The following is a 59,836-nucleotide window of genomic DNA, read 5'->3' as shown; positions in this document are numbered from 1 at the left end:
TTGAATTCTTGATCGCCCATACTTTTGGTAATTCCACTTCATCGCCATCCACACCAATGATAGACAAGGACACCTTCAGGGCAGTTTGGTTCTCCACACCACAAACGGTTGATAACGACAATTCCTCTCGCTGACCAGTTATCCCTAATATATCTAGTAGCCTTTCTACACACAAGCAGGCCGAGGATGCTGAATCTAACAAGGCATATGTCTTAATCACCATTCCTGTGTCTTTATTCCAAACCAGACCTCTCAATTGCAGTTGTGTTGCATTGTAGACTTTTAGGTTGAGTTTCTTCAGAACAGGTAATTGAAGACGTAGTCTGCTGGTCAGATCTTCTGTAATTATATGAAGAAGCCCTCAACCTTGGTAGAGGATGAAGTATGGTGTTTTAGTTTGTGTTTGCAATCTTCGTGTTTACATACTGCTTCCTTGTTGCAATCTCTTGCAAAATGGGCATCAGTAGAAATGCAGTAGAAACAGAAATTCTTACTCCGGATAAATTTGAACGGTCGTCACTAGATCTTCCCTTGAACTCTACGCAGTCAGTCAATGGATGTGACGAGAAGCAGAGTGGACATCTTACAACCGACTTCGATGACATCATAAAGCTGTGGTTGGGTCGACTGATAGCATCAGTTGTCATCGTTGTTGCAGATATTTATCTTGAGTGAAACTTCTACGCAACCGTGAATTAGATGAGTGCACACCATTACCATCTTCTAGTATTTTGCTGACAAACAGCATGACATCTGTAAAGGTTGGCTCTTGCACAATGACACATTCTTCTGACCCCTTCTTCGGCTTCAACATTAACCTTGCCTATCTTTTCACCAATCGCTGGATCCACTGGCTCCTCCATTGGTACGGTAGACGGCGCATTATCTTGATGATGTTGTCGAGGGCATTTATGTCTGCAGTGTAACCTAACTGTTTCAGAGTATGGTAACAATCCTTCATTAATAGCTCCAACAGCTTCTATCTGTCTGTAACTTTCAGCACAGGACCATGTACAATCTGATCAATGAATGCCCTGGCAATAGTATATGGCTGACCATACCATTCCCTCAATAACCTTTTCGCCTTCCTAAAACCCTGATCAGGTGGGAGGGTTATGCAGTTCTCTATCAGCTTTCTTACAGGCCCTCTAGTATATTGTTGAAGATAAGTCAACTTCTCTCCAGCATCTGTTGTCTTACTGTCCAAGCTGCATTCAAAACACCGGATGAATTTGGGAAATTCAGTAGCATTTCCATCAAAATAAATCAATTCAGGATTGGACATACCTTGTCGAATCGATTTTGCAATATCCTGCAATGCATTACCAAATTCAGTCGTCGGAGAGTTTAATGCAACATGCAATGTGGGTGTAGGTTGATAAAGGGATGACAACTCTGGCACCGACGATAAAAACGGAATACTTGAGGGTTGTGATACCACATTTCCAATGTCAATAACGTTATCTGTAGTGTGAGGTTGAACGTTATCGGTCACAGCTGCAGGAGGAGGTTCGAAAGGGGTTGATGCAGGTTGAAATGACATTTGGTATGAACTAAGCTGAACACAACACGCGATCATTTTTCACAGTTAAGGAATTGAACCCTTGTAAATGCTGATCTATATTTATATTGTTTAGTGTCTGCTTTTCCTCGACTTCTTTAGTCTTCCTCTTCGGTGTAAAGTTGAAATTCGAGTGCTGATTTTTCGATCTCATTTTCAATCTTCACTTGTTCGAGACTATTCTTCAAATCCTGTTCTCTCTTCAGCTGTGCCAACCTTAACAGCATCCATCTTGCTCAGTCACTTTTTCTGACTAACTCACATCTCGACAGGTTAAGTTGGATGTACTTGTATGTGTTTAATTGGACTCAAATGTCCAAAATGCATTTCAATATTGATATCTTCCTATTATTTAAAATGGTGATATGCATACCTAGTGAAAGAAAAAAAAACTGATACGCTTTTTTTCTGTTTTCTTGCAAACAAGAGTTGTTCTTTGTTTGTTTCAGCTGATCACAAATTCTATGGTCGCAAAAACAGAGGCTTAACCACAATGACGAATGGGCTTGAAATCAACTATAACCTGCCTAAAAATAGTGGTCTTTGCTCCACCATCTGCTGGGCCATCTGTATTGGAAGGCGAGTGAAAAAAATGAGCAAAGGCCATATTGGAATCAAAATATGTGTATCAAAATTGAGGCCTATAGTTTAAATTGGAATTTAGATTAGATCAAATACAATACCTATCGCAGTTCATTAATTTCTTTTTGCTAAACACATTTTCTGTTGCTTCACATTTAGTCACATTCTAGTCTTAAATATCCATAATATATACTTATATATATATACAACACTCATGCTAATCGTTTTTAAGGGCTATGGGTCTCAAATTCAAATAGAAGTAATCAAAAGCATAAATGACCACCAATTTCCGAAACACACGTCATTACAATATATTTACTGAAAGAAATTGACTAAATAAGGATTATTTATCATCCTAAAGACAAAAAAGAGACATAAGAAGACATATAAACACACATTCATTCATACACAAGACATTTAAACTAACTTGCCAGTCAAAACATTAGTATTAGTCGGACTGACAGACATGAATGACCACTAACAGACTTGTTGGTTCAGGTAAAACATACCTAAACTGACAGACATGACTGACCACCAACAGACTTGGTAGTTTAAACAAATCATTCCCATGACACACATGAGTGACCACCGATGGCTAGACAGTTTATATAAAATACATCCAATGGACTGATGGCAAGAATGACCATAAACAGACTTAACAGGTCATACAATACACACCCACATGACTGACAGATATAAGTGACCACCAGACTTGGCACTGACGGACATGTGTAGCCACGAACAAACGTGTTGTTCAAACAATATACACCCGCTGGACTGACAGACATGAGTGACCACTAACAAACTTGTTGGTTGAAGTAAAACATACCAAAACTGACAGACATGACTGATCATCAACAGACTTGGTAGCTCAAACAAAAGATTCCCCTGACACACATGAGTGACCACCAAATGACTTGACAGTTTATATAAAATACACCCAATGGACTGATGGCAAGAATGACCAAAAACAGACTTAACAGGTCATACAATACACATCCACAAGACTGACAGTTATAAGTGACCACCGACTAACTTGTGGTTCAATCAATATGCATTCATTGGACTGACGGGCACGAGCAACCACCCAGAACTTGGCAGTTCAAATAATACATACTAACGGACATGAGTTAACTACCAACAGAATTAGCACTTCATATAATTGACAATCACAGGACTAACAGACATGAGCGAACAACAACAGACTTGGTAGTCCAAATGGTATAAAACAACAGCCCTGATATTTATGAATGACTTCCAACAGACTTTTCATACTTGCAGAATTATTTACCCACAAGACTGACGGACATGAGTTAGCACCAACCGACTTGGTATATATCCACTGGACTGACATGAGCGACCACTAACATACATGGCGGCTCAGATAAAACACATTGATATTGACCACTAACAGACTTTGCAGTTTCAACAAAACATACACACAAGAGTGATAGACATGGCCCACCAACATACTTGGCGGTTCAAATAATACACACCTAAAGCAAATAGGAGTTCATACAATATACATCCGCTGATTGACTCGAGTAACCAAAAACATACTTATTAAATCGGACCGGACAACAACAAACTTGGCAATTAAAAACGTATACACCAACAGTACTGGCGGACATGAGTGACCACCAATAGACTAGCTAGTTCAAATGATACACATCCACAGGACTGGCAGACATGAGTGACCACCAACAGTCTTGACAGTGTACACAAAACATACCCACAAGAGTGCTGGACACGTGTGAGCACTAACAGACTTGGCTTTGACGAAAAAGAAACAAACCCACAAGAGTGGCGGACAGGGATGATTACCAACATACTTGGCAGGTCAAACAATATACCTCCACGGGACGAACGGACCAACAAAAGAATTATACACCCACAGAACAGACGGACATAAGCAGCCACTGACAGACTTGGTAGTTCAAAAATACACACCAACGGGACTAACGGAAATTAGTCTAACCTAGGCACCTATAATATATTACATTACAATATTATATATTATAATACATTACTTCCAATTGCCAAAAAAAGACATTGCTTATTTTCCAATTCACAAAAGACAATCAATCAATGAAATAAACATTACATTGGTTACATTTCACAAGAAAAGATATTACTTTACTTCAGATTAAAAAAAAATAAATTAACATTTCGTTGTTTCCATTTCACAAAAACAGACATCACTTTGTTTACAATTTAAGACATAATTTGGATTCCAATTCACCAAAAAAACATTAATGTACTATGATTCGAAAATTCCAAATAAACATATAATTTTGCTCCCAATACATAAAAGAATGGATATTACTTTGTTTACAATTTACAAAAGAAATAACTTTGTTCCTAATTCACAAAACACATTACTTTGTTTCCAATGCACGAAAAAACATTACATGCACTTTGTTTCTAATACATACAAATATATACATTACTTTCTTTACAATTTAAGACATTACTAAGACTCCAATTCACAAAAAAAGACATTACTTTGTTTTCAATTCATAAAATAGACATTACTTTGTTTCCGATCAATAAGATAGAAATTACTTTGTTTCCGATCAATAAAATAGACATTACTTTGTTTCCGAGTTTCCGATCAATAAAATAGAAATTACTTTGTTTCCGATCAATAAAATAGAAATTACTTTGTTTCCGATCAACAAAATAGAAATTACTTTGTTCTCAATTTAAGACATTATTTAAGTTCCAATTCTAAAAAAGAGAATAATTTATTTCCAATATCATCAATAATGACATTACAAGTTACAATCTACAATTAGACATTACTTTGTTTATATTTCGCACACAAAAAAACAACAGATTCAAACTGTATTCAACAGATAAACATTAATTTGTTTCCAATTCACAAAATTAACCTTAAACTAAAAAAATTGATATTACCTTGTTTATAATCAATAAAATAGACATTACATTCTTTTCAATTTACTACATGATATAACATTACATATATTTAACAGATAAGTATTGCTTTGTTTCTAATCAATAAAATTGACATTACATTCTTTTCAATTTACTACATGATATTACATTACATATATTTAACAGATAAGTATTGCTTTGTTTCTAATCAATAAAATAGACATTACATTATTTTCAATTTACTACATGATATTACATTACATATATTTAACAGATAAGTATTGCTTTGTTTCTAATCAATAAAATAGACATTACATTCTTTTCAATTTACTACATGATATTACATTACATATATTTAACAGATAAGTATTGCTTTGTTTCTAATCAATAAAATAGACATTACATTATTTCCAATTAATAAAAAATAGACATTACATTGTTTTCAATTAATAAAAAATAGACATTAATTACATTGTTTCCAATTCATAAAAAATAGACATTACATTGTTTCTAATTAATAAAAAATAGACATTACATTATTTCCAATTAATAAAAAATAGACATTACATTGTTTTCAATTCATAAAAAATAGACATTACATATATTTTTCCAATAAATAAAAAATAGACATTACATTGTTTCCAATTAATAAAAAATAGACATTAATTACATTGTTTCCAATTCATAAAAAATAGACATTACATTGTTTCTAATTAATAAAAAATAGACATTACATTGTTTCTAATTCATAAAAAAATAGACATTACATTGTTTCCAATTAATAAAAAATAGACATTAATTACATTGTTTCCAATTCATAAAAAATAGACATTACATTGTTTCCAATGCATAAAAAAATAGACATTACATTGTTTCCAATTAATAAAAAATAGACATTACATTGTTTCCAATTAATAAAAGATAGTGGATCACAGCCATATACGCCCACCACGGCATGCGGATGGTAAATATTGAAGATTTAGGGGCCAGGGCAATAACTCTGCTTTTAACGGTCGAAAATAGCTCAAATTCGAACTTGATCTTCGTTTTATTAATATGTATACACATGCCGAATTTCATTTGATTCCATCAAAAAATCTATTTTTAGAGCGTTTACAAGCAAATGTTGACGGACGGAGCGACGGACGGACAGGGGTGCCGACATTATACGTCCACATAGAGAGTTAATAATAGACATTACATTGTTTTCAATCCAATAAGAAACCCTTGAGTAAGTAAACTCACCATTTATGTAGATGCAGACAAGAAATATTACTGTAACTGTATTTTAATTCTTAAGTTTTTTTTTTTACCTGCAATCACAATAAAACTTATTACAACTTCAACCAGAAACTGCATCGACCAAAATTAAGTCCCTTCCATATAAAAACTTGGTCCAAATGAAATCATAAAGACTATGTAAAGAGATATTCGATAGCCGTATTCCACTAAAGAAATGGGGTTCCCAACCATGCTTACATAACCTTTGAAAAGCCACCATAAAAGCCAATTATGAAAAGCCACCTTGCTGAACAATCTTCTTACAAAATATCCAATCTAAGAAAATGCCTGTGAACCTTCGCAGGAAAAGGGTTAATCAATTTCACCTCGTGTATGTTTAGGCCAAATATTGCTGCCATGAGACCCTACCAGGGAATGAAGACTTGGCTTGGGGTAACGATTACAACAAAACACTAATGCTGGGGGAGGGAAGGGTTGTGGGTGGATCACGAAAATATTTCGCACATCTAGCCTGAAAAAATCTGTAAGAATTATGTCCCATGTGTAATTTTTAGAGCAAAATATTTCTCAATAATGATTGCAAAAGAAATTTTTGGAGTGGATTAAACCAGCAAATATTTTATCGGTGGCCTGCTATGCACGCTGAATTTAGGTCACTTTTGCTCCGAAGGCATTCAATTTATTTTGCACGTGTATTCCTAGGTCAGATGAGTTGCCATAATGATCTTGAAATACCTGCAAGGGGTCCTCAACAACTGACTTTTCGCAGATCACACCTAGTGCACATCGCTCTACGTTAAGCCGCCATGTGAATTTTCCCGACGTCTCCCCTAAACGTCGCGTCGTTTTCGAAGTGAAACAGGGGAGTAGTAGTTGTTTTAGGCCCTATAACAAAAATTTTCCACGAAAAATAGGAAATTTGTGGCATGTCACCACTTTGCATATTATTTTTATTTCGTTTTTATCAATAAGGGCCATTTTCTTCAGAAGAATGAAGAGACAGAAAGATTATTTTAGTACCAACCTCTAAGAAAAATTATGGATCCTTGAAAAAGGACCAGACGATATTTACACTCAAAAAGTGGAGGAGCTTTAATGTAGTCCGAAACATTGCGCAAAAAATCAGCTTATGATTGGAAATATACAATTCAGAAACGACTTTTTCTACCCTAAATTTTTAAACAAGATAATTATGCATGTTCATGATAATTGTCGCTGAAAATAGGTCGACGTAATGTGGCAATGGAAGTGAATCTACATACATGTATATGATCGAAACCATGCTATGCCATTTCGGTTTTTCAAACTTCTCTTTTAACGAAAATTAACTTTAGTCCTACTCAACAGACTAGCTTTAAAGCGGAAATCTGGTAGTTTGATATATTGTCTTATGTAAAGTTTCTATTCTTTAGTCATGTCACCTGGTTAGTCCAACTGATGAATATATACACTTTTTGACCAAGTTTGAGACTGTGTGGAATTTCGTACAAGCAATAACTTCAACTTTACAGTACAATCAGAGGGACTTGACATTAAATGAATCAATCAAACTAGAAGCGGTACATGCATGCTGTTTTCAGGTCGGTGCCTGATATTTAATTAGTCGCTGCCCGAAAAGATAATATCTGAGGCGCAGCTGCCCCACAACTCCAACGCCTATGTTACTCCTTAAACAGTAACAGTAGTAAGTAAAAACACTTTAGATTAAAATTAGTCCAAACTTTCGTTCCATTTTTTCTCAGCTTTTTATTTTTAATTTAGGTACTTCTGTTAGGGTCTCATGATGAGCCTCTTGAACATTCATCTCTTTGATGACCCCGGCAGTCAATTAAATTCTTTCCCTCTCCAACACTGGGCTTTTGTGAATAAAAGATGTATTAAGTTAATAACCTAGTCTTATGCTCGGAATACACCTTTTGTTCGTGTCCCCAAATCCCAGCAAGTCCCAATCAGATTAGGAAAATTGAATTGGCCTCGGTTCTCAACTTCTAGCAGCATATAAAATAATACAAGAGTGGTAACAAGCCAATTTATTCAAGCCATGCATATAAATATAAAAGTTAATAACAATGTAATGCTTGTTGTATCCTTGATGAATAACAGTTGAATATAAAAACTGAGGTTTACTAGATCTACACATACTGTATCTACAAAATAATAAGATAAATCAATACAAATAAGAACTTATGCCTTTCAAATAAAAAAAATAATCATATATATAAATTCATCCAGAATGATTTCACCACCAATAAAATAATAACTTCGAAAATATATTTATGCAAAGACTTTCAAAAGCAAATAAAGTCACTTTGATGACCTAGAAAAACATTAAGTTAGTTTGTGCTGAAAATAGTATAATTTATAGAGAAGATGTCTTATATATCTAGCACTATCTTTAGTTTTCATACTTGAAATAATCTTGAAATGAAAGGCTCTGGGCAACCTGATATATACCACTCATTTATGAATAGAAATCATTTACAGACTAAGACCAGATTAAATGGCACAAAAGAGTATAAAAAGAATATAGAAGAATTTATAAAATATTTGAAATAAAGAAAAATGAAAGTGAAGAAAATGACATTATGATTATGAACCACCCACCCACTCCACTTATCAAGGAAATATCGAAATCTAATGCCAACCTATGCCAAAACTCATCTCCCCCACCTTGCAATATTAGGTCTTCAGGTATCAATTTTCATTAAAAAAAACACAGAAGTAATAGTTCTATATCGCTCTACAATTGATGTTTTGAGCACTACTATATTAGTGTAAATATCATGTTTTAGTAAATAATCTTGAAAAAAGGTTACACAATATCTCCTACACTAGCATGTATAACTAACCTCTGGAAAGAATTATAGAGAATTGAAATGACCTTCAACAGATACACATGGTGAATAGTTATATATGATTTGTATATTATCTAATAGATGATTTAGGTCTTAAAATATGAACAATATCTAACAGTACAACATGCAATATTTAACTTAATTAAACAATAATTGTATTCTATAGTCTAATTATAATTAGCTTGGTCTATATAAAGCTCACATTGTTCAAAACAGTTAACTTTGAATGCAATTCATTTTGTTTATAATCAAATTTGAAATGTGGTCTAGTAGAGCTTAGGATATTTTTAAGCTGAGTTAATTCAAAGATACCATAAAGATTCATCATGTAATAAATAATTCAAAATTCCTTTCACAATAATTTTCTCAAGCACAAAATGATTTTATTGCACAATCCAGTGAAAGTCTTTATTTCACCATTTCCTAAATAGAAGTATATCAATGTGTCCCAAATTCCTAATCCATTTTCTTTCCATTAACCATTTTAAGACTTATAATGGCACTCAAATGCATTCTTGTCCTGAGTTACTGATGAACTAAAACTTAATTATTAAAAATTAATAATCATTCCACATTATTTCTTCTTATTTTGTTCATCATAGGCTTTTTTCAGTCTTTTCTTGAGTTCTCCAGGAAATTTATCATAACATAGTTTACATACTGGTTTCAGATCAAACTCGAAAAACTTGGTTCTGAAAAACACAATATAATACATTAGATATTAGTTACCTCCCTTATGTTAGTTTGAAACAATATACAATTGAACTTACAAAAGTACAGGCAATTATTCTCTTCATTCACACATTATTAAGTTAAATAGCAATTGAATGTAAACAGCCAGTTGAATAAGGTAATATAGTAAGCCTTAGTATTTGTAAACCACGATAATTGTTTCTCGACTGTATGAGCAAGATGATGTAACTTTCAAGACATTAATATAACATTCCAACTTTTATATTCCAACTTACTTTTGACTCATTTTTCTATCACAAATCGAACAGGCAAAATGGTTCACACACCAAGCCTTATTGAAGGCACTAAATACTGAAAACCAGAAAAATAAATTTATCGTTGTGTATGGCATGACAAATAGTTAAAAGAAAGGCTATATGCCACTACAACAGCATGGTGGCATACACTACTATCACTCAATGGATAAAGTTATTTCCAATTTTTATTAGCACATATAGGCATACTAATTTTGAACAAAATCAAAAAATTATTTTCACCATCAATTGGTGATGAGTCACCATGTTAGATAACAGACAAGCACGACAATGTGTAAGAAAAAGACTCCTTGATTATTATCTTATTCAATCTTGTTCTAAATATGTCTATCCCTGTTTCCTCTACCATACAAGGTTTAATTTCCCATTGGACAATGTTCCCAGTGTATTAATCATACTCCATAACTAACTATTGATGTCAAAATAAAACTCATCTCAGACTTACCATCTCCATTGATGATATTATTACATACAAAACAGATATTACCAAATAACTACAAATATACAGAATAATGCAGTCACATAATGGTTCATAGAGTTAACCATGGTTACAAAGTTCACAATGAATACTTGATAGAGCTAACGTGGCTTAGTGAGTACACTTGAAGATCTCTGCATAGATCAAGAATACCTTCAGATTTTTCATAGCAGGTTCTCCTTGTCAGAGGGGCAGACAGCATAGTCATTTTGATGGGACAATAAACCAAAGCCTTATGTCGTACAGGCTGTGCAACTGAAGATCCATGAAAAAGCAAGGGATCTGTAATATTGGAATGGTGCACATTAAAGCTAAGAATTGACTTAATATAACTTACCTGATGATAATGCAATTCACAATAAGCCAAACCCTTCTTCTCATAATGCCTAGTTCCTAAAAATGGTTTCTCACATTTGGCACACACAAAATGCTGAAAATGAAACATTGAGATGATAATTTCTTAAATGCTATCAATCTATTTCTCTTATGCTAAGCATAGAAAAATAGAACATTGATTAGTATGATTTATTACCCACATGTGTGGCAATTCCTCCTGCGACTCTCTAGTCTACAGAACATCAAAAACACAAAATACTTACCTCAACATGCCAAGCTTTACCTAGAGCATGAACAACTCGTTCTTCTATAGGTCTCCTGTAATAACGAGAAATAGACATAATGTTAGTTTAAAACCCTCCTCAACAGTTCTAGTATTTAAAGTAAATTCATGGGCAACATAATAAGTTTATTTCTAAAGATTATATGAGACAGAATTCTCTTCTTACCTACAAGCACCACATATAGGTATTCCCATTTTATCATGACAACGTAAACAGAATAACTCTCCTGTCTTTTCCCTGGCATCAGCTGTTAATTCAACACTAAAAATATCAAAATATAAGCAGGTGTCAAATGAATTATGAATTAATAAGGAATCAAATATAACTTATGGTATGCTTTCAAGAGGTTAATGTCTGAATCTGTTACAAAGACTGCTTCCACTGCACCTTACAATTTTCAATGTTTGACACAGCCAAGCTTTCAGCAATAGCCAATACATGTATATCAATGCACTGATCAGGAGTTATATCTAGATCAAAATTATACTCACCTACAGTTGGAACAATTAAAATGATAAGGATGGTAAGCTTCCCCTTTAAACTTAATATGACCCTCTTCAATAATAGAACTAGAAGACATCAAAATTATACATAGAATTAATTATTTGTCATTTAATAAATAAGACAATAACAACAGAAAGCTGTTATTAGATTACAAGATAAGTAATTTACACATTTCAATAGTCATTTGATATTTTTTTTAAAAATCTGAACTAGGTTATATTAAATTATTATCAAAAGATTGAAACTTACTGGCATTTATGACAGACATATTTTCCTGAACCTTTGGCCTTTTCTTTAGCATTACATTCCCGACATAAGGCTCTAAAAATAATACATAAATTTTTAGTTTACAAAAGTTGCTAATTCTACCAGTGCCTGTTAAGGATGAAGCTCAAAGCAGAAAAAGATTTTCAGATGGAATAATTTGTTAAAAGCTGAGAAAATCCTCGTCCTAGTTTATTTAAGAAATAACTACATATCAATAGTAAGATTCCTGTCTTGTCATTGCATATTGCATGGAATTCTCCATCTTCAGTGTGATTTGAAAATCACTAATTTACTCCTTTCTCTCTTTAAATATAGATTAAACTAGCAGATAATTTAAAACAACAACAAATCATGTACAAACCTTCCAGCATTTTTAACAAAACCAGCATCTGATAATGTTATATTACATAATTCACAACAGAAACAGTCTGGATGCCAACTATTGTTCATAGCTTTAATAACACGGCCAATAATAAATTCCCCTGTAACATACATATTACATCAATACATTACTTATCTCTGTCTGTATATTTTAAACATTAAACATACTCTTCACTTTTCCCTTAATCATCTTTGCTTCAATTTCAGATATGCCAAAAAGCTGAATAATGTTTTTATTTCTATGTTAATTGATCTTATATGCGATTTCAAAAATTTAAATCGAGACAAAACATACCACATCGTCCACAACATGGTGCAAAATTGACATGGAAATCATGTTCACAATATTTTCTACCTTCAAACTGAAATATAAAAGTTATCTCCCTCTAATCAGTAGAATAAAAACCGAGAAGTATCAGTACAGCACAACAGCAGTATATCGTGAGTAGGCTTGAAACCTCGTGTATGCCATATTTGGCCATTTTGACTTTTTGGTACCGTTCGAAAGCTGGTAAAAACACAGATCTTGTGATCAAAACCTCTCATTCTTAGCTTGATTGTAAATAACCCAAAAACCACCAATTAATTAACACGTATATAAACAGTCAAATTTAAAATCTCGTAGAAATATTATAGTATACGAGGTTCTATGTTCCTTTTTCTGTGGATGAGAAAACCTTGTATACTGTACTGTACTGTACAAGATATTGGTTGAATATGTCAGAGTACTTTAACATTGGTGGTCTGGCAAGAAGAGAGAAATAACCTTCAATATTTGAAGGCATGGTTGGAAATGACTTTTTTTATTCAATGCCTACCTCGTAGAATACACCTTCAGGAAATGGTTGGAAACATTGAGCACATCTACAAACAAAATACAGCAATTAATTAGATAAGCTTACTTTAGAAGATAATTTCAGGAGACAACTTAACAATTTTGAAAGTTTAATAATGTTTCAGAAAAAAAAATTAACATGCTGATCACTTGTAAATCTGTTGAATTTGACTTAAGCTTATACACTACTGACAGGAGGAATCAGTCTTCCTATATACAAATGGTTTTACTGGAGAATTTAGCCTTAAGCTTTCTAATGGGTAGCATATGAGTTGTCTACAGATGTTTTATAATGAAGTTGAATATAGAAAAAGCAGTAAGATATCTAAGCTTTGGTAATAAAGTAGTAAATATAAGACATAAAGATATTGTATATTTCAAAGAAACCTTTGTAATAAATAATAAGCAGCAACATCAGCACAATCATATCACAGTTTTACACATAAAAACAAACTCTGAGAAAAACACAATAAATCAATTCAAGAAAGGCACAAATATAAAAACACGAAAACTTAGCCAATCACAGAAAACTTTCGAACAGCCACAAAGAAAAACTTAAAAGTGATAGGCTTTTTACATAGTTACGACATCATGTGAATGTAACTCTTCAAAAGAAAAGAACAAAATAATGAGAACTGAAGCCATCACATACTCACACAAAACAGCTCGGATGCCAAACATTACCATTGTAGTTAACCATTTGGTCATTTGGTTCAATATAATCATGACATTTAAAACATGCCGAAGCTTGGGGTGTATGATATCCATTTCTGGTAGAAAATTAATTTTTAGTATGCTCATATGTTTTTTTTTAATTGAGTTATATCATGAACTTGGAAAGTTCGAGACACGAGGCCAATAATTTTGAAAAAGTTTTTTAAAGTTTCTTATATCAAAAGATCTATAATCTCAATATATATAAGTAGTTGAAGAATTGGACATTTAAATGCATTGTGGATCATCTAGTGTTCCCAGATTACATGATGTTATATTTTCCAATATCATACATTTGAACATACTACATTATTAGTATAAATTATCAAAATGAAATGTGTCAAAATTATCATTAATAATTAATTACAGAATAAAATAATTAATTGAAAGGAAATTTGATAAATTACTGTACATAAATGAAATATTATGTGACTTTAAAATTGAAGCAAAATGAAAGACATTTAAAAAGGATGTAGTGAAAATGAACCAGCTTCATGCATGACAAGTTGATGATAAGTTAATAAGGAAACATGTTAATAAATGACAATGGAATGAGGAACACAACCCAGCCTAAAACATATAACTACTAGGAGTCAAAAACCAATCTTGAAACAGTTAACATGAAACAAACAGAAAGCAACAAAAAATGGTAAAAATATTATCATCATGCAAATAATTCAGAAATCTTTAACAGTTTCAGTGAAACCAACACTGAATAATGTTTCTGGATCGGCTATACAATTTTCTTGGCGTTTGTCTTCATGCATTAGCATTCTTGCAGACTATGATATTTCTGCTAGCATGGTTAGGGATATTTATGGTACCCTTTTATATAAGCTAATACCACTACATCATGATAATATTGTTTCAGATTTTGAATTTGGTTTTTGTTCAAATTTTGGTTGTTTCATGAATTCTGTTTATCATAATCCACATTTAGAATGGAGACATAATCAATAACTTCCATAGAAACTGATCTACTTTTCATGCTAAACATACATAATGAGACAAAAACAAAGTAACAAATTTCCATTATGGAAACATAAAACAATTTTATACTTCTATCCCTTTTCTAAACTAAAATTGATTCTCAAAAAAACTGAGTTGACAAATTCTATACATGCTCTACCGAAACACAAAATAAACAGATGAGGAGGGGGTAAAACTAAACTATAACTATTTTAACTAGAGTAAGAAGAACGAATAAAAAACATTCTGAAGAAACCATGAAAACAAATAGTTTGCTATCAAAAAATCTTAAACAAATTGCAAAAGAAGTTAGTGGAAAAAAATATGCACACTTCCTATACCAGGATTGAACCCTGGACCTTCAGGTTAGCGAGCATGTGTCTAACTCTCTGAGCCACAAAATCAGTTAAAAACAATCAAATCTATAACATCAGTTAATGTACGGTATGTAGACATGTATCAAATTTGCCTAAATCAGTTTAGATTCTGGTGCATTTAAAAGTAAATATTAAGTGACAGAAGGACAGATGAACATTGTGCCAACAACAGGATCATCTCTATAAACATGTCACTCTTCAAAATTCAAACCTCAATTTTAATGCATGGATTAAATGTATCCACAGCAAATGAAATACATGCATAACAACCAATTCAAATTAAATGAAAGTAAACCAGAATATATTACTGAACATTACTTTCAGTTTACATAAATTTTATGACAACTAATCTGAAAGCTGATCAAATATTTATTTTTGTATAATATCATGGTTCATTATTTATATCTTAGTAACAAAATTTCTTATTTTAGCTGAATCAAGAATTTGATTAAAGCTTTGAATGTAGAGTCTTTCAATTCAAATGCATGTGAACCATACAGTAGATAATCTACATGTGACATATTTTTTTTTTGAATAACAGATGAATGGATCCATTGCATCAAAAATAAATTAATTAATTCAATGACAAGATATTCAGATGTAAAGGAATTTATTTTTTTTCTGTTCAAGATCTCAATAGGGTTTAAAAATATAAATGAAGAAGATAAAGGTCATATAACCATTCCCTTTAACTAGTCAGTTACCATAACTAATACCTACATATAGTTGTTACTATCTATTTATAACTTGGTATATTTACTACTACTTATTTAAAATAACATATACTTAGAGTTCTATTTCTTAGTTTTACTCTGCAGTCAAATAAATGTTAACACCTTAAGAAATTAATTTTAACTACCGGTAGTTCAGTTAGTCTTTTGGTAGTTCAGTTAGTTTTTCCGTTATAAATTTTTAAAACCTTGTAAAGTGTTCCTCTTTAAACATTGCATGCTCCCCTTTTATAATTTTCCATACTCTTTTATGTACATCTACTTGAAAAATGCAGATACCACTAAATTCTACTAAATTCTAATCAGTTTATAAGAAGAAATAAAACAATTTGAGTTACTGATAAGTCTACTGATATGAAATATTTTACTCACACAAAACAATGGGTGTGCCAAACTTCACCATTAGAGTTTACTATCTGTTCATGAACACCAAAACCTTCACCACATCGACGACACGCCGCATTTCCCAACGACATGTTCGAACTGAAAATATACAAATACACATGAATATATTGATATTATGAATTTACTATATAATGCTGTAATGAGTATTACTGTACAACTACTGCATATCAAAACTGAAATATACAAAAGTTATCTGTACATATGATGAAGTACCAGTAATAATAATGTAAACTTTCTGACAAATTAAAAACAATACACATAATGAATTCATAATGTATACCTGCTGCTTGACATATCTTAACTAAAATATATACAACTGTGTAAAAAATACTTAAATTATTGTTGACTCCATCATCTAGATCTGCTGTAGTGATATTACAAATTATGATGACTCAATGAAAGAAAGCCAAGTTGGTATTAACTTGCACTGTATGATGTATGATATGATCTCAGTAAGTAATGTAGCATATCATACGATAATCATGTAATCATAGACCCTTCATTCATAAAAACAGGTTTTAAGGCATTTTATCTAAATATGTGTTCAAGAAAGATGACATACATATAAGTTTACCTGTTTTATGAATTAGTTTAGTGAATTAAACTGGTAAATATATATGACCACTGACATTCAGTAAACTATCCTACATATTTGTGTTAAATCTACCTAGTTCTCTGTTCTATAAATGTCAATAGTCCATTCTAATTTTAAGTGTTTTTTAATTGGAAGCTATGATGACCATCATTGGCCACAAATGTTTTCATGTACCGGTACTGTATATATTGCAATATGTAAGTACATATATTATGTTATGATTTCAAAGATCTGAACAACCTAAGGCAATGGGGTAATCTGGTTTCTGCAGCTTGTAGATATTTCCACTGCATAGAATTAAGGCTTCCAAAAGCACAAGTTTTGGTCTATCTGTGAAGATATAAAATTTTAGTTAGAACTCAGGTAAGAAGCTTATAATGAAGACGATATCATTCACGAATAGCAAGATATTGTTAAAATCTAAGATTACCCCAATAATTCACTAATATCAGTTGTAGATCCAGTTCCATTTTCATTTGGTAAGCGACGCCTCTGAAATAATGGACTCTCAGTCGTTGAATTCAGGGGTTGGAGTCTGAAGTCAGTTTTCTTCTTGACCACAGCCATTTTGTCAGTTTGTCACAGAATAACAAGGAGAATTTTTTCTATTCAGGAAATGTTCAATATATTATATCCATGCACTAGAAATATCCAAATTATACTATCACTGTGAATTAAGAAAAAAAAATCATAAAACCTGTACCAACACTTTCCCTTTCTGACTAACTAATTAAAAATGTCTCATAAAAGTTCCCTTAAAATTTTTTTGATATTTGTCTCAAAACATTAAACAAAAAAAAAAGCTCTAATATTTCAAAAAAAAATAACTCAAACTCCTCATAGACCTTTCATTTTCGACTACATAATTAGAAAAGCTTTCCCTTGCTTTAAAACTTCTATGTCCAGGAATTCAAGATACACATAATAATATCCACCCTAAGAAGATATAAGATAGTCATCACACTCTCACTATTTTATGGATATAACTAAAGTTAGGTTTAGTTGATATGTAATATGATATAAAGAATGTCTATTGTTAATCTGGCCAGATTTGACAGGTAACTGTAGAAAAATTAGACATTCAGGTAGGTAGGAAATAACAAGGTGAAGGCCATTTCATGTTGCCTCAAGCTTGTAACTGAATACTTATAATGAAAATCAATTGAGCGTTAAACTTCTATATGCATAATTAAACAAATCTTACACATGTTATAGAATTGACCAATCATTATAATGTAAAGGGAAAAAGCCCTCTATATATTCACAATAACAATTGATAAGAGATAAACTATACTGCGTATATGTACTATTGTTCACTTAGCTCTTTATAAACATTTTGCCAAATTTTTTCAAAATAATTATCTTTAAGGCCTATTATTTAAAATATCATGATTGATTTGTATTGATTATATTCTAAAACTGTACAACAGCACAATTAGCTAAAACTAAAACCCTTGTATCGCGGAGTACATGAAAGTGGTTAATTAGAGGACTGTTTTCCTTTAAAAGCTCAGCTTAATCTGAGACTCAATTGCAACCAAGGTATTTAGATTTGTCCCTCTTGAACTTTTGCTCAAGGCTTTCAATTACCAAACCTAATAATCTACCTATTCATACTATAGAAATAAGCTTACTTCAACTCAAATATTTTGTATGAAAGTAAAACTGTCCAAACTTTGTTCAGGTAATTCTCAGTGTATTTATCATTGTCAATTTCTAGTAAAATAACTGTGTCAAAATAAGATTAACAACTACATTTCATTGACCGAGATAACAAGATACAATTTGTTATTATCATAATAAATAAGACTGTTGAAATTTCCTTTTTTTACATAAGAATAAATAACAAAATGACTCTGTGAAGCGTGAATATTTCATACCAACATGGTACAAAATAATGAAATAAGACACTATTGTTAGGTGGTCAAATATTCAAAGTTCACATTGTTATGGTAATAGATGCAACCTCTTTCTGACAGATCTTTAGTGTGTCTTCAATAAACCAAATATTTAGAACAGCAAATTCTTCACTACCTATAATGAACATACTTTGTCCTCCAAGAATAATAACATCCAATTCTGCAAAAATCTTATAAAGCCATAAAAACAGTGGAAAGAAATGTCTGGCCAAGTCAATTCCCTATTCAAACTCAAGACACATTCATTAACTTGAAAATTGAAGACAGCATAAAATCATTCAACTAGTAAAATTTCAAGCCTACTTTCCAGTTGTAAAAGGGTTACTGCACCTCTGAAGTAGCCTTCATAAATAGAACAAATTCACACATATTCCTACATCAAAAAACCAAATGTGCACCAACTAAAAACTTTCCCAATAATTTCATAACAAGATTATTACAAATACAAGTAATCCACAAAAATTCAATTCACTCTTCCTAATGTTATAAATGAGAATGATAAATATGTGTTGATAAAAAGATAGTCCAAATAAATACAATCCAATAGTAATCCTTTCCAGAAATACAATAATACTATCTCAACTATTTAGTTACAAATACTCTCTCGTCTTATTTACATATGAATGGGAACATCTGAGATAAGTTGCTAATGGAAATGAACATCATTAAGACTGTTTACGACATGTCAACACACCACATTACACCTGTCTAGTAAAATATCAATTACAGCCTTCTAAATGTCACCAATATAGATAATTCTTGCATTAATTCAATAAACAAGTTGTAGGTATGAGCCTATGAAGGCCCACCAAAATCATGTTACCCCCTGTAGGTATAGACCTATATCTATCATAACTGTCATCTATATACCAGTGATTTATAACTCAACTGGGCGTGAGACAAGGTAAAGATTAAACTAGTGTCACATGGTATTTTACTCTGTATATTTTAATATTTACTTTCATTAAGTGATATTTAAGGTAAGGAATGTAGTCTTAATTTAAATTTTAGCCTAACTATGTCATTTTAATACTTTCATAAATAATATCTGATATGTGGAACCAAGTTATACAACAGTGCCCTGAAATTTCACTTTCTGACATATTCAACTATCAAGTATTGACCTTAGATATAAAAAAATACTAGAAAATGACTAAAATGAATCGATTTTCCATACCTTATAATTTACCAGCTGGAAAGGCTCAATTTCAGTTATCAATATCACCTTTTTGCAATGCAATTCTAAAGCTCAATTGACTTTTTTATTCACAGATATTGATCGTTTCATAACATGCCCAATTCGAGAAACATTTTCCCAGTTTCATGAAAATCAATTGAAGATAAAATGTGTACTTCCAAATTATCCTGAGTTACTGAAGGCCTGAAAGTTAAGGCTTATGTCAGGAATTTAACTAACTATACTGGCAACTGCAGGTGCAGATTCTGACTGCTCAGGTTGGCTATTTGCTTTATTTTTAATTGCAAGTCGAACACAAGCAACTGATGGCAACTGGCAGCACATGCACTTTTTTAGTTGTCAGTATGATCAAATTTTTCTAATTACCACCCGTTGCAAACAGTCCATGAGATTCCAGTTGCTCCTAGATACAGAAGATTAACTGTCATCACTTATTATATGTTTTTCATCATTTGCAGATAAAATTACTATTTTTTACTGTAAAACATAAAGTTAGAAACACATTAAAACTTACTCTTCATCTATTTCCAGATCACCTTGGTCAATACATTCTAGAGAACCATCCATTCTTAAACCAGGAGTTAAGTTTCTAATGCACCGAGTAAACGTTCAGTGGCTTTATTTAAAAGACAGTCAAAGACTACCATATGATATTCATGTGCAAATCAAATGGAATTTAGTAAAAACAATTGTAATGCCTTATGGAACAATATACCAAAGCAATATAAATGTGTCACTTTCCATTGGTTGTGTGACATACAGAAAGGGTGTAATCTTTCCTTCCTATTATTATTAAACTGGTTGCATCTGTAAATTTTGTAACACTAATGAAGACTTCAACAGGAGAACATCTTTGACAAAATATAACTAAGAGCTAAAGAAAGTTTTGAACTGAAAAGCTTATTGTCCTAAATTGAAGATAGCTGTGGTACCAAAATCTATCCATTAAATTACTTAATTTAGAAACACTGTCAACACATACAACTACTTTAACTCTTAAACTTCAAGAAGTTAAATATTTGAAGTTATTTCCTGTTGATATTAACATAATATACCATATTGATAATTTACATATACAGACATTCCTATGTTTTATAATCTTAACTAGGGTAAACCACTGCGAAGCGAAATTGCTTTATATGCACTAGGCAGATTTAACTTCTCTGCCATCTTCATATTCTATTTTATCATAATTTGCAGCTCATTCAACAGAATGAAATTGGAATGTAATTCATAGTTGATATGTTTCAGACAAGTGGTATTTGGGCATCTGGAGTGTAGTTTGAGTTAGTATGATTTTAATAGATAGAACAGCTGCTCTAAATGTACAGAGAGAGACATATGCAACACCATAACCTGATGATTAGAAACAGGTAGGATTCTATTTTGAATATGAAACATGGTAAATTTCAATAATCATTATCAACTAGAATAAATATTCTGTATTACCCACTTTAAACCTGAAATAGAGGATGACTCATCCCAGATCCCACTGAATTCTACTTGATAAACTTTAGAATAAGTTTTACATATCACTCTGTTTCATCAAAAGTATTACTTACAAAGCATTAATGATTTAAAATTTTTTCTTAAGGAAAAGTCAATTTTTTGGTAATTTCAGTGCAGCAAATTTGATTAGCTTCTGGTATCATCTAGCCATATTAACATTCTTTCAAAACACTGCAAAATAATGTTGCCTAACTTCCTGTATTTAAATTTTGTATTTGCAAAAAAGAAATTATTGTTTGTCTGTCGGTCTTACCTATGTTAAGAAATAACAACTTAGATTTTTGAAGGAATAACAGTACAGGTACAATAAATTGATGTAAACAATGTACTTACAAAAAGTCAAAATTGTCGGCGATTATAGCTGGCATCTTGTAACTTAATTTACTAATCAAAACACCAAGATAAATATATCCAATTAACAAGATCACTAATTAGAGAGTGCTAAAATTATCTACATCTTCTTCCAGCATAAACAGCAGATGTTAGTCTGTTACAGTGGTATACTGGCAGCATATAACCTCAATCTCTATTAACTAGTAACTCACTCTACAGGCCGGTGGTTGGCTGGCAATCTGGTTTTTATTTGCCATCTATTTTAAGATATAAGAACCAGTATGAGTATCCTAGATCTTTTAATCAAGCTCACCTACTAGAATAGCATAGTTGTTGAATGAAAATTTTGTATACACCGTTGGCAAACATTTAGGTTAATATCTTATTTATCATATGACTTTAAAATAGAAGACACATTTTTTTTTGACAAAATCATGACCTATTAATATAAAAAAAAACCTGTTAAAACAAAACAGTGCAAGTGGCACAGAGTTCCATCTGAAACTTAATTATGGATATGGTAAAAAAATTATTTGGACAATACCGTACCACGAGGAGGCATTTAGTCACTCTGAATTCATTATACCCTACTAATAAAAGTATAAAGAACAACTTTCCATTAGTATGATAATATGAAATCCATTAAGGTCTCTTTGACATCATTATTAAGAGTATCACATTGTAGTTTAAATCATTCAAAGCAGTAGAGATAACATTTGTGTTTTGGTTTTGATGCAATAAATAGAAGTATTTAATAGGCCTAATTATAACCTTTTGAAGTTTACAATGACAGTGTGATAATTCAGTGTGTATTCAGAAGACAATATCATTATGTAAGCACTTATTCAAGTTATGATTTGCTATGTGTTTCATTTCAGGAACATGGACAAAAACCTACCTGAAAAAAAAATCCTATGCCATGGCAAAATGGATTAATTGTGGTAAAGATACAACAAAAGGTCCAGAGTAATCTCCCTTAATGCAAAGATAAGCAATACTGAAAATGAAAGGTGATACAGAACTATGCCTGGTTTTAGGTACACGAGATTGAAGCAGTACTGGTTGGACTAATTTTGAACATTAAATCTAAAAACCTTTATTTCTACACCACAAGTAGCTAGGCTTACTTGTAATGTAGTAGGCCTAGACAATGACGATAGCGGCACGGCAAATAATAAACAATAAAAAAAAAACTGTATTTTTTTTGTCCGTCCCTTCTTTGCTACACTCCATCAACATTTCACCGTAGTTTTATTTGACCCCTGTGTAATTCAGTTATTTATATCTGGATAATATTATGAATACATTAGCCACATGCTCACCTTCCTGTCATAAATACCATCCAACTTTATTTATATTACATTCACCAACACCTAGTTTATCATTTCAATAAATTACACGAAACGTGCCATGCGCCAACTTTTACTTCCGGTTTACAAATTAGGAAATGGTTTTCTGAATGTAGTCTCGATTGTCAAACTTAGACTTGAAAGATAAGAAATTCATACAAGATTATCACACAAAGATTTGTGACAGAGACCTGAAAGTGTTGTAGGCGTTTTGTTTTTTAAGGAAAAAATTCAATGAGGGTCCATCCCATGTTATAGTTAGATCATATGTTCTTAACCATTTAAATTTGATTAACAAATTGACATGTAAATTGCCATTCGTTCGTCCAATCTTAACTTAAGACTTATCCATTATTGCATTGTAGTAGCCAGACTACAGAAAGAATATAGATAGACCTGCGTCTCCGGCCTTTAAAAAAATCATCATTCTCCTATTTTCCTCCCAGTGTCTTCCTCAGCATATCTCAATTGCTTATGTTTGCTCAATACCTGCTCAATGACTTCGCATTGTTTAATACCCTTTTATCTATTGTCCCTCTTAATCTCTATATTGTTTCTTGTTGGTATATATTTTGTTATGTTTTATTATCTAGGCATTACATCTGATGACGACACGTGTATATTGTGTTGAAACGTTATGTGCCCAACCTTATTAAAGAAGTGTGTTATATTCCATAATATTGTCTTGTGTTTTGTTGTGCTCCTCGCTTCTATATGTCGTTCAAATGTTATATCTTTAGAAAAATTAATGTAAATACAGTGGTGTAACCTATATTCGTGCATAAGGATTCATCACCGAATTTCGTCAAAATAAAAAAACGGGGAAAAATTGCATGTCTTAGAGATGTTTTTTCAGATACCGGTATTTTAAAAAATGATTGAAATTTGTTGTTTCAATTTTCTTTATAAATCCCTCACCTTGATCCATATTACACGAGTAACCAACTTTTCGTGTAGCCTACAATGTTTGATCTATACATAAGTCAATAAAAATACGTTGTATGGATACCCCGTGGTATAGGCCTAATTATCTTAACATTTATCTTTAATATCAATTCATTATAACTAATGACAATTCCTTCAAAGATCAATGATTTAAAAAATAAATAGTGACTGTAAAAATAAGATAAGCAAAACGCAACATATATTGTGGCCCATAGAATTTTTCTGCCGACATGATATCCATTAGTTTGTCATGTGACTTCAATTAATTCTACCGTATGAGGTAGCCCTGACTCTGTGACTTTGTTCACTGGAATATATTCTAGCACACGACACTTGAAATTCCGATTACAGCTGGGGATTATATGGGAAACTGGCCGATAAAAAATTGTGACATTTGGTAATAATTGAAAATTTTTGTTTAGGGCCTATGTTAGAAATAGATAATAAATTTGACATTACTTTGAAACGATAGGAAAACTCTGTAGGTTGAAGTTGTACCTAGAGATAAACCATGTTTATCAAAACATGCAAATGCAGAGGTCACCCGAGGTCGCACATTTAAATTATGTATCACTTCTGGAGCTGTACGAAATTAGGTTCGCACGAAATAAGGTTACTTAACTGTATTTGAAGGGATTTTGCGATTGTCTTGCAGTTTTTGTACTTCTGAAGACGATTTAGATACATTCAAGACCCAAATCAACCATCGAAAATGGCGAACCATGGCCCTAAATATAATCCTGTAAACCAGCTATGTATACTGTTTTAACCTAACGCTAGTTGCCATTCGGCAATCCTCGGCAGTTTCCGCGAAGCTGAAAGCAGTTGAATGTTGCAGAGCGCAAGCGTAACTTTCCCGGTAGGCCAGTTGTCAGTCAAAATGTCACGTGATTTGTAACTATTAAGTAAGCCGTTTGATGAAAAATTGTGCTGATTGTATAAAAATGATGGTTATAGATTGTGAACCTTTTGCTGACGTTGATGAACATAATCTCTTACTGTCCGAGGTTTTAAATTTACAAATGAAAAAGGTAACAAACGCCCTCAAATTTCTCCTTCGAAAAAATTTCGTTGTTGACATTATTATAAAATCAAAATATCAAGACAGCTTGCAAGACAAGGTAATAATATAAGCCTACGGCCCGTTGCCCATTTGTCAGAAATGATAACAATACTTGTGCCAAAAAAAAAACCTGTTTACCAGCAGAAATGTCTGGTTTGTTTGTTTTGCTCTTTTTTCCTTAATTTCTCCTAGAGCCGAAGCTCTTGAGGTCGGGGATCTGGGGCTACCCAGAAGCCTATGGGTTTCAATATGACCTGAGATGAATTTTGAGCATTTATAAGAGGGCTTAATCTTCACTTCAAAATAAGGCCTCCCACAGGCCTGAGGGGAGGGTTTTAATAGGTTTGCGACTAGGTCGCATCTCTTCAATCAATGCACCGAACTGAAATCCGCTCGTGAGTCACTGACAGAGTACCTGAAAACTAACAGCATAGGCTACCACTCACCATACAGAATGTTTTGTCTCCACCCACGGACCACTGGTATACGGTAATCATAGAGTTATAAATAGAGCGGTAATGGAACAATTTCTTACAAAATCTGCCCTGAATAGAAAGGCTAAGTTTTTTTTTACCCTGAAACTTTAAGTTTCTAACTTATTATACCCGCGCAATGTAACAAGTTTCATTGCAGAAACATAGAGAACATCCTTTCCTATTTTGTTGAAAACTACCCCCACACCCTCTCATTTTTCACATTCTCTGTTCTTTTTTTCTACTTCTTTCAGTTTTCCAACAGTTATCACAATCAGAACGAGTATTGAAGAGTGAAAAAGATCGAGTAACTATCACGCCACCGCCATGTCATTCGACCCGACCAGATATCACGAATATTCAACAACCAATCCAACAGCACAGAATCATCCAATTTGTATCAATCCGACTACCAACAACTATCTAGCTTGCGATGTCAGCAGCCGCTGGAAGCGAACGTTAATTTGTCATCTACCAACCAACCAACCAACTAATGTTGTGCATTGACAACAGTCGACAAATAAGGCCTACAGTAGAATAAAATGGAGGAACTATTCTTGATATTATCATTAGATCTAGTACACAAATTCAATAATAGTTTAGTTGTGGTCTGATAAAGGTTGAATAAAAAATATAGTTATCCCCCCTCTCTGTATACCAAATGCGTATCCATCGAGTAGAATAGGATTAACATAGTAAATATAAAATCACTTCCATCAAGGAGGTTTACAAATAACAGTGATTGACTTTCACTGAATTTTTACATCCCAATTTCAGAACACCGTCAATCACTTAGCTCGCAACACCTTTTTTCACATATGAATAAACGATAAAGATCGCATGTTCTAGAAAGAACGACGTGCGTCGAATGAACAATAATACACGCGTGACACCGAGTCATTTGGATCTGTAATCAGACAAAATGGAGGCAGTGGGAGTTTTCTTGTAGAGCATCGAAGACAAAAACAACTCTACATGGCGGTTGTAAGACAACAGTGTTTGCTAATCATGTGCATCATATTAAACAGCGTGATGTCTGCCGATAAAACTGATCCAAAGAATATACAGCCTGCAATCGGTGCTGAAAAGGAAAGAATTGTGTCAAAGCAACATATCACCGACAGTTTGACAATTCTGATGTTATTAGGTTTATTGCTGCTGACAATTCTTACAATATGGTTTTTCAAGTATAGACGAATCCGATATGTTCATGAAACAGGATTGTCAATGATATATGGTAAGCTTTGTGGTATTAATGTTTATTGTCTGTAAGTGTTACAAAAAGGTTTGTAAGCTTATCTCCTATATGCTGCAGTTATGTCAGAGCCAGTGACAGAGGAAAATGAAGAGATAACTATTAAAAGTACACTCAGACTGGACTACTTATGTCATTATGAAAATACTAGGATCAATGTGGAAAGAAATTCAGACTAATTATTAACATCAAAGGGGCATTGGGAGTTTATTTAGATGTGTAAACTGGACTTAATATGCATGATATTTGGCCTATATGTATGTCCCTTGTAGGCCTAAGCTTATAGTTTCTATATGTTGACCTGGCGACAGAGAAACCATTTTAAACATCAAATTTGAGAATTTGTTGAGTTAAAATACATGACGTGATTTTGCGCTGACAAAGTACAAACCTTTAACTTTTGGAGGTACTATATGATTTTGGCCTTGATTATGAAAAAAGGGCTAGTCTTTCTAAGTGCTAAAATTGTAGGAAATCTCTTTAAATAAACTAATAACCTCAATTTCACTTTATTTTTCCCTCATCACTTGCCTGAATATTGTATATCTAAATAAATGGAAATCTGTGTGTGTACTAGTCTAATAAGCTTTTTTAGTGGACTGTGGGCGTACTGGTAAAACTAACTCTAGTTTTAAGGGTACGTCCCTGTTAATGTTGGTACTTTGTCTACACTGTGTAGACAATATTTATGAACCAGCTGTGAAGTTTATGTGTGTTGAAATTGATCAAATAAGCACAAAAACAACAAACTTATCCATACTAAGGTCCATTCATGTCAACACCTAACTATGTTGATTTATCACAAACTTTAGATCGATCTCTGAGTACCAGTAGGTGTAAAATATAAAATACTGGAAATGTATTAAGGTCATTTTACTGAAGGGTCATAGGCCATGGAGGATTTGATTGGCTGTCACAGGAGTCTTGAACTTATAGATATGCGACTATATGTACCCATTCTCTGTCAGAAATGGCCTTACAACTTACTAATCGATGTACAAGCAAGATAATTCTGTTAATCGAAATCTTGTTCAAAGGTGTTTGAAAAAGAAATAATCATTCTATAAAATACATTTATAAATTTAACTACACTCCAGCATTGTGCCGTCTCAAGACAAATGGACTGTCTAATATAGATTTCAAACACGGATATAACAGTAATTATACACTCGATATGATTAAGATGATAATTTACCATACATTTTAATCTATAACAAATTTATTGTGTTTTTTAATTCGGTGTAGGAACAATTTAAAGATTACATTTTGATGTAAGCTAAGACAGTATAAATTACAAATAAAATCTTTCATTGCATTTTGCTAAAACTTGGCAGGGTGATGTGCATTCTGAATTGATTTCTGATGAGTTTAATTTTCAGTGTTTTCGACTTAGTAGACTTATTGCCCCTGAGTAAGTAATGGTATAAATGTGTGAAAAGTATGCTGAAACCGTAACAAATTCAATTCCACAGTAATCTGAGTTTGAGTTAACTGATAAATGATAAATACTGTTATCATAAGTATGTGTAACTAGATGACTTTTTTCAACAATTTATTTAAATTATTGCCAGATTTATTGTGACAGATTTTGAAAAAACTTGGTGTGAGTGTTTGTAATGCTCAGAGGATGAACCCTTTTGAAAATCAGAAAAAATAGAAAAATCATTTGATGAGTTAATGCCCTTCATCTTGAAAACACTTTCAATTTTGAGCTCTTAAACAATCTAGAAGGAACAATTCTAACTGGATTTTGACAAAACTTGACGAAATGGTTTATTATCACCAAATGTAAACGCTGTAGTATGCATTTTGTTTTTGCTGATTTTGACCAAACCTGGATTAAGCATTTATTATTAGAATGAACCTATTGAGAATCATATAAATTATAAAATATATTTAATGTGAGGTATTGCCCTTGTTCTTGAAAAATGTTCCTTGTAAACACATAAGAAAGCACAATTCTTGACATATATTGATGAAACTTGATGAAAATGTTTATTTTTACCGTAGCATACACTCTTTTAAAAATAAAAAAAAAGCAAAAAATATTTAACAGGAGTGTTGCCCTTGTTCTAGAAAATGTGTTCAAATTTTAGCTCGTAAACACCTTAGAAAGGTACAATTCTTGCCAGATTTTACCAAGTTTTGTCAAAAAAGTTGGAAAGTACTATAGGTTGAATATTTCATACATCTTTTCTCAAGGGTTTTTCTATCCTTCATTTCTTATCTAACTGAAATTTCTCCTCAATTTAAATTTCCAGTACATATTATATTGATTTTACAACATATTTCATAGAGAAAAAGCACAAATTAAAAGTAACATCAAGAGCAACATGTTTTTTGAAAAGGCTGTGAATGGTGACAATCAATGCATTTCACTTATTTGTTTGGAAAATGCTAATTACTCTTGACATTTTGGACAAATCTCACACTAAGAACTGGGCAAGAAAGAATTGACCTTTACAGTTGGATTCTAGAACATTTCTCTAGATTTTATTCATAAATATATAAATATTAATCAATAACTAGCAGAGGAAATTATGATACAAATAAAGCTATTATAATACCAAGATTTTATCATTGTGTTCATGCTATTAATAGATGCATAATAGAACTCAGATCGCTCAAATATATTCAGTTTTAACAGATTTCAATTCTATTTTCATTTCATCAATGTCATTGAGCATACGAAACTATATATGGTTCTTACATGGAAAAAACACATGAACATAAACCATTCTTAATCACTTCTTCGACTGTGGAATTTTTAAAAAGGCTACAATGTTTCAACAAAGTCTTTAAATTACATTTAAAACCATATCTGAACCTTTAAATGTGATTTGAAGGCTATAGTTTGTTACCCTTGTCTGTCAGTACTGGATAACCGAAATGGAGAATTAACAATTGGTATCCAGTATTGTAAATATTTAGATGACTGTTTCACTATAAGCTACACTGTTTTAATTGCATTTTCACAAGTGTTTATCACTGTATGCCATACTAATAATTGTTCATAATTGAACTGCACTGACTAAAATGTTTGATTTGACATATAGAAAACTGGATGAATTGAAGCCATACAATACAAGTTTGAATGTCATTTTGAGACTTCAAACGAATTAGATATACATGTACTGTTAATGAATATTATTCTCTGCACCAGCTTTTCCACCAGCATTTTTCTTCTCACAAGTCATATCACTGCTGGAGTTTCTGTTTTACTCCAAACAATTAGGATTCTCTATTATACTATTTGTTACCCATTCACTTTTGTAAGCATTTCAAAAGAGTGTTCATCTCGAACCAAAAACATTGAAAATTTGTAGCTCTTGAACTTGAATATTGAAAATGTGTTGGGGCCCATGAATTTCAGATTTCAATACAGCTTTGTGTTTTAGGTCCATAATATTTTTTTTGTTTTGACTTTTCAAAGGTCTGTTAAAATTGGTGTTCCATTTCACAATGTTGACTATTAATGTATTTATTGATCTCTGTGTAATATACATGTAAAAAAGTTCTTGAAGTTTTCCAGCTGTATAAATAAAGTTTTTTTTTATAAAAATTTTATAGCAGAACACTTATATTGACAGATGTATGAATATAATTAATAATTTTATTGTTATTCTGTATATTATATATATGCTTAGGTTTCTAGTTTATTAGGGTTGTTAGTGATTTTGATTTGAGTACTCATTTACTGTTAGAGAATGGCATTTCTATTCGAAATTTCATTGGATTTTAATTAGAAATAATATTTTGATGATCAGATATGCTATTAATGTGAAATGTGAGGTGATTAATAATGGTCTTAGTTGCAGAATAATAATTAAATGTGGACTGATATTTTGAATTGAAGACTAAGCTAGCATGTAAACAGTTAAAAATGGGTTTTCTTGTCATTGTTTCAACTATTACAGGATTAATTGTGGGTGCCATCATAAGATATACCAGATCAACTAATAAAGAACCATCACAAGCTTTTGCTGGATTGATAAATAAGACGATGTACTCCTCCTCCCCACCAGAAACACTGTTCATAGAACTACCTACTGACAGTGATTATACTGATAATCAAACTATTAAATATAGTTTAAGTGGAGTTGTGGAAACCACACAATCTGATGCTCTCCTGGAACAAACAGTAAGTCATATTACGTCATTCTTATATTAAGTTGAATATTGCAGTTTTAGTCACTTCTTGAGCCTTTTTTTGTTCTTTTTAGGGATTTCTTAGTTTATCCCCTTTCCCTAGTGTTTGCAATACTGGTTTTGATCAACCAAATTTTGATCAATATCCATATGATATTTACCATATAATTACTGGCACCTAAATGTGTTAAAAACAGCTTGTTTTCATGATATAAGTCTATATAAATGAGACTTGTTATACGTATGTGTACTTATAAAGATCTGGAGGAGTTGGAACTTGACAAATATCAGTGCAATGTTTGTACTCGCCACTGGGCCAAGCAGTCCGAGACCACCATCTGCAATAATGACCATGACCCTATAACATGTAATGTCATAATAGAATACATCATGTTTGCAATGGCTTGCACCACAAATATATACAAAAACATAAAAAACTTTAATTCTTTATTTCTCAAAAACAAAATTAGAGTTTTTTAAGAGTCGTTAATGTGATCACGAACTAATTAATCACGACTTCAAAATCATTGCCTTGTTTATGGTTGGCTGCATTTTGAATGTCAGCGTTTCACTGACTAGAGAGCAGGTGTATACTTATATGACTCGCCATTCTGGCCCAGTGAAAACAGCGTAATGTAAACGGTACCTGCCATCCGGGCAGAGTCCAGAACAAGTACAGGTCTTTTCAAGCGGGCCAATTTTTATGGTAGTGTAAACGCGGCTATAATGTATGTGAGCATATGTATCCTTGCCTTGTATAGAAGATATGGCAAATATATGATAATTTTCCAATTAAATTTCAATTTTACTCAATAACTTGATGTGTAAAATCTGTACATGAAGCAGCTGGTTTAATTGTGCTATTGTATAATTATATGATACTAAAATATTTCCTTCAGGTTTATCATTCTTACTCCCTTTTACAGAAAACGGTAGTCCTTCCTTTTAGGCATGAATTATGTTCAATTCTGGGTCAATAGGATAGAATATATCATTATCATTATTATATCTCATTATGCAAATGACATGCGATTTTTATGTTATTTTCATTTTGAAAGTTTTTCTTTTATGAAAAAACAACCATATATTTTTATGTGATTTTATAGATGTCAGTGATGCTGTAGATAAGCTTTCTAGACATTCCTTAACGATATCAAAGTGCATTACAATTTTAGAATGCTTCATCAAAACTGTTTAAATACTGAAATCTATTAAAAGAGTCTCTGTAAACTAGAGTCATACATTATCAATACCCACATAAATACTGAAATCTATCATAAATTAGTGTTCTTATAAAGTTCTACAAGCTTATATGTAAAGATTTTCTACAGCCGCACTGACATCTAGAGTGGGTGTACATAAAGAAAGTTTTTCTTTTCAATTGTGTTTTTATGAAGGCACTGTGTGAAATTTGAGTGAGTTTTATGTAAAGTACAATTGGTTGCAGTGATTAAAAATATGATTTGGTTTTACAAGTGGAATATGTTTACATAAAGGGGGATATATTTAAATATTGTTATTCCACTTCACTTAATCAGTTCTGCTCTCTTCTGAGCTGATTGGTATCCCACTTTCTACAGAGATATTCAAACATAATCTAAGGTCACTGGCTTAAATAGTTTTGTTTTTAAACTCTGAAGTAATATTAACAAGGTTATGTTTGACTCAAATAAATCAATGGACAATGCTACAATTTGAAAAATAGCCTTCTGATCTGTGGTTATGTTTTGAATCATCTTAGTTATATGGGTGAGCAACTCCTCTATCGGTGAATAAATTAATCCAAATCAGCTTTAATTAGAATTAGAATCAATATCATATTTCAATATTGAACATTTTCATACCTTTTCCCTAGAATAATTATAATTTAATGCATAAATTTTCGATTTTTAAAAAAATTTTTTTATTGTAATGTAAAATTTTAAATAATTGCAAAGCTATTGTGAATTCTGGAACCTCGATTTTCAGTTAAGGAGAGCAGAGAAATGAATTTAACCAATTGAAATATATGACAGGAATATTGGTCGGCTATCTAAAGGATTAGATGGTCAATTCATTTCATTTGTGACTCTTCAGGACTGAAGATGTGGAACGCCTGATGTAATCTCAGTATGACATAAGAAATATTGTATACCTTCAGCGCTCGGTACATTGTGGGAGACCAGAATTAGATTCCATTTCATCTCTCCATAGATGATTTCAGATGACATAGTCAAATGCAGTTAAATTAATTCATGTTTTTTGTAGGTTACCTTTGATCCTGAGTTATTTTTTAATGTTATGTTACCTATTATTATATTTGAAGCTGGTTATAGTATGAAAAGAGTAAGTTTTATCACTCATTACAATATCATATAGGACTGTTTATTAATTTGATCTCTTTGCAAGTTATGTCATATTCAGATGAACAAAATTTTAACTTTGGGATATGTTTTTTTCAAGTTTTCAAGTCAAATATCGCTTTCCATCTGAATTTATATTGAGACTTGTACGGTTTTAATATGTGTCTGCTCCTAGCATTTGATGAAAAATCTCAAAGCCTGATTGAATAATTAAACCATAGATTTTTGATGTGATTCTTTCCCATGGCATTTTATAGCTTAATTTATAATTTTCACGCTGCCTGCAGCTAAAAATTATATAGTTTCCTATTAAACAAAATTCCTTTTCTTTACAGAGACATTTTTTCAAGAATTTAGGTGCAATCATGTCATTTGCTTTTATTGGTACAACTATTTCTTGTTTTGCTTTTGGGTGAGTGGTTATCCTTTATACCAAATTAATTTACAATAAATCATTTTTTGTTGCTATTCTGATATATTTTAGTCTAGATATTGATATATATCAATGAAATACTGTAGAGTACTTAAATCTGAAGTATAATTCCAGTGAGGCATTTAGATAATTCTCAAGGCCACAATCGTTGACAGTCATTATAAATAAATACCTCAAATACAAATACCAGTGGTGCTATTTGAGGTGTAGATACTAATCTTCTACTGTGAAAGGCTATGATTTAATTTCTGTTGCTGTCTTGAGTATGTGTTACCTTTTTTTTGGCAAGCTATATTGTATATTGTAGGGGTGTAATGTTTGGACTTACCAGGTTGATGGACATTGACTTCTCGTTGAATAATTGTTTCTTTTTTGGTGCTATAATATCAGCTACAGATCCAGGTAAATATACTCACTTTATTTATATAGGTGCTACATACTCTACCCCAGCTTACTGGCCTTCAGTTTGTCTTAAAAGGTAACCAGGACATTAACCTTTATTCAGAATGAAAGTCAAAGTTCCCAACACTAAAACAGTATGAAAAGGATTTATATAAATGTGTTAGCCTTGAAGTAAAGAGCAGAAGAAGTTGATGATTTAATCACAAGTAATTTAGGAAAGAATAAAATTATAAGATGACTGTATTTATGTGCCTTGTATTTGCTTGAAAAATATATAATTCTCATAATGGCTAATTTTTTTGAAACTTGAAAGTATTGTCTATCCAATTACAAAATTCTCTTCAAATTGACATGTTGTTCTCGTGCTTGATGACAAGCATCATAAAGTTGTCATGAGTATATTTTCTGGATATGAATATGTTCTCATAACTACTTTGGAAAGTTATATTCTATATTTTCTTACAATCATTTTATTTAATATCATAAAACTTATTTTTTTATTGTCATTTTTTCATGATAAGACTACAACTGTGATGTCAATAGTATGATCTGAAGATGTGTCTTAAATTTTGAAATATTATCTATCCAGTCAAAAGGAATAGTTTCATACTACATAAAGCTTATATTTTTTGATATATACCGTCATGGTTTATATTTCAGTATCTATATTGGCTATATTTCATGATTTATATATTTCAGTGAAAATATTAGCTATATTTCATGATTTATATTTCAGTGACTATATTGGCTATATTTCATGATTTATATTTCAGTGGCTATATTGGCTATATTTCATTATTTATATTTCAGTGACTATATTGGCTATATTTCATTATTTATATTTCAGTGACTATATTGGCTATATTTCATTATTTATATTTCAGTGACTATATTGGCTATATTTCATTATTTATATTTCAGTGACTATATTGGCTATATTTCATTATTTATATTTCAGTGACTATATTGGCTATATTTCATTATTTATATTTCAGTGGCTATATTGGCTATATTTCATGATTTATATATTTCAGTGACAATATTAGCTATATTTCATTATTTATATTTCAGTGACTATATTGGCTATATTTCATTATTTATATTTCAGTGACTATAATGGCTATTTCATTATTATATTTCAGTAACTATAATGGCTATTTCATTATTATATTTCAGTGACTATAATGGCTATTTCATTATTATATTTCAGTAACTATAATGGCTATTTCATTATTATATTTCAGTAACTATAATGGCTATTTCATTATTATATTTCAGTGACTACATGTATATCGGCTATACTTCATTATTTATATTTCAGTGACTGTAATGGCTATTTCATTATTATATTTCAGTGACTATAGTGGTTATTTCATTATTATATTTCAGTGACTATATTGGCTATATTTCATTATTTATATTTCAATGACTATATTGGCTATATTTCATTATTTATATTTCAGTGACTATAATGGCTATTTCATTATTATATTTCAGTAACTATAATGGCTATTTCATTATTATATTTCAGTAACTATAATGGCTATTTCATTATTATATTTCAGTGACTACATGTATATCGGCTATACTTCATTATTTATATTTCAGTGACTATATTGGCTATTTCATTATTTATATTTCAGAGACTATGTCGGCTGTACTCATTATTTATATATCAGTGACTATAATGGCTATTTCATTATTATATTTCAGTGACTATATCTGCTATACTTCATTATTTATATTTCAGTGACTATATTGGCTATATTTCATTATTTATATTTCAGTGACTATATTGGCTATATTTCATTATTTATATTTCAGTGACTATAATGGCTATTTCATTATTTATATTTCAGTGACTATATTGGCTATATTTCATTATTTATATTTCAGTGACTATATTGGCTATTTCATTATTTATATTTCAGAGACTATGTCGGCTGTACTCATTATTTATATATCAGTGACTATAATGGCTATTTCATTATTATATTTCAGAGACTATATCCGCTATACTTCATTATTTATATTTCAGTGACTATATTGGCTATACTTCATTATTTATATTTCAGTGACTATATTGGCTATATTTCATTATTTATATTTCAGTGACTATATTGGCTATATTTCATGATTTACATGTTGATGTTGATTTATATGCTCTGGTATTTGGTGAAAGTGTGTTGAATGATGCTGTAGCTATAGTATTGTCAGGGTAGGTTGAATTTAAAGATATTTGATGGGCACCACACCAATGTCTGTGGTTCCTTTTAATCCCCCACCACTTTTGACTTTTGTTTCCTAAAATTTTCCCTCCAGCAAAATTAGAAATTGTAGATTGAAATACTAAAAACTGGCTACCTTGGTTGTAATTACTATAGAAAATACCCGATTTTCCAATTAGATCCATTGGTGTATGTTGATTCTTTAGTTATTCTGCAATTTTCATGAAAATTTTTTATATGAGATATTTATGCATAATATGTTTTGTTTATTTGAATGTAATAATGATATGTTTATTTTTTCAGGTCTGTAGAAAAATATGGCGAACTATCAGCAGGAACATTTGATACAAAGGCTTTCTTTTCAGCACTTGGCAATTTCCTGGCTATTTTTGCTGGAGCTTTTGCCATGGGTTCTGCTATGGGTTGTGTAACTGCCTTAGTATCCTTTTTAGATAGTTTACTACTGAAAAAGTAGTCCTTATTCCAAATGAGTTTTTTATGGTATAATATCTTTTAGAATAGTACACAAGACTTCAAATATTTTATGCCAACATAAATTTATCCTTGTTTATGACAATGGTCTTTGTTAGTACTGAAAGTTAGAGACTATGAAATGTTTTATTCACGTATTATTGCAGCCAGGTGTAATGCTATTAAATATTGGAGATTCATAAAAATACATTATTAATATTATTGATGAAATGTTGAAATATTGATAAGATCGTTGATTCTATACATATAGGATCAATGGTAGGATCAGCTTCTTTACATAAGAGTAAAATTATTCCTTGACCTGTTTGTAGATAACAAAATATACAAAAATACGAGATTTCCCCTTATTAGAAACAGCGTTATTTTTTCTCATGTCTTATAGTACATTTCAAGCTGCTGAGGCTGCTGGCTTTACAGGTATTTAAGATATATATTGTTCTTGATATCAAACATTAATCATTCAAGTCTTTTCTTGCTCTTATCAAGGCTATACAAGAATATACAGGTTCGTAGAGACATTCTGCCACCTGTACAAAATATGCTTATCAATAACTTTCAAAACTTTATGATTTATTTCATAGTGCAATATTTCATGAATTATTGATTTTTTTAGTATCCTATTTTCAGAATTTTATTCTTAATCATATTATGTATTACAGGTATTGTGGCTGTATTATTCTGTGGTATAACTCAAGCCCATTATACATATAATAATTTATCAACTGAATCAAAACAGAGAACTAAACAGGTACATTTCAAGATCTAGTTTATCGTCCATGACAATATTAACAAAACATTTAATGCTCAAATTAAATACCCTTTTTATTTAGTATAAAATGTAAACTGGCTGATATCTAGAACACTTGATCTTATAGTTATTGTAAAAGAGGTTTTTCAGCCGGCGGATCTCTACCATTATGTTTGTACCAAGGCCACTTGAAGCTCAACTTTACACTATTTCAATATCTCATCAGTTGTATGTGTTTCTGTTATTCACAAATTTTAGGGTATTTATTTTAACCACACACAGCTGAATGGTTCCCATTTTTTTCAATACTTGTAAGGCAGGAAAATTGTTCAAGATTGCTATGTACAATAAATCAAATCAAAATAACCTTCAAATTTACACTGATTGTCATGGTTTCATACTGATTATTGTTTTACTTTCTATTTCAGTTATTTGAACTAGCAAATTTTTTAGCAGAAAATTTTGTGTTTTTATATATTGGTGTGTCAGTGTTTACGTTTGAGCTAGCTAAATGGCATGCTGGTTTTATTTGTACTGCTTTCGTATCCTTTTCTATATTGGTCTATATTTATATTTGTATTATAGGAGGTTATGGCAAACCACTTAGAAGTGAATCCAAGTTCTATGCTGGTAACAAGTGCCACCCATACAAAATATGCTTACATTATCTAACATGAAATATCAAGAGTATTCATTGCCTTAACTCTGTCTTAGCTAGGTATACTAGTGGGTAGATTACTTAATGTTTACCCAGTTTCATTTTTATTAAATTTGGGCAGAAGTAATAAAATAAAGGGAAATTTCCAACATATGATGATGTTCTCTGGTAAGCATTACACAATAAGTTTAACTGTTAACTTTTTAATTTGTTCAGAATTTAATACAAATAGAAAAAATTTTTTGAAGCTTGGATCAAAATGATCTATGATCTATACATGAAATATGTGAAACTTATATCAGAATATAATATTGTCTGATATGAAAATAGATTTACAAAAATTTGAATTTGTATTTTAGGTTTGAGAGGTGCCATTGCCTTTGCTCTAGCTATAAGGAATACATCAAGTGATGCCCGACAGTATATGATATCAGCTACAATGATAATAGTTCTAGTTACTGTGATATTATTTGGGGGATTTACTACTCAAATGTTACAATGGTTACAGATTAGGTAGGTTTTCACAAGATCATTTTGTAGGTTTATAGTGGTAACACATTAAGTAGCTTCTAAAACAGTCGACAGATAATGAAGATGTTTTTGTAAATTTTATAGCAGTTAAAGATGTAATTGTGTTTGTAATTAATCATGATTACGGAACAAGCTCCCTACTTCTGAATACATCATGTATCAGAAACTATCAGTATTCCAAACTTGAATCAAAATGTTTTTTAATACAGAGTGGGAGTAGATGATGAGTTAGATAATATTCAAATGCAAGAACCTACAAGATCTGTTAGTCATGTAAGTTTATTTTTATTATTTGGAAAATCACTTCACTTTCTGAGTAATCTGAAAAGCATAATTTACATCCAGGTTGAGCTCAATGAAGGTCACACATGGAATGCTGTGTACTGAATACAATGTAAAGAAACAAATCAGAAAGGCTCCAAGAGAGAGAAATATGATAAAAATCAAGGCACCACTTAAATTGTGCTTTAAAGGATGTAAATAGATTTACCAAAAAGTGATTTGGGCTCCACCAGGAATATGAATTGTGTTTTTGTAATGAAATGAAACTAATGCATTCATATCTTATCATTGGGGTGGTTGGAAAATCTAATCATGTACTAAATATTTTAAACATTGAGCCTTCGTAGAAGGTGATACAGAAAACAATTTAGGAACTCAAGAGCACTGAAAATGAGTAAGAGGGTTTCAAGAGAGCACTATTTGACTATTTTTCCTTCTGACTATATATACAGTGCAACTTTATTTGCTGTGCCTTTGACGACCCTGGTGAGGTCTTTGAGATTGTGAGTATCATGACATTATATTGACTACCAGTCCCCTGAATCTTGGCACCACCATATATAGACATCACTGCTTTACTAATAATGGTAAGTGAATGACTAGAGTTGTTGCCTTTGACCTTGTAAATCACTTGAAATTGAATTCTAACATAAACACCTTCTATTTTGACTAATATCACTGCCCTATGATAGAATGATAGTATTTGGTGAGTAATAAAGACCCTAAATGCCTGAGTCAGACCAAATACATCCTACAATAATTTACCCTGTATTATTTAACATTTTTATCATCTGAAGATACTTGTATACCCCACTCATCATCATTCATTTCTGTTTCATTTTATGGTTTTATATAAGCTTATTGTTCCAATCTATTAATAATCAATTAATTGAAAAAATTGTTTTCCTGCTTTATACTAATTTAATTTGTGCTTATCTAATTTGGTTTTTTTTTAGGGAAATTTTCTAATTAATGCAAACTATCACAAAATATTCATTTGTACCCAAGTTGTATTCAATTGTTTTTATTTTAGTAACATATTTTGATTTTATGTAAAATATGAGTGAGGGTTTATTTTTGAAAAATTATGAATGATGCTTATTGTTTTTAATCTCACCTTACCAGGCTATTTCTACTCAGAGACAATACAGCACCATGGGTCCAACTCCTACTGACCAACCCACAGATCCAACACCTGCGGTTTGTCCACCTTACACTCTAAACACTAGCTTGTTTTATTATTTTTCCTGTAGTGTGGTATTGTATAGGTGTTTTATATTGGCTGGCATCAGGCATTTGGCGGTTTACCTTTTCTATCCTTCTATATAACCCTTTATTTATATTGATGTGCATATCTCCATACTGAATCTCTTCAACTGGTTTTTAGTATTTGATATTTGGATTGAATTTGTTATTTTTCATTAATTATATATAATTTAAATTTAAATTTTTGATAACCAATGGGCAATGGCCTATGCTATATCGGATTAGATTCCATTAAAGTTTTTTGTTTAACCAATTAGATTCTTGAAGTTGTTCACTTGTTTTAAACTTGATGAATATGAGGCAGAGAATAAAATCAACCGAAATTTTCAACCAAAGTCTGTACAGCTCTATAGACTGTAAGCATTTTCAATTCTATTACCAATTTGATTAAAATAAAGCTTATGTTGAAATTATGAGAAACTAAAAAAGAGATTCAGTAAGAGTTTGCCCAGTGACACTGATTAACTATAGCAGGTTAAGTAAATAGTACTATATAATTTCAGACTGATATTGAAGAAATTCCCCCAGCATCCCCCTTATTACTACAGGTACACATTGATATGTTATAACATTATTATAGTCTTTTAATTCTTTATAATAACTTTCAACTTAGTGGAAACTATTATCAATGTATTATCTTTCATTAAAACAAAGATAAACCTATATATATCTGATAGCTATCAATTTCAGTAGGAAAAGAAAACTTTTGATTCTCTGTGCAAAATTTAACCAATTTACACATTGCATTCAGGCTAAGAATCTATAACACTTGATATTGATTAAATATTGCCTGATATTACAATATCATGTGTTTTAAGGTCTGCAACAAGCCTTACACTAGTATGAAGATTTTCATGTTTTTACCTTGCAATTCTACTGTGATATCTAGAAATGTGAGATTTCTATGAGTCCCCAAGTTGGACAGTTATTATAATTTTTAGAGATTATATAATGTTGTTTATATCATGAAATTTATGTTGGTCCTATTCCATAAAGTAACTAATTTGTGAAACAAAATCTTTGCTTCCTTTGAGTTAATATTTGATGTTGTGTCCAGTTCTTCGTATTGGTTGATAGTTGTTCCTCGCTAATATATAATGTTTGTAGTTGCTACCAGCCAACAGTATGCTGTATGCCCTTGGTCTTGTGAAATGATTTCAATGGTACTGTAGGTAGATTGTTGTATTGTAATCTTTTATGTATCTTTTCCTCTCCTTACTGCATACTAATTTATATACATACACTTCACATAACATCACAGTGGAAATTCTATTATAATTATTTGAATATAAATGTTAAATAAATAGAGATTATGTAATAGATAAGACAATTCCAAACCTAATGCTATATTTTCATGCAGGTAATTGTAACATCATGTCATAGATAACAAATTAAAGAAATGTAGCATGCCTGGCATTAAGCCCTATCAAATGAGACAACAAATCGTAGAGACAATTTTGAGAAGATTGCTGTTATTACATATTATTTTCACCTGTGGGAACAAACATTGTCTTTATTAGTTTTATAGTCGATCATAATATCTCTTGTCTAAATTATCTTGGGCTTGGTAGTACATGTGTGGTTATTAACCCATAAAGGTCTGCTAGACAGATTCTGTATATATCAATAATAGAAATATTAAAACAACCTCAAATTTGGGTTATGTTTTAATATTTCTATATTGCTCTACAATCTATGTATTGAGCACTATTCTAACAGTGAAAATATTTTATTATTGTATATCAATGATATGTTTATTGAATTAATCTTTTTGCAGTTTATTCACATTGACATAAAGCAATTCTTATACAATATTTAAAATGTAAAATTTGATGAATTATTCAATCATTGAAATATTAATTAGCAGTAGGCCTACCATCTGATAGTAATGCATGGAAGAGTAAAGGGGCATGTTGTCTTGATACCCACATCTTATCATGTATATTTGTCTTGTATATGCTTGTGTTGTTTCAGTGTGATTTTTGTTGTAGTTTAAAGCCAAGCTAATGTTTTTTTTCAGAATTATTTTGTGTTGTATCTTTTTTCAAACAATTTCACTTTATTGTTCTATGGAAATATAAGATAATTTCAGAAACCATTTTTCAGATCTATGATAAATATGGAGATATGTAATTTTTAACATGTTAATTTAAATATTAATCAATTATCTATATCAACTCTTTTGGGAAACAAAAGTTATCTTATAAAACTTGTTTTGTAGACTCAAGAATCTCAAGGATCCCAAGGATCTAAAAAATATGAAAAAGCCTGGCTAGTTTTAAAATGGTATAATTTTGATATGAGGTAAGATGATCTTAACTTTGTCAGGTAGTTGATATGGATGGTGACATAGATAACACTGTAACATTTATCTCGGCTTACACAGAAAAGGATTTTAGCTGTTCCAATGAATCATCTGCTGGCCTCATTATTGCTAGATTGGAGTTCCAAATATGGTTCTCAAACTCAGAAAGGTAGTAGAATGTGACATTCCATTTATTCTTGGTTGAATAGACAGAAAATTGTTGTGCAGTAATTGTTCCCCATAGACAAGGTGGTAAGGAAACACTTGACCTGTTTAGGAAAATAGGCAAAAGGTAATAATGTCTTCCTGCAGTATTATGCAGTTTTTGTTTTGAAATTTATTTGACACAGTAAAATTTTTTTTTCTAGGTATATGAAACCATTTTTAACCAATAGTCGACCAACTTTAATAGAAACTTTACCAAAATGTTGTTTACCATTAGCAAAATTTTTAACCACTGAGGAACAAATGTCTCAAGTAAGTCTGCAGAATATATTGAAATTATACATTACATTTTTTGGTTCTCAAGCAATACTATAATCTTTAGCATTTCTTGTTATTCTAGCATACAAATACTTAAATAGACTATTTACTCTTGGCCCCATTTTTCTTTAAAATTTAACAGATATAAAATCAAGATTGATGGAGAAAAGTTCATTTTAAATCAATTTTGAATGCCTGAATAAAAATTTTGTCCAAAGCATAGCAAAATGAAATACCACCAGTTGTTTTGAAAAGAGTGAACATGGTTTTGTCTAGTCCTAGTATTATCAATATTGCAGTTTTAGTAAATCTAGAATTTGTTATTCTATAGTTCTTGTTATTTTGAGTTATAAGGCCATACAAAATAAATAGTCTCTTTTTTAGGCCTTTTTTTCAAAAATGGGGGTGAGAGGGCGAAATTATTATTTATAAGCACTTTTTTAGATTTTCAACTGGAGTAAATCGGAGCAAGCGAAAGCATTTATTATTTATTTCCACAAATTTAATGTACATTCAGGCAACAATCAGGCATTTTTGGGCCTGTAAAATAGACTATTTATTTTGTATGGCCTAAATTAATGATATAGAGAGCCAAGCATTTGTTATTTCAGTGTGGATACACAGAATCTTTTTTTTCTAGTGTAGTTCTTTCCAGTGGTAAATATTACATGTTATTTTAGGGTACAAATAAAGATAGAAGAGATAGTGATAGTGATACAGATATGATCATAGATAACAGCCAAATACCAGATTCTCTGGAAACTAATGGAGCTATGCCATATTCTATACATAATACCACAGAAAAACCCCCAGTTCAGGTAACAAAATAACTTGTATTCTTAATTTATTTTTAGTTGAATTTAGCTGCACTTTAAGAACTCAACCATCAAGATGTTTAGTTAGTTCTTTTGCTTGTCGAGCACAGGGTTTAATTGGTTTTTACATCGTTTAACACCGAAGTAAGAATTTTAGTTAAGCTTACTAATACCTAATTACATCAATTTTACCTCAATGTTTTTATCAAAGGAAAATAGAATATTGAATATATCAAACTGGATATCTAAAAAGCTTCATCAGTAAATAAAAGGGTAGAATGAAATGACAGGGTGGTTTTCTTAAGTCAAGTCTCTTGTTTTCCATTGTAACCACAAAACTTTATGTAGCACACTAACCCTCCATCACACCCGAATAGTCAATGACCCCTACCTTCTACCTTAACCCCTACTAACCTTGTTATTTCTGATACCAGAATGGAAAATAGAGCAGGTGAGATATAGTGTGTTGGTGAATGGTAGGAATATAGAGGAAAGGAAGCTCAAGGGATCCATTCTGGATTTATCCAAACTAATTTGAAAACATCAAACTTTCTTCTGTTTTTTATTAGCTTTTAGTTTTATGTAGCCACTCAAGTTGAGGTCTAAAGATGATTATCTTGTTTCCTCTTATCATTAACCTTTCAAAAGCTTTAACCAGTCGAATTTTATTTGGGTCAATTCTGAACATCCATAAAAAGCGTGTTTCAACAACATTCAGTTTCAGTGGACTTGATAAAAACTAGTGCACATCAGAATACACCTTTTGTTTGCTTCACATAATCCCAGAGTGTCATCAAACAGATGAATGTTCAAGAGTGGAATCTTAGACTCTAAATGGAGTGGCTACATAGAAAAAGGTATAAACAAATGGAACTTAGGTTTGGTCTAATGTTAATTTGAATCTATCTTCACTCCTTTGTAGGAATCTATTGACTTTTAAATCACTTGAGCCTTCTTACATATCTGAAGGAATTTGTTAAGACATTACAACTTACAACATTACAAGAAAATGTGTGTTTTATTAGCTCATGAGCATTTTTACTATACATGTTTCAGACTATGGAAGTTTATATACTCTCTTGGGTTTTGGACACTCTAACTTTAGTTTCAGTTTTGAGATTCTTTCTTACTTTCTTAGATAATTGTATTATTGGGAAATGTATTTTACAACATGCATTAAATTTGGGTTTATATATCATGTTTGAAAATAAGTTACAAAGTGATCACATTAGCTGTCGTACAAACAATATATCCTTTTAATTCAAAAAAGTCCTAGTGGACACTGATATTACTTTTTTTCCTATCATGATATTACCTAGCTTTGTTTTTTTTAATTAGAATAGAGGTTAAAGCTAACACGAATGGAAAACTAGGCAAATAGCATGATTGTCTCTTTATCTTAATCATAATAAGATGATTAAACTGGGTTTCAGCAATTTTTAAAACAAAAATCTTGTAAGAAGTTATCAAATTATATAGGGAAAGAACTACTTTACCTTATCTTATTGTCTAAATTGAAAGTGGTGCATAAAATATACTTGAACTGGCCATGATGTTACCTTTTAATTTTTAATGATTCAGTTTCAGATTTAGTTTCGTTTCTCCTTATGTTTATGTTCTATTTCTTTTCATTTTTTTATTTTTTTATTCTATTTTGGAAGAATGAAGATTTGCTTGTTAGAATGGATAGTGATGACAGTCCCATTTTCCCTTGAACTAACATTCACTTTGGAACCAAGTGTAAGAAGAAGCATGATCTGTATATATACTATCACAATGGGATCAAACTAGAGGTGGAATGATGTGAACATATCAGTAACTGTATCAATCAAATATTTACAAGTTAATCATGGTGTTGAATCTGTGAATCAAAAGAAAAACTAAACTTGATTTTATGATATGAAATTCATTATATTTGTTATTTTGTAAAAAAAAAAAATGATCCTAGTATTATATTCTTTGACCATTGGTATATGATGAAAATCTTGATACTTTCTATTACACTGATATTGATATATTACGGTTAAGAATTCCAATATGTTCTATATATTATGTAGTTAAAAGTTGATCTCTCTAGTTTGACCCTTAAAACAATTCCCTGTTGATATACACCTTAATATGTTTTGTTTTGTATTGTATGTGTGGGTGACTTTTCTGAGAAAGTTTATCATTGGATGACAAAGATCCTAACTTTTTTTAACTTGTATCTAAGGAGTCATGATTCAAAATGCCTTAGTTTTCTCTGTAGCATATTTTTAGAATTCAAATCTTAGATCATGTACTCAAGCAATTCATCTAAGATTGTCACTTTCAAATTGTTCTTCTCACATGCAGATGAGGACTGATGATATGATTATCGGAATCAAAATTATAAATAAGTAAGTTCCAATGTTATTAATGTCTTAGAGGAAGAGAAAGATAGATTTTTATTATGAAAAGTGATATAGATTGCTGATATTGATTTCTATTAGCTGGTTAAGCAAGTATTTAGATAATAATGTCTCTTTAAACTACTTAAAAAATTTGAAAGTGAAAGAATGTTGTATATGCAAAGCTAATGAGTGATATCTCGAAATTGGAAATCAAAACAAAATATGAAAGTTATCATTAGTTTTCTAGCTATTAGAATATATATTATATATGGAAATATATATATGGTTTCAATTGTCCAATGTTATATAAAGAAAGAATAGGGTAGTAAATCAAAAAAATTGTAATGGGTATGGGTATCCATGAGAACATTTACAAATGCTCACATCATAAATGATATCACAGTGATTGATGGTGAAATGTCAAGTCAAATAACCTAGTGATTGTAGAATGGTACAGTCTAAGAACAGTGATTGTAGAATGGTACAGTCTAATAACAGAGTGATTGTAGAATGGTACAGTCTAATATAACAGAATGATTGTAGAATGGTACAGTCTAATAACAGAGTGATTGTAGAATGGTACAGTCTAATAACTGACTGATTGTAGAATGGTACAGTCTAATAACCGAGTGATTGTAGACTGGTACAGTCTAATAACAAAGTGATTGTAGAATGGTACAGTCTAATAACAGAGTGATCGTAGAATGGTACAGTCTAATAACAGAGTGATTGTAGAATGGTACAGTCTAATAACAGAGTGATCGTAGAATGGTACAGTCTAATAATTGAGTGATTGTAGAATGGTACAGTCTAATAACTGAGTGATTGTAGAATGGTACAGTCTAATAACAGAGTGATTGTAGAATGGTACAGTCTAATAACTGAGTGATCGTAGAATGGTACAGTCTAATAACAGAGTGATTGTAGAATGGTACAGTCTAATAACAGAGTGATTGTAGAATAGTACTGTCTAATAACTGAGTGATTGTAGAATGGTACAGTCTAATGAATGATTGATTGTAGAATGGTACAGTCTAATAACTGAGTGATTGTAGAATGGTACAGTCTAATGAATGATTGATTGTAGAATGGTACAGTCTAATAACTGAGTGATTGTAGAATGGCACAGTCTAATAACTGAGTGATTGTAGAATGGTACAGTCTAATGAATGATTGTAGAATGGTACAGTCTAATAACAGAGTGATTGTAGAATGGTACAGTCTAATAACGGAGTGATTGTAGAATGGTACTGTCTAATAACTGAGTGATTGTAGAATGGTACAGTCTAATAACAGAGTGATTGTAGAATGGTACAGTCTAATAACAGAGTGATTGTAGAATGGTACTGTCTAATAACTGAGTGATTGTAGAATGGTACAGTCTAATAACTGAGTGATTGTAGAATGGTACAGTCTAATGAATGATTGATTGTAGAATGGTACAGTCTAATAACTGAGTGATTGTAGAATGGCACAGTCTACTGAAAGATTGATTGTAGATGGTACAGTCTAATGAATGATTGATCGTAGAATGGTACAGCCTAATAAATGATTGATTGTAGAATGGTACAGTCTAATGAATGATTGATCGTAGAATGGTACAGTCTAATAACTAAATGATTGTAGAATGGTACAGTCTAATAACTGAGTGATTGTAGAATGGTACAGTCTAATGAATGATTGATTGTAGAATGGTACAGTCTAATGAATGATTGATTGTAGAATGGTACAGTCTAATGAATGATTGATTGTAGAATGGTACAGTCTAATAACAGAGTGATTGTAGAATGGTACAGTCTAATAACAGAGTGATTGTAGAATGGTACAGTCTAATGAATGATTGATTGTAGAATGGTACAGTCTAATAAATGATTGATTGTAGAGTGGTACAGTCTAATGAATGATTGATTGTAGAATGGTACAGTCTAATGAATGATTGATTGTAGAATGTTTGAGTGATTGTAGAATTGAATGATGAAGTAAGGGTAGACTTAATTTTAGGTTTTTGGAACAGTACCTCTACCTCTTTTAACTTGTACTCTATATATAAATTTTTTCTGTCTATTTAGTAAATTATATATACTTTCTGTATTCGGTGAGTGTAGAAGCATGTACTCTAGGTTGGCTTTGTGAACAATCAAATATTCTGTCTTGTTAATTATATTTAATTTGCTTTTTAATGTTGAACATTTGACTCTTAAATCCATTCTTGTAAGATTCAGCACCTTTGGTGAAAATTTGTGGATTTATGCCAAAAAACGCAAAAGTTCAGATAGGAACTAAGGCTTTGAACAGACCTTTTATATCAATTTATTATTATGCATGGCCATGGTCCCAAACAGATACAAATACAATTTTTTGTTGTTAATTTTTGCATGCCAACATCTGTACCCTATGTTGCATAGTATTTGCTTTATAAATGTATCAATTTCTACTCAGTATTGATCCTCTTTTAAATTCAAAATTAGTTTAGTTATTTTTAAAATTTAGTTTGTATTTATTTCTTTATATTTCTATTTATTTTGTTTATTTATATTATTTTTTGTAAATAAATTATATGAATTTTAAAGGAATTTATAAAAAGACCATTGAAGTAACTTATGGGAAATTTAAAAATGTCAATTTAGACAATGATAGTGTTTTGAGGAATGGGTTGGAATAATCTCAATCATTTTACGTCAATAACTGAATACAATATCTGACAGTGAAAATATTTTATTATTGTACATTATTTGATATGATAATGTTATGGGACATAATATGGATCTACTTTGCAGATTCATAGCGAAAATATTTCATGTTTGATTTTCCCTTTGATGAAACACAGAACTGTATAATTAACTTAAGAATGAAGAGAAAGGCATCCTGCGTTCTAAACAGATCAATTGCATAGAAAAAATTAACCTTATTCTGTACAATCACCAATTTAACTTGTTTCCTAATGTAGCCCCACATATACAATTACAAGCATTCTGTGTGAACCTAGGATTTTAAATTTTTTGCTAAATGATGTAATTTTTTTTCCTTAAGTTTTTTTTTATTAGTTTGTCATGAAACTGGAACTTTTGTATTAGAAAATTTGTTTTGTATTGCCCTATTTACAATAAGATATTATGTTGTTAATAAGATTTATGTCCCTTTGTTTTCAGTTAGAAGAAATTACATCAGCTAATGCATGAGGTAGTTAACTGATTTTAAAAACATTTCATTTGGTTTCTATCATGCTTTGGTCTCTTCTTTTTCTTACTTTTAGTAGTATGTTTGTAGCCAACAGAGCGGATGTGCCTCAACAAATTGACAAATGAACATGGCTTCTCATCAAATTCTTTGAAAACTATTGCATAAAATATTGTAGAATTGCCTTTACTTGCATATATTAAGTAAAATAATGCAAAAGCTTCCAGTGGTTACTAATTGCATTGACATTATCATTGTTGAGTTACTTAATGTTTTATTTGTATCTTTTTGTTGGCTTTGTATTTTATGTTAATTTCGGCTCTTCTTTCTCCTATTTTAGCTGAGTATATTTCTTATTTTTACACATCACATACCTTTCCTACACCCCTTAAATATTAAAATTAGAGTAATATGATATATATTTCAACTGCTTAGTTAACATGAATATGATTCCTGACACGATTTATACTTTAATCTGACATGGGGAAAAATAATATTGATCATTTAAAATTGGAGAGCCTGATAGCCTGAATGGTATCAAATTAAAGGGATAGGTAGGCCATATTTTACCAATCATACTTTATTCTCAGAAACAGAAATTTTTAGTTAAGCCAATCGGTAATAATGACGACTCCTCAATTTAAGATACTCTGTGATATATAGAAAAATCAAATACAGAAATAGTAATTGAAATTCCTAGTTTGAAGTATTTGAAAGGAATTATGTGATTAACACACATTTCTAGTACTTCCAAAGACTATTTACATATATTCAAGAGTAAAATCAACCCCCAAAATGGAACACCTGTCTCTTTAAGATTTCATTAATGATCAATAACTATGATTTCACTGGTTTTGTTTAGTATTTCCACATAAATAATCTATTGCTAAACACCTGTATTTTCAAGAGCAGTGTTTAATTCCAATTTCTACCATCATTAAAATAATTTAGCATACTCTTTTGCTCTTGTAACATAGGAAACACTGTGTACATAGACTAAAAGTTAAACCATGTTTTGTGTTTATTCTAAGCATTACATTACATACAAAGTCCAATATTTCAAGGTGACATTTTATGAGCTCTAGGAAGTTGTCAGGTAATATTATAAGTTAAATACAGATAAAAACATTTTGTTTAATTAAATGCAGGGGTTTATTTAATATAAAGATTTATAAATTACAATAGAACTTATAAGCTAAGCTACTCATTATGTCTAATTTTAGCTGCACAATTGCAATATTATCACAGCAAGGTTATAACATTAAATCTTTGATATCATTTCCATATTGGTGTATATTTGCAAAAATTGTTAGAAGCAACTTGCTCTCTGCAGATGCATTATCAGAAATAGTTAGGACAAAATTCAGACCTGTTATAACAACAATTAAACTTGAAGGCAAAAGGACAATAATTATAACATGACATAACAAAAATCATTGACATTTAAAGGAAATTTATCAGATATTCATACTTTCTGTTGAAATTATAATGTGAAGGATCTTTTTCTGTCATTTACACTGTTTGAGATTGTGAAACTTAAAGTATCATACCCTGTTTGCTTTTCAAAGGAAGATTCATTGAAACTTTCATTGCAAACATTTTGCTCGAAAGTTATCAAACAATGACTTTTTCATATCTTCTTTTGTTTTAAGCAATAATCCAATTTGTGCATGTATTTACATAAACCAGACATTGACATAACTTAAAATCTTACTAAATAACTTAATCTACACCATGTAACAAGACTTAGGTATTGCTACTTTAATATAATACTAGGTAGGTAGGGCTTTAATAAATATACTCTTATCTTACAATAGATAATACATGATTCAATTACTAACTAGATAGATAAACTGGTGATTTATGTAATATTTACTTAGTATTTTATGTAGAATAATCTCTTTACCACTGCTATTAATCAATACATGTATGTCAGCTTAGTTTATATCTGTTTTTGAACTGTTTTAACAATCACATCATTCCTACACTTCTTGATTGAGTTGTCATTGAAATTTTGATCATGGACAGGGCTCATTAACATTGATGTCTGGATTCCTGGATTCCTGGATGTTTCAGGAACTTCCAGCTCAAAAATAAGCCGACAAATAAAAAGACAGTTGACTAATGTATCTGTCTTGTCTCTAAATTGGGTAAAAAATATATTTTTCATTTCATATCTGAAAGTGTCTCTAGATCAGATGCAGGCATAAATTGAGAGAATCTCTATGAGAAAACTCATAAGCTTGCTCTAGGATAATACAATAACATGAAAGTTTATAGACCGATTATTAATGAATCTAGAATAATTATTAAACAATAGTAATTATAAGTATTATGTTGTCATAGTAACAGTAAATATTACACTATTAACATTGATTTGTATCTATTAATAAAACAATTCTAGAAATAAATCAGAAATGTTAGAAAGTTACAAGTGGCAGTTGTATATAATAAATATTGATCTTTAAGCGAGGAAATGTGCTTTTTTGTAAATTAAGGATGTATTTGTAATAGCATTAATTCCATCTAAGATTAAATTTGAAAATATAACAATAGAAACTGGTATCTAAGGAGTCAGAGGAGCCTCCTGTCTTGATTTTGGTTTAGTACATTACCGTACTTACTGTACAATATTAACTATTTGGCTATTTACAAATATATATACAAAATAGTAAATTTACAAAATAATTATAATAAAAGTTTTATCACAAACTAATTAACAAATATCACAGATATTACAAATGAGACAGTTTTAGCAAAAAATATTTCGAAAAACTTGTAATTTATCTATTGACTTAAGGTCAAACATTGGAATAAACTTCACAAGCTTAAATTTGGCAATGGGACAAGGGAATAACTGATTTGACTGGAAAAAGGCTAAAACAATGATTTGAGGAGATTTTGCAGAATAATGCGAGAGGAACATTAACTGCACGAGTTAAAAGTGCCCAAACCTTGGGCAAGATAATATAGGGAAAACCAATGCATGTGAAATAAGCCTTATATACTTTAAAATCCCCAAAATAACACAGAACAAATTCATAAACATTATACATTAGTTTTAATATCACTGAACAGTTTCCACAGTTTGAGCTGTATCATTACAATCTTGAATGTTTAGTCTATCAACACTAAAATCCTTTGAATCAAGCTCGAGTCCTGATACACCATTAGATTGAAGACCTATATCTCCATTGGGTTGATTGATAAGCGTTTCGGCTTTAGTAGAGTCCTCAACACTCGTTGAATCTGAAACATTTACTGATGCTGATGCGTCAGATGATATAGTGTCTGCTTTAGAACTACAGTTAAGTCCCTTCCTTGATTTACCAGTTTTCGTTCTTCTCCTCTTCCTAGATTTTGAAGCAGTGGGTGGTGTTGGATCATGTTTTATTTTGGGCGGCGGAGCACTTTTTGGCCTTGGCAATGTTTTAAATGGAAAAGTATTTTTGATTGAGGACGATTGACTCAATCTTGAATTGTGGACACAATTACGGTCACGAGGATTCCTAGTTGGCCTGTTCCTTAGTTCTTGAATAGCATTGTTCCAATACACTGCTTGACACTCATCGCGAAGTTTCGCTATCTTCTTCAAATTTTCTACCCCTCTATCATATTCTTGTTTTAAAAGTTTGTAGTCCTCGCTTACCCAAGGTTGAGGTTGACTATCATCTATATAGTACTCTGAAAAGTGATGGAAACGTCCTCCAGTAGCACATGCTAACTCGTACAGAAAGTTGTTAGCATCTGTATTGTTACAGTTGAAAGCTATAGTATGGATTGGCAATCGGTTCTGCATTAAGACTTGGGCTATGATAGATTTGGGAGGTTGATCAGGACAACCATCAGTGAGTAGGTAAATACCATCAGTTCTCGAGTCAGAGAGAGCATACTTGATGGCTCCATATGTATTGGTTGATCCAGTGCAGGAGAGAGCATTTATCCACGATTGGGCGCTGTGAAGTGATTGTGGTGTGATGTCTACCAGACGAGAACTCCAAGTTTCTACTGTTGTACCAAAGCTAACAATATTTATGGATTTCTTGTGTCGCAATTGTTCTTGAATCAGGCCCTGAACTTTCTCTTTCACAAATTTTATATTTTCTTCCATAGATTTGGAACAATCTATTAAAATGTAGATATTGTCCTCTATAATAGTCCCAAACAGTGCTCGACTTCCCTTTGTCAGCCACTTTATTCTTTCTTGTATTCTGTTCAGAGCTATGGTTATCCTTTGTTCGTAAGTGCGATGGATGTCTTGGGTCACAATCACGTGCTTAATGGTACCATCTGTCCATCTTACTGCTGGAAACAGTGTCTCACAATATATGGCATCAACTAACTTTTTATCCTGACCCTCGGGAGCATTGAAACTGTTAGTCACACCCTCGACATGATCAAATGTTACTTTGGCTAAAGCATCATGAAATTCGAGTTTATTAGCTTCAAGACCATACCTTTTTAGCCATTCAGCAGAGCCCATAGAGGATTCTTTTCTTTGGATCATTCTGGCAAGTTTTCTTGCTGCTTTCTTTGGATCCTCGTCCTTTTTCTTTGGGGGATCCCAATCTCCTTCCTTTATAAGGTCTTCAATAAACTGATTGGTGTTTCTAGCTTCTTCAAACTCTTCAAAAAGAAGCAAGACATCTTCTCTGATGCCGGCGCCTTCTGGCATTCCGCCATACATGTTACGTTTAAGAAGCACTTGGGAATCCCCATTGGATCCGTTCTGAGGAGCATCATCATCATAGGTCACCATTTCCATTGTTACAGCATAGGCATGGAATCTCCCATTTGTACATTCTGCAAGTCTCCTAAGATACTGTATTGTGTCTAGATTGTCACAGTTATAAGATACCACATTGACGGGGATACATGGGTGCGAATTAGTTAGCTGTTCTATAAATACTCCTCGACAAGCATCAATTGACGTACCTTCCGTTAGAATGTATACAGCTTCATTACTAGTATCTTTGAGAGCCTGAACAACAGCTTCACATGGGGCAGTGGATGATATTGGTTCAAGTCTATCAAAACTTTTAATCCATTCAATAGCTTCATAGATTGTATCGTGTGTTACCGGTACACATGATTCCTTAAATAGTTTCATATTATCAGCTGAACGAATCAAGTTAAATTTACTAATGCGGGATATCTGTTCCTCTAAAACCATTTGAAATGCACCGATAAATTGATTGAATTGTTGAGGTGACAAGTTTTTGATGTCCAAAACAACCGTAACACACTTTTCTTCAATTACTCCAAAAGTTCGTCTGCTCTCAGAAGTCAGCCATGACAACCGCCTCTCAAACAACCGCAAAACCTGTTTCAAACGATTTTGAATTTGTATGAGCTTTTCTTTGGAACATTTAAGATTATATGTATGTCCATCTTTGCGGAAGGCTCTTTGAAACAATGAACTGCCATAACGTGATGCCACTGGCCTCTTTAATGTAGTGTCATAATCATCACTCAGTTTAAATCCAATAGTAGGTAAAATATGGTACATATTCAACTTGTTTTTCTTTAGTCCATAATTTTTTAGCCAGCTTTTCGTTGAAATCAGTGGAGAGACATCCAATTCCCATCGCAGCATGGACGTCTTTTTCTTTCTCCCTGATTTTTTCTCCATAATCGCACAGTAACTGTGGCCAATTTAGCACTTCAAATACCGTTAAAATGTCGATAAATGATGTGATCACCATTTGACTAAACTGTCAAATGAGAACTCGTCAGGACAGGTAATTGTTTACTCGTAGTGAAGGAAGCTTTGTAGACGAGAATAACTAGTCACGATAGAGATCGATTGTATTGTTAATCATTTCATTGATAGGTAGACGTGATTAACATGCCATTGATTGAATGCTGAATAATGTATCTCACCTGGGCCCAGTATAATGTATATACCACCCTGGATAACCGTATATAAATAACGCTTAGAATTCTGAGTGGGTAATAGAATGTAATATATAGCAGTAATTATGAACATATTTAGAAGTGATAATCCCCTATTGAACATACTATGTAGATAAGGGGGTCGTTCAATATTCACTTAAATCTATATGTTGAGGAACAAAAACCGGCTCGTCACTTCACACCACTGTACAGAATCGAAATTCAGCCACATAAAGCACAGAAATCATAAGAGGCTACAAAGATGCATTCACACCCTGCTCAAAAGATGAAAGAAAGATGAAAATGAATTCTAAATGAACATGAGACAGCTTACACTATTTTATATTGAATTAATGTTGCGCCTTAAAAAATATACCACGCAAATCTGATTATACTGTTGACTAAACTCTTACAAATATATATCGTTTCTCTCTTGTTCATGTAATCTCTAATATGACTATTGCATGAAAATCTAAAGACAAAGCAGTGCTATTTTTATACGTATGATTACGTATCATTATATAACATCTTTAAAAGTATTTTTGAAGAATAACAGTTCAAAGGTAACCAACAATAAGTGCAGCATTATTTGAAAAAAACAAATACGAATTTTCGCTTCAAATGTGATCGGAATTTAGGTGAAGATGAATTTTACAGTATGAAAATCTAATGATCTAATATTTTATATTTTAGCTGGAAGATGTGTGTGGCGATCTAGGATTAGGACAAGTGACTCCTGTAAATGTTCGTGTAAATATTCAAGGTTCCACAGGACAAAAGTTGTGATATGAATGTTTCTAGATCATGTGCTTATATTCTTTGGTGTCACAGATTATTATGTAACATAGAAATCTTATCACCTTCACCAAATCATCGTTATCAACCTACTGTTCAGCAGACTGTCTAATAGTTCTTGAAAGATTATAGATACTTTTTTCCACAGTGTATAATTCTTGCTAGCTTTTGGTAGCTAATCTATTCAGGTGTCACGCTTTGTATTGTAAGGCAATTCTTTCTAAATTTATGGTTGTATTAAAAAGAAAAATAGTTAATCTAGTTCGCAAAGCAGTGTTTATCCTATAAGAATAATTTGTTTTGTCCAGTATTCATGTTTTAAATTTAAAACGGTTAAAAAAATATGCACCATTTTGTATGTAAACTTCTCCGGGCTTTTAACAACTGTTACCCAAATTGTTTACCACACATACGATTCGAGTAAGACTCAATTTAAATAGCTTTTTCATAAGAGATGATGTGTTAGCTTCCAGGTATCATGTTCTCCAGCTTTCACAAACTAAAGCAAACAGAAACGACAATTGTTGAAAGTAGATATATATGAGTGGGAAATGAAGCAGGGCATAATATATTTTAACAATCGCTGCATTCTGAGTAGTTTTAGCTTCTCCTGTTATGGTTGATGTCATCGTTGTAAATTTCTTTGAATTAGTCATTCCTGACTGTTGCACATGTAAATAATAGAAAATCAAATCTTTAAAATCAAATATTTTTATGAGAGACAGCCTACTGGAAATATATATTAACTCTCAAATAAGGTTAGTCCCAAAAACTAAAACCTGTTATTTCTACTATCTGGTTACTTATAGGTGAGTTGATGTATTGACCATCGATAGAGTGATTTCAGAGTATTTTGACTTGGAACTAGCCCGTTTCTTCTTGTGTTATATAGTTAGGCATACCCTGTTTATTTGTCTACTTACATTTATTGTTAAAGCTTATTTTTTGTATTTATTTGTGTGTTTTAAGAAATGTTGTTGTTAATTTGATATAGTCGTCTGGTTATTTCCTTTTAAGCTCTTTTTTAGATTGAATTTTAAGCGCCGTACATCAGACGGTATTGAGCTCAACATGTTTTGTTAATGGTTTATAGGAAAATATGATCTAAATTATAGAAATCCGGTTTTATTGCTATGGTATCTGGCGAGTTTACTATCTGAATTATAGTGGAAATGTAACGGTTCTGTAATTTGTAACTCATACTTACTTTATTAGAAACTATATATATATATATACATACAATATATTATATTTGAAACTGTTTTAATTATCTGAAACTTATCATGATTAACAAGACTTTGACTTTCTTTTTTATAAATTGTATGCAAGGAAATAGCAACCATTTTTATACGCCCACATGAACATGAAATTTTTCAATTTTAGCTCGTAAACACTCTAGAAGGCACAATTCTTGACGGATTTTGACGAAACTTGGTGTGAGTGTTCATAATCACCCAAGGATGAACCCTATTTAAAATCAGAAGAATCGAAAAATATTTAGTATGAGTTATTGCCTGGTACTTGAAAACGCGTTCAATTTTTAGCTTGTAAACTCTCTAGAAGTGCAATTCTTGACGGATTTTGACGAAAACTTGGTGTGAGTGTTCGTAATCACCTAAGGATAAACCCTATTGAAAATCAGAAAAATCAAAAAATAATTAGTATGAGTTATTGGCCTTGCTATTGGAAAAGCGTTCAATTTTTAGCTCGTAATCACTCTAGAAGGCACAATTGTTGACAGATTTTGATGAAACTTGATGTGAATGTTCGTTATCACCCAAGGATGAACCCTATTGAAAATCAGAAGAATTGAAAAATATTCAGTATGAGTTATTGCCCTTGTTCTGGAAAACGCTTTCAAATTTAACTCTTAAACACTAAAAGGCATGATTCTTACTGGATTTTGACAAAACTTGGTTTCATTATTCAGTCCCGCGCTGAAGATTGAATATTTGCCTTCTAGAGTTTTCACGAGCAAAAAATTGATCAATATTATTCAGTATCGCCCTAAATAGTTCAAAAGAAGTGTATGACTGAAGGTTGAATATTTCATACTGGTGATTGTTACTGTACTGCTAAATATTTTTATTCAAAATCAAAGCTGCCAGTGGGCGTATATTACCTTGCCTGGCAAGCTATCTTAACTAAATAGTTAATAACAAGCCAACAATAGTTTCTTGGATTTTTAGAATGAGAAATCTACTATAAAGTGGTTACAGTTTTAGATTTCTTATGACAGTGGGGTAAAAGGGAGCTGTAAGGCTATTAGAATAACTTAGTAAAATGTGTATCATGGATTATAATTGGTAATTTTTATTGCATGACTAATAGTACAGAATAACCTAGGTTTATGAATTAATCTCTTGCTAGAAGCTGTAATGCAAAATGTTAATCCCATGGGTTGTTGTTCAATGCATATTAGTTTATATAGACCATGGGAACTCGGTCCAATTTGTATAACTTACTTTAGATGGAATCTTATATATAGATATAATAGGAATGACGTGATATTACTTAGTTATATAAGATCAAGTGTTATAACGTATGTTATAATAACAAGATTTATGTTATAGTATTAAATGATAATGTAAGGAGTGCTGATTAAGTGAATAGTTTATTATTTTGTTATCTCCCTTCGCGATATATAATGATGTATGTATATCAGATCACTGCAATAATATCTTTTATCTCCTTTCGTTTGTCTTTCATTCGATCCTATATTACTCTCCTCTCCCCTTGAATCAGCAACAGCAGAAGTGATGATCTGGATCCAAGTGGACTATAGATTTTGCTTCAAAATTCTGTTAAAATCCAAAGAGAGAACTATCCCGAATACTTTGTTCGTATTCTTAATGAGTCTCCAAATAATAATTTAAGCTATGGATGTGACAAATCATGACACGGGAAATCATCTCTCTAAGACATCATTACACATGAACATGAGGGTTTCTGAACAATGACATTTCAGTTATAAATGATATTTTTAAATTGCATGAAATTGAACGTCTGATGCCTATTTTAGTTTTCCAAAACAACCTATTTTCTTCAAACCTAAATAAAAAAAAGTCCCTTTATAAACTGCCTGGAGGTTAATTATTGTTCATTGATCCAGGTGATTCTTTACAGCAAATTTAAATTACAGTAAAAGTAAAATAGACAACCGATCACTTACAATTTACTATATAGGAAATGTCTAGATCGTTTTAGGCTACAGACCTACTTTGTCGACCCGTTACATTAAGCCTATTATTACAAATTAATTCACCACAGAGTGTATATTGGTTATCCAAAACCTCCTGATAATTTGATTGCATAGTTCAGAGTGTATGGTTTGATAACGAACGTGACAATGATTTAAACTGTGACAATACTAGTCTTACTTCACAGATATTCCACGA

General features: G+C 31.4%; 3 protein-coding genes across 3 annotated transcripts; 1 reads left to right on the top strand and 2 right to left on the bottom strand.

Annotated features, from left to right (window-relative positions):
- Positions 1-9,712: 9,712 nt before the first annotated feature.
- LOTGIDRAFT_158825 (hypothetical protein) lies at positions 9,713-16,497 on the bottom strand (the record flags this gene model as incomplete). Its single annotated transcript, XM_009052252.1, has 12 exons — positions 9,713-9,830; positions 10,107-10,182; positions 10,591-10,639; positions 10,961-11,053; positions 11,223-11,277; positions 11,409-11,504; positions 11,735-11,812; positions 11,997-12,068; positions 12,376-12,496; positions 12,691-12,757; positions 13,214-13,259; positions 16,394-16,497. 12 exons carry the CDS (start codon positions 16,495-16,497, stop codon positions 9,713-9,715), a joined length of 975 nt encoding a protein of 324 aa, XP_009050500.1.
- Positions 16,498-26,959: 10,462 nt separating this feature from the next.
- On the top strand, positions 26,960-43,366 carry LOTGIDRAFT_81744 (hypothetical protein; the record flags this gene model as incomplete). Its single annotated transcript, XM_009052084.1, has 15 exons — positions 26,960-27,047; positions 30,983-31,206; positions 33,462-33,539; positions 33,892-33,968; positions 34,297-34,391; positions 36,504-36,609; positions 36,923-37,058; positions 37,423-37,528; positions 37,771-37,859; positions 38,288-38,401; positions 38,574-38,685; positions 38,877-39,030; positions 39,258-39,312; positions 42,818-42,900; positions 43,270-43,366. Coding segments are annotated over 15 exons (1,614 nt in total), but the record flags the coding sequence as incomplete, so codon positions are not given.
- Positions 43,367-53,577: 10,211 nt separating this feature from the next.
- Positions 53,578-55,344, bottom strand: LOTGIDRAFT_114133 (hypothetical protein; the record flags this gene model as incomplete). The annotated part of the gene is made up of 1 exon (XM_009052251.1): positions 53,578-55,344. A coding segment is annotated over one exon (1,767 nt), but the record flags the coding sequence as incomplete, so codon positions are not given.
- Positions 55,345-59,836: the final 4,492 nt, after the last annotated feature.

The sequence above is a fragment of the Lottia gigantea genome (assembly GCF_000327385.1).
Source record: "Lottia gigantea unplaced genomic scaffold LOTGIsca_18, whole genome shotgun sequence".
NCBI classification, from domain to species: Eukaryota; Metazoa; Mollusca; class Gastropoda; family Lottiidae; genus Lottia; species Lottia gigantea.
The sequence above is the reverse complement of the archived record's forward strand: the minus strand, read 5'-3'. Positions and strand labels throughout refer to the sequence as shown.